This window comes from Mastigoproctus giganteus, chromosome 4 (assembly GCF_048544385.1).
Source record: "Mastigoproctus giganteus isolate SK-2022 chromosome 4, ASM4854438v1, whole genome shotgun sequence".
In the NCBI taxonomy this organism is placed as follows: Eukaryota; Metazoa; Arthropoda; class Arachnida; order Uropygi; family Thelyphonidae; genus Mastigoproctus; species Mastigoproctus giganteus.
Window position 1 is genome coordinate 10,865,380 of NC_143578.1, and position 72,089 is coordinate 10,937,468.

Consider the following 72,089-nt stretch of genomic DNA (forward strand, 5'->3'; position numbering starts at 1 on the left):
TGTTACATTAGAAGAAATCGAGTTACAAAGAAAGAAAGAAAGTGGCAAAATGGAGCAAAGAGAGTTTAAGCTAAAGAATATCAAAAAAGAGAGGATTCGGGATTGGGAAACGTCTGACAAGGAATATCAGGGCTGACATTATGCAACGGCAACCTCTAAAGTGGAAGGAAAAATAACTCGAATAATTAAGGCAAATGTAGCACTTGTTACAAGTAGCACTTCTTAAAAAAAAAAAAAATAGGAAAAAAAGAAAATTTATGGGCTGTTTTTGCACAGGTCAACTGACAGCCAGCCTCAGTCCTTTTTTTTAATTTTAATTTTTATTTTTTATTTCAGAAACTTGGGTTTTTACATCCAGCAAACAACTTGATGACAGAATGCACTCAGTTAAGACCACAATACACGAAGGCCTCACAGTAATAGGGCCTCATTGCGTTAGTGATTTTGGCTCATAATACACACACACAAAATTAAAGTATAACGTGACATATTAGTATGCGTTACAACCCCAGTAATTAATAACTCTACTTAACGTTACTCAACTTTATACTTATGTAGACACCAGAAGGAACGCGATGAGTCAATTTGGTCCACTTGCTATCGATGGTTCGACTGTTGATGATCCTTATCACTTTGTTGACAAAGTGAATGAGTATTTTGCATCTACTTTCACCTATGAGGAACTCTTTAGGAAGGGGGATGCTAGAAGTTTAGCAAACTTTAACAGAGAGCTAAATGGTTCTGTAATAACTGAAAGGAAAGTGGAAAAGAAATTGTTGAAGTTAAGCATAAGAAAGGCACCTGGCGATGGGATCTATCCAATTATATCAAGGGAGGCAGTGAAGGAAGTAAGCAAATACTTAGCCATAATTACGAGAGCATCCTTAGATTCGGGGGAGGTCCCTACAGACTGGAGATGTGCGAATATATCCCCAATTCACAAATGGGAATCAAAGGGTGACACGAGTAATAACAGACCTGTTAGTTTAACTTCTGTTCCAAGTAAAATAATGAAGTCACTGGTAAAAGAAGTAATGCAGGATCATCTAGACAAGGACGCAATTATACTTCAGACAGAGCATAAGTTTGTTAAGGGGAAATCTTCTCTGACCAATTTTGATATCATGTACTTTGATTTTCAGGAAATCTTTTGATACCGTTGCACATAAAAGACTGCTGTAAAAATTGGAGCAGGGTGGCATTAAGGGCAAGTTGCTGCTATGGATAAAGGTATGGTTGAGTTGGAAAAGATAGAGAGTGGTAATCATTGAACGTTGCGCTTCATGGAATCTTATTAGTGGAGTCCCCCAGAGTTCGGTATTTATCAATAATATTGATAAAGGCATATCTTGCTTAATGTCTAACTTTGCTGATGATACAAAGGTTGGTAGGGTGGTTAATGACAGGAATGACAGTATGCTATGCAGCAGGATCTAGAAAAGTTAGACAGTTGGGCTGAGAAATGGCAACTGAAGTTTAATATGGTTAATGCAAAGTACTTCATATGGGTATTAGTAACCCCAGAGTAATGTACCAACTGTGGGGTACTCAGGGTACGGAGAATGAAAAATATCTGGTGGGAAGGGGGTAATTGTGCAGTCAGATATGAAGTTCTTTGCGCAATGTAGACAGGCTGCCAGGATAGCTCATGGGATTTTGTCAATGATATAAAGAAATTTTGATAACAGCGATAAAGAGGTGATTTTTCTATTGTATAAGGCAGTTCTATTGTATAAGTATAAGGTCACGCCACATTTTGAGTATTGAATACAGGAGGCTTCATTTTAGAAGGATGTAAAGCTGCTGGAACGGGTACAGAGAAGGGTAATGAGATTGATGAGGAGAACAAAAGGGTGCTCTTTTCAAAAAAGGCTTCATTTTTGCAAATTGCAGCGTTTGGTGACTAGGAACCTGCAAGATGGTTTGATTGAGGTGTTTACGGCTTTGAATAGATTGAGCAATCTCAGTGCTTATGGAATTCTTCTGGCTTAGACTGCATATATGAAGGGGTACAAATTCAAATTGAGGAAGGACGGTTGCAGAATAGAAAAGCGGAAGATTGCATTTAGCCACTGGGTTGTGGAATTCTGGAAGAAACTTCCATCTGTCGGTGTGGAAGTTGAAAGTTTCAATAAATTCAAAGAAGAACTAGACAAACTATTGGAGGGAACGAAATAAACAGGTGAAAAGGTTAGTGTCGTTTTTTTTTTTTTTTCTTGACTGATGCTATATAAGCTGTTTATGCTAATTCTCTGCCTGAAAGAAAATTTATTACAATCCAGTCTAAACGCATTCCCTTCGAATCATTTATAACAGTGAAATTTACGAGAATAATTTTATCGCCCTCATTCATTTTATTATTCCTTCTCAGAGCCTTACAGAACTCAAGCAAGTTCCCTCTAGGGCATCTTGTTCGTATGGTTTTTGATGATTTTGCCATTAGAGAAGAACTACTGGGTATGGTTTCGTTAAAAGAAAGAACTAGAGGTCTTGATATATTTAACGCATTCAAAATTTTATTGAAAAAATTAAATTACCGCTATTTCAGCTTGTATCAATAACAACAGATGGAGCCAAAGCAATGACAAGACATCTTAACGGATTCATCGCATTGTGCCAAAAGGATGATGAATTCCCAGATTTTTTGAGCTACCACAGTACCATCCATCAACAAGTGTTAGCCAGAAAAAGATTAAAAACTAAAAGTGTTATGGACATAGCTTTCAAAATCGTGAATTCCATCAGAGGACAATCTTTTCAAAGGAGACGTTTCAAAATGCATCTCGATGTCAGCGATAAAGAGGTTATTATTACACATACATGTGAGGTGGCTGAGTCGGAGTAAGTTTCTACAGAGATTTCGAAATTTGTTGAATGAGATTAAAAAAAAATTGTTGATCAAAGGGTAGATGATTATCAGTAGCTACAAGATACGGAGTGGTTGTGTGATCTGGCTTTTTTGGCAGATTTTACCAGTAAATTAAGTGATCTGAATTTGGAATTAAAAGGAAAAAATAAAAATGTGGGTGACACGATTAGTAGTATTTCTGCATTTAAATATCAATTTTTGGCAATGGTTAAGGATCTCAAAGAAAAAAAATTTCGATCATTTTGCAAATATGCAAGATCATTTGCAAAAATATCCTCTTTTTGAATTTAATAGTGAGAAATATATTTGTGAAATTGTGGATGATTTAGAAACCAGATTCAGTGATTTTAAAACAATTGAAGACATATTTCAATATCCATTTAATGTCGACTTAGATACGAAACAAATTGCAGAAAAAATCGCTGAAAAAAAAAATTATCCTATCCGCATGATCGTGTCATTGACCTGTGGTTGTTAACAGGAGAGACTACTTCTACAGGGATGGGATATACTTAAATAGAAAGGGTGCAAGAATGTTTGCTGATGCTATCGAGGCATTGTTAGGTTGGTCGGAAAACTGCTAGCTTGGGGGGATACAAGGATTAATAGATTAACAGTGGCCGCTGGCAGAGGTGAAAGTGATTCTTGCACTGCTTCTATTAGAATGAGCAGAAGCCTGGAAAATAAGATGCAGGATATTTCAGAGACTGCTGGGAATCATTGGGGTACAAGTAAACACATGGGTTGTGTTAGGGTAGCTAAGAAAAAGAACAGGTGCATGTATACTTGCGTGTACACCAATGCTAGGAGTTTAGTAAATAAATTTGATGAATTTGAGGTATTGCTCAAAACATCAAAGGCAGATATTGTTGGGATTTCAGAGACGTGGTGTCGCACAGATATAAGGAATGCAGAATTGGAATTTGGGGAGTACAACGTCTACAGAAAGGATAGACTGGATAGGAAAGGAGGAGGGGTTATGTTATTAGTTAAGAAACACATAAAATCCAAGGAAGTGAAACCAGTCGACAACGCTGGACAGTGCAGTGTCGAGTCACTTTGATGTGACATAAGCATTGGGAGATCAAAATTGAGAGTAGGAGTGTGCTATAGGCCTAATGACTCTGATCAGTATAATGAGAAACTGTACAGGGAAATAGAGTGGGCCAGTAAATCAGAGAGTCTTATAATGGGGGATTTTAATTTCCCAGATATTGACTGGAATTTGTCGGTTGGTCACTCACATACTAGCAAGGCTTTTGTGGATTTATTGGATGATTGTTTTCTACAGCAGCATGTTCGGGAGGCAACTAGAGGGAGTAATACTCTTGATTTGATTATCAGTAGTGATTCTTCATGCATTAAGAATTTGCAGATAAAGGAACCACTAGGTGGCAGTGATAACAGTGGGCTGAAGTGGGATTTACTCAAAGAGGTAACTACCATTAGGGGTAAAAGGAAGGGTTATTGCTTTCGTAAAGGCGACTACGATGGACTCAGACAGTATTTAAATTCTATACAGTGGGACCAACTGATGATGTTACCAACAGCAAATTCAAAATGGGAAGCATTCAAAGAACTTATCTGGGAAGCTACTAGGCTTTACATACCAACTAAGAAATATTGTTCAAGGTTCAGGCCTAAATGGATGTCAGATGAACTAATGAGGCATATGGCAGAGAAGAAAAATGCATGGGATACATATAAATTAATGGGTGACATGGAAGCCTATGATAGAAATAAGCTGATCTGTAACGAAGTCACGAAGGAGGTTAGGCAGGAAAATGCAGATTATGAGAAATCCTTAGCAAAGGATGCAAAGAAAAACAGAAAAGAGTTCTTTACTTGTGTAAACTCTAGAAGGAAAGGGATGAATCAGATTGGTCCACTGGATATTAGTGGTTCAACAGTTGAGGATCCTGCTCAGGTGGCTAACAAACTAAACGAGTGTTTTGTATCTACATTCACACATGAGGAGTTATTCAGGGAGGGGAATGCCAGAGGTGAGTTAAACTTTGGCAGTGAGCTGGATTATTTTGTAATAACTGAGAGCAAAGTGGAGGAGAAATTATCGAGGATATAAACATAAGAAAGGATCCCGGGGTAGATGGGATCTATCCAGTTATATTAAAGGAAGCAGCAAAGGAAGTAAGCAAACCCTTCGCCATAATTATGAGAGCTTCGTTGGACTCAGAGGAGGTACCCATAGACTGGAGATGTGCAAATGTGACCCCAATTCACAAAGGAGGATCAAAAGCTGACACAAGTAATTATAGACCTGTGAGTTTAACTTCTGTTCCAGGAAAATTAATGGAGGCACTTGTGAAAGAAGCACTGCAGGATCATCTAGACAAGACTTCAGTTATAGCTCGGACACAGCATGGGTTTATTAAGGGGAAGTCTTGTCTGACTAATTTGATTGGATACTATGATGCAGTCACAAAAGAACTGGATGCAGGGAATAATTTTGATATTATATACTTGGATCTTAGAAAGGCTTTTGATACTGTTGCACATGGAAGACTGCTGCACAAATTGGAACAGTGTGGCATTGAAGGCAAATTGCTGCTATGGATAAAGGGATGGTTGAGGGGAGAAGACAGAGAGTGGTAATCAATAGACACTACTCATCGCAGACTAATGTTATTAGTGGAGTCCCACAAGGTTCACTGTTGGGTCCATTATTGTTTTCTGTATTTATAAATGATATTGATGATGGTATATCAAGCTTAATGTCCAAGTTTGCAGACGATACAAAAGTTGGCAGGGTTGTTAACGACACTACTGACGCTATGCTGCTGCAACAGGATCTGGAAAGCTTGAGCAGATGGGCTGAGAGGTGGCAAATGAAGTTTAACATTGACAAATGTAAAGCACTACATATGGGAAACAGCAACCCTAGAGCAGCGTACTAACTCTGTGGTACTACACTGACAGTGGTAGAGAATGAAAAGGAACTGTGGATAATTGTGCAGGCAGATATGAAGTTCTCTGAGCAGTGCAGACGGGCTGCAAGAGTAGCTCATGGTGTCTTATCAATGATATACAGGAATTTTTCTAGCAGGGATAAGGAGGAGATTATTCCCTTGTATAAGGCAATGGTCAGGCCACACCTTGAGTACTGTATACAGGTCTCGTGGCCTCATTTCAAGAAGGATGTAGAGCTGCTGGAACGGGTACAGAGAAGGGCAACAAGATTAGTGAATGGAACAAAGGGTTGCTCTTACGAAGAAAGGCTTATGTTTGGAGATTACAGAGTCTGGAGACTAGGCACCGGCGAGGTGATCTGATAGAGGTGTATAAAGCCTTGAATGGTTTGAGCATGCTCAATGCTGATGGGATTCTTCCTCTTGCTCAGAATAATCACCTGAGAGGGCATAAATCCAAATTGAGGAAAGACAGATGTATGATAGATGTGCGGAAATTTGCCTTTAGCCAGAGGGTAGTTGGTTGGTGGAATAAACTTCCATCCTTTGTTGTGGAAGTTGATAGCTTAAATAAATTTAAGGCTCAGCTGGACAGGCATTTCGAACGAACGGAGGGTTGAAATGGGAGTACTACTGTTCGCAGAAGTACATCATTAAATAATCAGCAAACCCGATTAACATTATTATTATTAGCTACATGGTGCAAGGAAGTCTGAGGTCTGAGAGAGAGAGAGAGAGAGAGAGAGAGAGAGAGAGAGATTGTTGCAGAATAGATAAGTACAAGTTTTCTTTCAGCCAGCGGGTAGTAGATTGTTGTAATAACCTTTCATCCATTGTTCTGGAAGTGGGCCGTTTAAATAAATGTAAGGAAGAACTAGGGAAATTGTTAGAGGAAGACTGACAAGTGACAACAACAACAACAGCCACTACTAATATTAATAATGATTTCAGGTCACATATAACGAAAAAGATCAAGAATTGCAAATAGCCTAAAATCTAAGCTAGACAGACTGTGGTGGTTTTAATGAAATATCCTGTATAATGTGTCAACGAAAGTTAGTTTCAAGGATGAAATTTTAATTTAAAAAAAATTCTTAAGATTTTTTCAGAGAAATCTTGAAAAACTCAGTTTTACAATTTTAAAAATATTACAAATTTTAAAATTTGAAAGATGCCAGTTACGAAAGCGTTATCTGTAGAAAAATGATAGGCCATGACCTCATAGAATTGGAATTCCTTTTCCTAAAAAGCATATTTTTAATTTTCAAAACACATCAATGAAACAACCACTAAGCTTCGAATGATTATAAAGGTAGTCTTGTTAAGAAAGGATTATCTTCCACCTGCAAACACGTGGCAAAGGCGGAACTGGTGTGGGAGTATCGTTTGAAACTGAAACGGGAAAAACCAGACATTGAAACGTAGAACTGATGACGACACAATTGCTGAGATAAACTGAATGCAAACCCACCTAGTAAGTGAGAGTACGATGCGAATATTAACCAGGCACAGTATAATGAACCCAAAGAAGAGACATTCATGAAAAATAATATGATAAAATGGGAAAGAAATGGTTTAATCGATGAAAATCAATGACCGAAATGAGTACTTTACTTGAATTTGGCCAATAAATTTTTAAAGACCTCAGAAAAACAGGACGTAGATATCATTTTTGTGTGACTAAGTAGGTTGCCCCCTTTTTTTAAACTTAATATGTGGGATTCAGCCTTGACCATCCATAATAATCTCAGTTGACCCCTGTTAGAAGGTGTGTTGGTTTATTGAATTTTCAGATTGAAAAGCGACGATACACTTTCTATTTGTTTCTCGTATGCGGGCCAGAGGAAGTTCAAAGTTCGCTTCATACGCTATCTTTCGTTTACACCTGTTCTAATCAGAGCATGGATGTCATGCCTGTCCCCATCTACGCTTCCTGCGACACCCAAATATTTCCGTCATCATGGAATATAGGCTAAACAGAGGCGTTTCCAAAAAAAGCAATCAGAAGGGATGTTCTCACGTCATGTTCCATCAGGGAGAGCACGTCAATAGCCTATTTACCGGATATCGACAAAGTCAAGCTAAACAAACAATTTATGGACCTTTTAACTAGTTGTTTATGCAAAACGTATTCAGTACTAACAGCACTGTCTTGAGTAATGGGATGAGCCTGTCCAGAATTCTAATGAACTCCTTTACCCCAGTATGAAAAACAACAGAAATAATCCATAATTTTCTAACACAAAAACGGAATCTGATCTTTCTGCCCTGTTATTGGATCCATGTGTTCCGGAGGGCAGTTTAACTGGAGTTTAACATGCCCAAGTAGCCGCTCCATGACGCGCAGAACCCAATAGGTAACTGGCCTCGTTATAAAGAGGTCATAGATGGTCACTTACCGCCCTGAATAAGGACAGAGGTGGGTGGCGTGGTTGAAATAAAGCTACGCAGTATCAAGGCTATTCTGGTCTTCATGGTTGCCCTTTGTTTATGGACAAAGGGAAATTTGTGTGAATCCTCTACTACTGTGTACTTTTTTTTTTTTTTTTCCCTTCCTTTATTTAGTAGCATGAAATATCCGTGGTTAATGTGTACTCGTTTAGTTTGATTAAATTTCTAACGTTCTTTGTACACAGCGATACTTTCTTAAGATGTTTACTTCCAGTTAGTTATTGAACTTACAGAAAAATCAACTTGTAATTGTCGTGTCCATGCTTTCTTTTTAGAGATGATTCCCAAAACGAGGGGAGGAGGGAGAAAGGGGACGTGGAAAGCTTCAGTTCATTGAGAGCTAGCTTGCGTGCGTTCTATTGACGAAAATTTCTAAAAAAAATTCTATATTCAGCTTGTACACTGACTGACAGAGAAAAAAGTACATGTATTTACACACACACAAAGTTTATACTTAGCCACTCAGTTCCCTGTAAGCGTTACTTACTGACAGATCGCTTTTCAGACTAAGGTAAGCTACTTACAATGTGTTTATCCCTATTAATAACATTTAAGACATTAAGTTACTTTGAATATTCTCATTAAGCTTTTAATTACTCTAGTTTAAACTAATAAATGTTAGTTTAGACACTGCGTACGTAACAAAAATAATTCAACACCCCTCTCTTGTTTTTAGGTTGATATAAATATAACGGTACTCGACTTCCTTTGTTTCGGACCAAAAACAAAGGACGTTAAATTTAAATTTCTTAAATATTACTCAATATTTAATCAATCGTAATTACATCAGTGTATGCATAAAAGGGGATCTGAGTGAAAACTGCTGATCTAATGGCAAAATTTGGGGACACCATTTGGGACACGAATCGATATTGCAAGGTATCGCAGCGCCCATTTTGGAACGCTCTGCTTTACACTGACCAATTAAGTTATCTTAAAATCACCTCATCATCATCATCAGCACACTATTTTTCACGAAGAAAAGACTCCAGGGCAGGAAAGAAGAAAGAACACGAAGATGCAATATTGGGGGAATAAGCAGGATGTGGCAATATTTAAAACCCACATTCGTGGGCATACCTCACTGCGGCATGCGAAGAATGCGCAGGGGCATTATCGTGGAGAGGTGCAAACTTTTTTTGACAGCTTCACCTCTCTTTTATAGCAGCACGTAGCTTTATGTGGAGGTTGGAATAATACTTCGGCATCACTAGAGCCCTTTTTAATGTAATCTGTTAGTATTACCACGCTGATTCCAAAAAAACCAACAGCCATCAACTTGCCAGCACTTGGTTGCACCTTTGCCTTTTTGGAGTGGTGGTGATCCTGCGTGCTTCCATTGTTTTGATATTTGTTTAGTTTCTAGACCATAGTGATGGATCCATGTTTCACCCATGGTGACTATTCCCTGAAACAAACTCTTCTTGCCTTTCCTGCTTCTGGTGATGGGTCAGAAGTCTGGGAACTCTTAATGGATAATGTTCTCTACCGACCCTGTACCAATTTGGAGCTCTGCAGCTAGTTCTTTGACGCTAATACGGCGATCTTCTAGGATTAAACCCTCAATTTTTGCAACATTCTTCTGTTACAGCAATTGCTGGGCATTCTGGAATTTCTTCATCATGCACCGAGGTTCTTCCACATTTGAATTGTTTATACCAACGTGCAACAACACTCTAACTCGGACAGTCTTCTCCATAAACAAGCAACCATTTCTTCGTGAATTGTTTTGGATATTTTCCCTTATTTATGTGTTTAATTATTTTATACTTATAAAATATTGGTATTTCTGTGGCTACTTATATTACGCGTCTCTTCTTTTTCGTTTTTTTTTTTTTTTTTTTTTTATCGTCTGCATCTGAACGCATTGTCGTCTGCTTACATTAGGCTATTTCTCTGTGAATCCCACTTTAAAAATTATAGTACAAATAGGAAGCAAATAGGCTTAGGAAACTTTAAGATAATCGCAGTGTGCAAGTGACAAAAGCTGTTTAATGTGAGAACGCGTCTCTTCCGTTACGTTTGTTTTTTTTTTTTTTCGTCTGCTTATGATCCCATTGTCGTCTGCTTTGCATTATTTGGCTGTGAATCCCACCTTATACCGGAATAAGTTTCCAAGGCCGTGACTAGTTGAGATGCATATCCCACGCAACGACATGGTTTATATACACTAATGAATTTTTTTATTACTGACATGGGTGTAATCACGATTAGTTTCTAGGTTATTGTTCCACCTAAAAACAGAAAAATAAAAAAATAATAAAAAATTCAAATATATACCAAATATGCATTGGCGCCATCTCTTAGTATAAAACAGTACTAAGTAAGGAAGAAATTTTTTTGATAAACATTGTACAAACCGATAAAAAAAAAAGATGGCTGAAGCAATTTTAACCTACGTGAAATGAAAATATTGCAAGTCAATTTATACAATACACAATACTGTCAGGTCTGCTGACCAAGCGGGAAGAGTTTGGAGAGTCAAGGGAGGGACTGGACTGGACCGTTGGTTTGGTTCAAGGGTCATTCAACGATGAAGATCTTGAATGATAGTTCTTTAAGAAATGCAGACAGGCTGCTAGGACAACTCACGGGGTTTTGTCAGTGATATACAGGAACTTTGACAGTATGGATAAGAAGGTGATTATCCCTACAAGGCAATGGTTAGGCCGCCTCTTGAGTACTGCGTACAAGTCTGGAGGCCTCATATTAGGAAGGATGTAGATCTGATGGAAAGGGCAGAGAAGAGCAACGAGATTGGTGAAGGGAACAAAAGGGTGATCTTACCAAGAAAGGCTTCAGTTCTGCAAACTGCTATGCAGATACCTAGTCTAAAGACTAAGTACCCGCTGGGAGATCTGAGTGAGGTGTATAAAGCTTTGAATGGTTTTAGCAAGCTCAATGCTGATGGTATTTTTCCTCTTGCTCAGATTAAACACAACGGATATACCCTAAAAGAAGGAAGGAAGTACCTGTACACCCTTTCTCACCTGATGTATATGGATGGCACCAAATTGGAGTTGATTCTCGTTTGCGGCATAAAATGCCGCAAACTAGAATCAACTCCAACAGCCAGTGGCGTAGGAACGCCTTGGCATTGGGGAAGGTGCCAAGGACGCCGACAGAGAAGGGCGCCACAGACAAGCCACATCAGTACAGTGCCAAGCTATTTCTACACTCGAGGCTAGCTGACGAAATGGCGCCCCTCGATGATGTCGTATCAAGATGACAGCACAGGGAGGGTGAAAACTAATTTTCACACGGCGATTCAAGCCTGCATGCATCCTTACATCTGAGTACATACTGAATAGCACCATAGATCTATTTGCTGTCCAGAATGTAACTTTGAAGGGACCAATCGGGTGATCTCTTCAAAGAGGAAATTAAAAAAAAAACATTCAGCTAGTTTACAAAACTGGCTTACAATAAGCCACTCCAAACCAAACCTGGAAGTGACGAAGAAAATGAACATGATTCGAATGAAGATGAAACAAATGATGATGCCATTGAAATGGAAGTCCAAGAGAAAGCTCAAAAGTTGAAGTTATTTTAAAAGAATTAGAAAGTGTGGAAAATACCAACAACAGTTGGCAGCAATAATATTAACATGGAACGTGTAAGTCTGAATTTTAATGATCCGACCACATGGAACTTTAATGCCCACAAAAACAGATCTTTTATGGTGCAACACGGTCCCGAACATATAGTCTTAAATACGTATCCTGTCACTAATGGCCGATGTTTCAATAATTCGTGGAAATACAAAAATGAAGAGGGTATTGAAAAAAAAAAGAGAGAAAATAGTTATTTTATTGCAAAAACAAAGATGCAATATATTGTTTTCCGTGCCTCTTATTTGTATCTGGCACAAATAATGTTCCATTTTGCAGCTCAGATGGATTTAAAGATTGGAAACATCTAAATCCAAACGTTCTTTTTCACGAGAATTCATTACAACAACACAAACAATTTCAAATTGGAAATTATTAGAAAAGGGTCTTCAAAAAGGTGGATACACCATAGATAACGCTTAAGAGAAAACTACGATAGTAGAGTGGGAGGCATCATTTCCTCTGTATCTCATATTGACTCAATGATAGCCCAATAGCTTTGAAACGGTGCCGTTTCATTTCCACCAAACAACAGATAACCGCTTGTAGGGATAAAGGAATACCACTCTCTTCTAAGTCTCTAACAGGTTGCTTACAATAGAAGGTTGACCAGAGTCTAATGTCTGAATGTTTAATACACCTTGGTCTGCCCACTGACTATGGATACACAGAAACTAGTTGACCAGCTCGACTTCTCGGTACGTTGGACAGGTGGTCGGATAGGTTTTACGGGTTCCAGTGATTGCAGATGGTAATCTCTTTATCTTTTAATTCCGGCGTAACAACAGCACTATTGCTTGCTTGAAGGCCATGAGTGCGAACGATGTGTACCCAGTTAAGTCTCGTAATGCAGTCATTATATGGAAAATTTTCGTTTCCATAAAACGAAGAAATAAAAAAATTCGGTAAATAATAAAATTCTATTTAGCGAATTCTAAAAAAATTCTATAAAAAGAAAACATTTATCTCTAAATAGAAAAATTCGTTATAAAGAAGTTTGTTAAACAGAGGTCCGACTGTACTTATTATTTACAAAACGTAGCTACGCCTCTGCCAACAGCTGCTATGGATCACCGAATAGTTCAGCATTGACATCAGGCTGCAATTTGGCCTAGACAAGTGCAAGACCCATTGATTGCATCAAAGACATCCAGTCAACGAAACTACCAGCTGAAGATAGATGAAGAGATTGAAGCCATGACAGAGGGAGAGACATACAAATATCTGGGGATGATGTAGGCTCACTAGTAAGAATACATGGACATCAAGACCCGCCTAACTGAGAAATACCATCAGAGACTAAGAACCCTTCCAAAATTAGAGCTGAATGGCGAGAACATGGTCACAGCCATAAACACGTAAGCGTTCTCGGTACTAACGTAGTCCTTCGAGATCATAGATTGGACTAACGCCTGGCTGGAGGAGATTATGAGATCGACCAAGATAAAGATGATCAAGAGGTACCAATACCACCGAAGTCGGCCATCGAGTGACTGGCCATACCCCGTAAAGCAGGAGGGAATCGACTGATCTCATTGAACAAGAGAAGAAGACAATTAAGAACCTGCGCGATTATTTCCAGGAAAACACAGCTCCAATATACCAACCCATAAGAAAGATAGAAAAACTTACCACGCAACCTCAACAGGGAGACCATACTCACACAGACAGAAGAAACAAAGCTAGAAAGTTGGGCGAAGAAGACCCTCTATAGCAGATACTACATTACCTCGATCAAGTTTACATAAATAATATGGCGCCCAACGCTCAGCTCACGAACTGAAGGCACTTCCCCGAGACAGAAGTATTCATGTTCGCCATCCAAAACCAGTTAATCATCACCAGGAACTACAGGAAATACATCGCCAAGGATCCCGAAGTAACAGATGACATATGTCGACGATGCCACCTGGCCCCAGAAACAATCACCGCAGGATGCAGGGTGATCGGGGATCACTCGGAATACACTCACAGAAAGTCAAAGATGTGGCATATGGAACAAGTAATGACCATCCCAACCATCGTGTCAACCACCTTCATGGTGCCAAAGAGCCTCCATAAGAATCTAGCAACAATAGGCTTCCCAGATAACACTCACATGGAACTCGAGAAAGCCACGATCCTGAATAGCTGTAGGACAGTAAGAGACCAAAAGTAATAATAAAAATAATGGTAACCGGACACAACCAACCACCCCATGCACTTGGTATCAGTACCCGTCACGGGGTGGAAAAAATCTCATAAAAGGAGAAAAAGGGTTTTTTTTATAATAATAATAGCAATGTCTCTGGCCACTTCCATAAATTTAGCACAACTGCATACATTGGATTGTCCAGAACATCAATGTAGGATACAGCATTACGGTTCATGGACAGCGACTAGAGGAATATAGTCCATACCACGATTCGAATATAGTCCATACCACGATTCCAAACATGACTCATCCTCCTATCAAGTTCACATTTGCCACAATACACTCAGAGTTCCGTAGGGATTTCTCCATAGCCTAAACACGTCCACCATCCAAAGTCAAGATTTGGTGTGCCAAGTATCATGCCATTCGACTTATTTCCTTTGTTTATGTTACAAAAGCTTGTGAGCTGCAACTCTATATGCCATAAATCTAGGGTCTCATTGAGGTAATCAGATGGTACATCGCCCTGTTCCCCTTAATAGACCAAAATATTTGTTCATTTCGTAGTTACACACAATTTCCAGCAATCAAAGTAGTGTCCCATGACTTTGGCAAGGACAGTGTACATTCGCTATCTGAATCAGCCCTGTCTCTTCTGTAGCATCCATTTTATTATTTTAATATTTATAATAAAAGTAAAGGAAATGTTCTGCTTTCCTTTTCTTATTACCAGAACCTCCTTCCAAACTGAAAATTAAGTTGTTAAAAAGTCTCATAATTTTTGAAAATTGTAAATCTTTCTTTCAGATTTGTTTTTTTTTTGTGCAAAGTCAGCATGACCTTGGAAGAAAGGACATCTTATGTTTTAGTTCTTGTCTCGGTAAGTTAATGTCTGTAAAGTTTTCCTGAATTTAGCGTAGATCGTCTTGTACCAAGAGTAATACTCCTACTTCTCCAACAGGTGGTGTTTGTCCAAGGACAAGATTATCAGGGTAAGGAAAATTACTGGGTACATCTGAAAACAAATTGTACGCAACAGGGCAGTAAATAGTTTTCCTTTTATTAATGAATACCACATTTCAGTTTATACAATGAATAAATAACATTTAATACTAAATTTAAAATTTGAACAATATATCTTAAATACTCCAGAATGGTGGATATTTAAATCCAGCTCTTCTATCGATTAAATCTTTAAAATATTTTATATAATTTCAAACAATTTATTAAATTTCATTAGTATATCTGCACGCTTAATCCAATGAATTAATTTATCTTTTAATAAATTTTTAGAAAATACGAGATCTGAATGATAAAATAAAGATGTTCTGTATGTTTACCTGATTAGTATCGGACATCGTTTGCAAAGATAAAGGGCCATTGACAGATCATGAACTCTTCACAGCCAGACTGAGAAAGCCGGGTGGATTCAAAGGACATCCTAGTTTTGCAGACAATCGAAGAATTAAAGCGAATACAGATGAAAGTTGCCAGATTCTTCTAGATGAAAAAGACCCAACAGCAACTTTATACAGCTTAAGGATAACGGACTTTGGCAGATGTCCCGTGGAGCGAAAACATGTAAACCATATTAGTTTAATTTCTAGTTTGTTAAATAATGAACTCAAACTCAAATTGTAGACACTTTGTGATCTGTCTGGAGAAATCTAATCCAGGTACGAAGTTTTGATTAATTTAGGAGAATGACTTGATCTGAATGAAAATTTCTGCAAACGTCATTTTTCCAATTAAATCCTCTTGTAAGTTTTTATCTGTGAAGATGCCATCAACATTTTGTTTACTTAAAGTCTTATACACTTCAGTTAGGTCATTCTGCAGATGCCTAGTTTCTAGAGACTGCAAAAATATCCTCTTGGCAAAAGATATCTTCTTGTGTCCCCAGCTAATCCTGATTCTCTTCTCTGCGCCTTCTCTAAGATCCAGATAGTCTAGCCATTGCCTTAAACAACGGAATAATCCGTTGTTATCAAAGTTCCTGAATATAATTGGCGTAACTTCGGGGGCTGTTCTATCAGCTTGTTTGCACTGCTGAGAGAATTTCATGATGGATTGTACAGTTACTCCTGGATTTTTTTCCCGCCTCAATTCCCTTCAGTTTGGTGCCACCCAAATGGTATGCTATTATGGGATTACTGCTACCCCAAGATAATGCCTTACATTTACTCTTCTGGGAATAAATAGAAATTTATTTATTATTAATCACTTTTAAATCTCAGTTGCCATTTTCCTGCTTATCTGCTTAGTTTATCAAGATCCTCTGGAAGTAACATACCTTGATTACATAATTAACCACTATGCCTACCTTTGTATCATCAACAAAATCAAACTTTTAACTAATACCATCAATAAACATTAAAAGCAGGAAGGAGCCCGACACCAACCCATTCGGAATCCTACTCATCGTATTAGTCCATAAAGAGCAGTGGCCATTTATGACTACCTTCCACTTGACCATCCCTTTATCCATAACAGTCACCTTCCTCTAATGCTACATTGCTCCAATTTATTACAACAGTCCTATATCTGGTACAATAGAAAAGGCTTTACTGCGAACTAATGTGTGACGTCAAAATTATTGCATCCAGTTCCTCTGTGACGGCCCCATACCAACTAATCGTATTGGATAGGCATGATATATCTTTAAGAAATCCATGCTGATATTGCCTTACAGCTCCACTGCTATCAAGACGAACTGGCATTACCTCCTTAAATATTCACTTCTCTGTTTGACCCACCTTCGTGAATAGGAGATACATTAGCATATATACAATATGTAGGGGCTTTTCCTGAATCTTAGGAAGATCTCATTATAATGGCCAACGGCTTAACTACTTTGTTTGTAGCTTCTATTATTATGGATAGCTCTGTACAATTTCTCTCAACTCCGTTCTCAGTGGCCATAAAATCATTTAGCTTTCAGGTATGTCCTTCCTGAACACTTCTTTATGCACGGATGTAGATGCAACATATTTATTCAGTTTATCTTCAATATGAGCAGAATCAGTCAATCTATGGGAGCCAATATGGTTTAGCCCTTTCCTTCCACTGTTAACGTACTCAACGAATTCTCAGCTACTTTTCTTTGCATTCTTAGCCAAGGACTTCTCATAATCTGTCCTGGCTTGCCTAATCCTCTTCATGACTTAATTGCAGACTAGTTTATGCTTACTAAGTTTCTGTATCCCCATTTATTTTTATTCTTCTCCAACAAGCTCATTAGTCCATCTGACATCCATTTTGGTCTGTACCTTGAATAATATGCCTTAGTTGATATAAAAAACTTAGTGGCCTCAAAAGATTAACTCTCTGAATACCCCTGTATACTTCTCTGGGTCCGATCTAGATAGATCAGCAAGTGTCTAATTTAGGACTTCGTCCATGAGATAAATGAAAGAGTCCAATTGATAATTATTGACCAAATTCGTTTATTATAGGGTTATCTCAGTGTTCGTATATGGTTTCCGCAGCTAGATGGCGTTGTAATGCTACACGACCAGGACCTCGTAGTCATGTGCAGACTTCCAGAGAACACAGTGACCGAAACCAAAGTTGTGGGCTTCTTTGCAACAACGTAAGTCAGTATTTTAATTTTGAAAACTTGAACTACATCAAAAGTACTATTAAAAATAGAAAAAAAGAAAAAGAAGTTCTATTATTAAGAACATTTTGTTCTTTACGGAAGGAAAAATATCCATTTATAATGAAAATTCAAAAAAAGGGAAAAAAAATCAATATAAAAATTTCATTAGTAACACCTGGAATCCCTGACTAAATCGAAAAAATTTAGACATTAATTAAATATTGTACAGACTTCAGATAGCTAGAGGGCGCCACATTATATATTTTAAAGGAATACAGAATTATCCTACTTAGTTACAGTTTCGTTAACGAGAGATGGCGCCACATTCGTCGTGTTATGGTTTTGTTATTAATGGAGGAATGAATAGCCGTTGCACAGAAAGGAAAAGTTCTCGGTTTTTAAGCATCGTGTCATAAAAGCTGTTTCTTGAAGATCTCATTTTATTCATCAATTTAATAAATACACTCACTGGCCAAAAAATTAGAAACCTTTATTTAGTGCATATTCCAGAAATTCCCAATTGGATTCATGTGAAGAATTAGGCGGTTGGACATCTTGGAAATGTTAGGAAGAACTTTAATGACTAACTTACCCACTGACATCGCACGTAAGGTTGACGTACGTATGATGATACCAACGTCACATGTGACGTATCTTCCTTCTGTTTCCAGTAGGTTTCCTGGACGACTTCCGCAATGTTCCACTTTGGAGATTTGAAAATACGGTAATCAATTATATGTATTATGAAGCATGTGTGATTCCTTCACTGGAAGAACGGTAGAAAAATAGATGGGAGTTGCCGAATTTCCACTTAGCCACTGCAATTCTGGATATCTGGGTGTGCAAACAGGAATTGGGTCTATGGTTAACTTACCAGTTAAGGAAGTTGTAGTTGTAAGGTTTTAGGCGCATCAGCAACTTAGCCCATATAGCGCCTGGGGGAAGTCACCATTGCTTTACATTTAGCAATGGTGACTTCCTCCAGCAGAAAAAAGCCCATCAGCGGAAAAAAATATTTTCACTTAAGCAAAATTTTCAACCAGAAAGACACATCCTTCATACAGAACGATGAATATCGTTGCCAACGAATCCACTGACTATTGCTAAATCACACTGGAACCGCTTTTTCCAGTTGTCATTTGAAAATGCCCAAAGAAGGAAAACAGAACTGCTGGGATGGTATCTACTATTGACAGTCAAATGGTTGGTCTGGACATTGGGAAGAAAGAAACAACGTATTCTTTCTTCCCAATTTCCAGACCAGCTATTGGTAAGAAAGGAACAATGGATTCCGATTTAGAGGTTTCAATGCTGGGATGGGTAGACTTCGCAATATGTCGAACATCAGGTAACCGCAATTACACTCAGTGATCACTGAATTATGACCACCTACCTAATACTTTGTAGGTCTTCCTTTAGCCCTCAGTACAGCAGCTATCGGACGTGGCATTGATTCAACAAGATGTCAGAAGCGTTCGGGAGGTATGGCCAATTAAGCTGTGTGTAATGCGGTCAGCAATGCAGGTATGGAGGTGATTGGTGTATCCAAACATCTGATATGCCTTTCCATAGTGTCCCACAAGTGCTCTATGGGATTGATATATACGAGTCTTCGGACCCGGCGCTCACCTCTAACATCAACCTTTCGCTAACCTTTGCATTTTTGCCGTCGGGTCTTTGTTTGACCATTTTGACGCCAGTCCTGGTACACTTTAACAACGGTGGCTCTCGAACACCCCACCAGTTCAGCCACTTGGGAAATCGAGGCACCACCTCGTCGAGCACCCACAATCTGTCCTTTATCAAAGTCCGATAAACTCGGGTTTATTCTACCGGATTTGGGGAGGACGGTGATTATACCAACTGTGCTATCCACGACGGCTGTAATAGTGCTACCAACGCCAAGACCTGACCGTGGAACAGTAGGGAGAAGAAGATGCGGTCTGACAAGTCTCACTTATTACACTTTTTTTTGCACCAATGTTGTAGCGTGAATCTCATGAAGTCATGCATCCATTTATTCTCTTGTCCACCACTCATGTGGCTGGACGTGGTATCATGGTATTGGTTATATTTTGTTGTACTGACTGGGTCTGCTTATATAGTTAGAGGGTCGTGTTGCCTCCAATGAATATTCTTCTTTTGTATCGGACCAACTGCAATGTTTCATTTTTACCTGGATTGCCACGGATTTTTCCAAAACAACAATAGAACTATCCACCGTGCAAAAATTGTATCCGAATGGTTCGAGAAATATTCCAAACATTTCAACCATCTGCCCTGGCCGCCCAATTCTACAGATCTGAATCCAGTTGAGAATGTCAGAGATATGTTGGAAAGGACAGTTCGGCTTCGTAGTTTTGTACCGACCACAATACAGCAGCTGCCAAATATCCTGATGGAAGAATGGTCAAATCTTCCTCAGATGCTTAGAGGAATTCATGCAGCTACATAATGGGGTTGTAATTAGGCAAATGGTCGCCCTTATAGACGTTGAATAAAGGCTTCTTAATTTTTGCATGTACGTACATGTTTTAATTTCTCAGCATTCCATCTGGAATGCGATTTGATAGAGGATATGTTTAAATTTAATTTAAATTTTATTTCATAGGTTGAATTCAGAAAAAATGGCAAGGGTCGTAGAAGACAGTCCCGTTACTCTGGAGTACACTTTGTCTCTTTCCAAAGAATCTACAATAAGAAGTGGGAATTTTGACTTTCCTGTTGAGGAACCCCTAACCATCGGTACAATGCTGAGATTAAAAGCCAACATCAATACTCGTTCAGGTATGCAGCGATATTTTACGTCGTGTTTATTGAGGAGTGTGATATCCTTTAAGGTGCCATCACATTTGATGGCACCTTAAAGGATATTTTTCGAATGATGTCTCTTTCGGAACTTCTTCCGAAGGTTCAAAGAAGTTTCCAACCATTCGCATCCCTTCATAGCTAGAACATATCCATCTGCGTTTTGATAACAGGATAACGCGCCATGCCACAAGGCCAGAACTGGTTCCAGGAACATAAGAGTGAATTCAAACTATTGCGATGATCTTCCCAGTCACAGATCTTAATCCATTTGTGCATTTGTGGGATGAGATGGAACGTACTCGTAGCAGTTAACATAACCATTCAATTTGTAGCAACTGTTGGAAGCAGTTGAGTGAACATGGACCAGAATCCTCATGGCACGCTTTCTACCAACACATAGATTGGACCAACACCGACCGTGAAGAGATTATGAGACCGACCAGGATAATGATGACCAAGAGCCGCCAACACCACCCGAAGTCGGCTATCAAGAGACCGATTATATCCCGTAAAGAAGGAGGGAGGGAGGGAATTGATTGACCTCATTGAACAAGAGTAGACGGCAATTAAGAACCTGCTCAATTACTTCCAGGAAAACACAGGACCAATCTACCAAGCTATAAGAAAGATCGATAAACGACACACAACCGAACCTCAACAAAGTGGCCACACTCACACAGATAGGAAAAACAAAGACAGATAGATGGGCCAAGAAGACCTTCCATGGCAGCTACTACAATGGCCTCCATTGTAGTAGCTGCCATGACACGTAGAAAACGTGATGTAATTTGTGCAGCTTGCGATCGTTGTTCTACGATAGGTCACATTACAGAGGTCGATATAAGATGCTCTAAAAATGGTCACATGACCCAGTGGCTAAACAGGCTTGGCAGCGGTGAATCATGCTCGATATAATGGAGTCTATAAGATTCTGTGGCAACAAATCCAATTCTTCTACCAGCGCAGACCTTAGCTCACAAAGTGGCCAGAGAGTTAACTGTTGGCATGGAACGCAAAGCACAAGGGCGTCCTACACATGTTCAATCGGATTTAAGTCTGTTGATCGTGCTGGTCGCGCCAGTCGTCGGATATGTTTAGCTTCAAGATATTCCTCCACCACTTGAGCTCCACATACAGTGGAATTGTCGTGCATGAAAAGAAACTCTGGATGAACTTCTCCCCTAAAAAGTCGCACATAAGGTTCGAGGATCTGTTCTCATACATCTGCGCAGTTACGGTACCCCCTGTCAAAAACACGAAGAGGAGTGCTGCTGTTGATCATTATTCCGACTCACAGGAGAACACTGCCTCCACCATAATCCCTTTCTTGTCTCCAGACGAAATGTCTAGAATCTGTTTGTAGTCTAAAATGGGATTCATCAGAGAAACCGTGGCTTTCTTGCATAGAGTACACATGAATTGAGCCTTCTTAACGCAGTCCGATTGTAGATGTTTTTACCTGTGGCCTCCGCAACCTCAAGAGACAGTTGCAAGACATCATACAGTCCTGCAAGACAGGAACCTTGCAATGGTTCCTGTCTCCTGAAACTGCTTCCATGCAGCTGAGACGACATTGCGTGACACATTAAGCCAATGTGCCACCTCTACCTGCAATTGCCCGATTTAAAGTTTAACGGCCCACCATTCCAAAGGATCATCTAAACGACGATGAGTTGCCATCCTGAGTACTGGAGATGTGGCTGTCCCACTGAGCAAGTCAAAAACGGGAAAGAAATGATGTGGCCCCAACCCGTGCTTATATAGGCGTGAATAATTTGAATAATGTGCGGCTAATGTGGTAGATCGATTTCTATTGGATACTGTCCCATGCACTTGGTACCAGTACCCATCACGTGGTGAAAAAAATCCCATAAAGGAGAATTTTCTTTTTATATAATAATATTTTTCTTATATTTGTGCCAAATCCTAGCAACACAAAATGGCTGTCATTTGAACCTATTTTGTTATTTTTTGTACAGCATGGAAGTACGCTAAATTGCTAGAAGTGACAGTATCTCGAGATGTGGAGAACCCCTATTCATCAGGGTACATTTCTCTTGTGAAGGCGGGGTAAGTTTTATAAGTTACATTTGAACCGATATTTTCTAGGACATATCTCTGCTTCAATTGAGATGAAAAAAATTCATTTCTTCTACAGATGCCGGGTGAAGGACTATGAAAGCATTATACCAAACCAACCGAAGAGAATGGAAGACAGTCCAGGCGAAGTCATTTTTGATTTTCAAGTGTTCCTGCTAGACGACATGGACCCTTCGGACAGGTTATGGATTCACGCGAAACTACAAGCATGCATTCAGGCTGCCAGTTGCAGCCCAGTAAGTATTATTCAATGTCCTGTCCAAATTTCAAATATTGTATTGAGGCAGACAATTATTTTCTGTATTGAGGTAATTATTTTGAAAGATTTCAAGATCCGTGGAATCTGGCAAAAAATAAATCATTCTGGGCGTCTAGGTGCCAGGAACTGCCATAAAAGCAACCGTGTTCTTGCTTAGTGATTTCCAACTGGGTGTGAACTCAGGATGGTTTAATAACAAATCTGGGCCTCACTGGACTAGAAGGAGGGTCTGAGTAGTGCATAACTCATCGTAATTGGTCAGAACATTGGAAAGCTGTGTTATGGAGTGACGAATCAGAGTTCACGGTTTGCCGATCTGATTTTGGGGCTGGCAGATGTCTGGAGTTCATTATCCTTACTGTGAAGTTTGGTGCTGTCACCATTTGGGCTTATGCTGTTGGCATCTTTCCTAGAATGGTGAATACCATTCAGGACATTGATATTCTGGAGTGGATAGTTCCATTCTCAGTTGGGGACTCTGTTTTCTGTTCTAGCATGACAATGCACATGTCATACTGCACAGCGTGTAATTACTTTGAAGACACCGGCGTGAACCGAGTGGGATTAACTGGAACTTCGGCTTCAGGCCAGACCAAAAAGTCTCCAAACCAGTATTGGGGACTTTTTGCTCTGGTGGAATTATAGACCATAATGCCACCAGACAATATACCACAAATACCATACCACCTTCCATTTTTGGAAGGTGGCATTATGGACCATTGTGCCACCTTCCTCTTATCAGAAATTTGGTTCGAAGTCTGCCGACGAGGATATGGAGTGTACCTAAGGACAAAGGTGAGCCCCACGTTATTAGATATTGTCCCAATAAAAGGTACTTTTCATGGTCTTAAGGTTAATCTATTTGGGTTAACCTGAGTTAACCCAAAGAGATTAACCTTTCCTTTATTTCTGTCTGGGAGAACCGATTCAGATTTTTAAATGATCCATGCTCAAAATTAAGCTTTGTAAAAGTGCTGTTTTCTGGTAATCATTAACATCACCATTCTCCCCACATCAGGAGGAAAAGCCTGGTTCGAATCCCTTCAATGACGCGAGCAATTTTTATGGACCGTTTTCACACCGTGTCTGAATTAGTTACTTCAGATGAGGGCAGCATGGTTTTGCCTCCCAGAAAGACGGGTTTTTCGTCCAGCAGACAAGCAAATTAATCATAGATATAATGACGCCTCATAGCCTTAGTTACTCTGGTACTTTTCATGGTCTCGGTAAAGTAACTCAGCCCTTTATCTATAACATACTCTTGTACATGAGGGAACAATACCAACATCGCCTTTCTTTATAAGTCAGTAGTGTCTGTTTAGTTCTTGCAGCAAAGGAACTAAAGCTATGAGGAGTCAGTATATTGTACCTAAATTGTAAGTATTCTATGGTCGGTTTACACGTTTTTTTTGAATAAAAAGTCAATGTTTACGAAGGTGGGAAGAAAACAGTGCTAAAGGCACGCACGCCTGAAGTCAATTAATTCAACCACGGTAAGTACCACACAGAAGCAGCAATGTAACTCCAATTTTTTGTTCATTCCTTAAGATTATTTGTCCAAACAGCGACTGATTTTCTTATACACTGGTGTGCAAAACTTAAGGACCAACACTATTTCTAAAGGTTACAACCACAAAATCTTTACTTAAGGCACTCTTTACTGATGAGAGTAGATTCAGTCTCAGCAGCGATTCTGGACGTCAGCTAATCTGGCCAGAGATACACGGTCCGCAAACATCACTGAAAGGGATCGATATGGCGGTCCAGGTGTTCTTGTCTGGGTAGGCGTTATTTTCGATGGACGTACACAAATCCAGATGCTGGAAGGCGGTACTTTAACCGGTGCACGCTACTGTACTGAGGTAATCCTTCCCCATGTGCTTCTGTTCCAAGTGCCCAGAGTTCAATGTTCATCAGCTGAAGATGGCGCTGACAGAGGAATGGACGATGTTACCGCAAGAACTTATCAACATTGTTCTAAGTATGGACAGGCCGTGCAAAGCTTGCATCGACACTAGGGATGGCCATATCTCCTACTGAGGACCACCTCTTCCCTTTGTTCCATCTTTGGCAGTGATGCATCTGTATCATGGCAACCAGTGTTGAATAAAAATATGTTGCCATTTTTGAATAAAGTCCCTCTGTACCGTTTTGTTTCCTTCATCATTTCTATACCTCACGAGGTTCCTTTGTTATGCTTTTCCCGTATCCAGGCCAGTCCCATGAGAAGCTACAGGTGAAAACCTGACTGGTCCTTAAATTTTGCACACCAGTGTAGATTCAAACGACATGCAGATATTTTGCTGATGTTTTTCACCATTTTCTAGGAACTCTGCCTTGACCTTTTCCAGCCCGCAGGTCATGGACGCAAGAAGCGAATGTTTAATGACACGCGTAACTATTTGACAGAAGATGACAGACAAACAGAATCATCCCCTTCAGAACCGGTGTCTTTTGCTGAAAACATAGGCATGACAGTCCTCAGGCCTCGAGGTAAGGAAGCGGGACCAAAAGAAAAAGCAAAGTTCATTATTCGAGTTTCAGACGATAAATGGTGTTCTTTTATCTTTCTTTAGATATAATCCTTCCTACGATTACAGATAAGAAGTCTTCGTGTACGTCATATATTGCAACGTCGGGGATCGTTTGCTGTCTTCTGGTTTTTAGTATCGGGATTACCATCAGCCTTACCTGTCGTCTGCGTAAAATACTAAGGGAAGCAAGAGCAGCTGCTGTCGAGAGTGTTTTCTCCGTTAAAAAAAATGTACCTCGATTAAGGGAGATATCCGGGAAGTGCCCTTCAATGTCTACTTTCGAAGCAAGATATCACTCACCCACTTGAACCAACAAAGGGTGGTTTGATGAATCGGTTCATTAAATTGATTTTCCTTTAATTCTCTGAGGGTAATTAAAACAATTAAAAAGACAGATTTGCAGTGTCGTTGGTACCCCCCTTTAATTTAATTTCACACTTTTTGAGGATTTATTTTATTTTATTTCGAAATAATTTTGATATTAATATTAAAGAAATGTTTATAAATTTTGAATTCGAATTAAAAAAATTTTGATCAAAAAATATTTGATCCTAAAGAAATATAAGCGAGGTCTATCATGCTGCCACCTAGTGCAAATTCATAACATCACTGTTATTTATTTATTTCCAAAACATATATAAAGTGAATATAATCAGCTGGACACCAGAGGCGCTGCCAAAGGTTTTAAATTCAACGAAAAATATTTACAAGTCCGTTTATTGGAGAAACGGCCATCTTAAAATACGGGACGGATGTTCACAATTTAATCTTAATCTTCATAAAAAAATTATGAAATAAGATAAAATTGCGAACTTCTTGTATGTTCTCATCTAGTTCGTACTCTTCTGGTTGGTTCTCACACCAGATATTTCGCAAGAAGCTCACAGGCATCTTCTTGAACACAAGTTCTGCGTTTTTCACCAAGGCGCATCACCCATTATGATCCTTTTTTCAGACCATTTGTTTCAATTGTATTTCGCTTTGGTTGCACAATTAGACACATGAAGAAATCCAATACAGTCCTTGGCACAATACTCATTATCCACAGGCGAACTTTGTCTGCTGGACCACCACATCGGTACACTAACTTTGGATCTTTGTCACAAACTGCATGCTCCAGACAATCGACCACTTCATATACCTGCCGTCTGGCTTTGTTAAGTAGCGTACACATTCTGTGTTTGAAATCCTGAAAATACTGTTGTCCGTAATCATCCCGGATCTGGACTGGAGTTGACTTCCATGATTCTTCGAGATGATTGGAGAGAACATCGGAGGCCGAGATCTGTGTCCTACGAAAAAAAAAAAAAAAATATATATATAAATAAATATTAACAAAAATTAATAAAGATCTACTAAATACTTTACATATGTACACTCACAGGCGAAATAATTAGAAATCTTCATTAAACATTTAGTAAGGCTCTTTTTGCGAATTGCAGACCTTACACGTCGTGGCTCCAGACTTGACCATCTGGACAGCTGCTGTATTGTCGTTGATAGAGAACTACGAAGCCGAACTGCCTTTCCCAGCCATTCTCAACTGGATTCTGATCTGGAGAATTCGGCAACTAGATGTTGGGAATATTCCTCAAACCATTCAGTTAAATCATGTTGGGAATATTCCTCAAACCATTTAAGTTAAATCAGAGAGGATCTACTATCGTGGATCCTCTGATTTAACTGAAATCGATATACATATCGATTTCAGTTCGTGCACATTGCAATTTTTATTAGTAATCCATGTGGAAACAGCCTTCTATGGTAAGACAGTTGGTATATATCTCCATCCTCTGTACACCAGATGGAAAAGACCGGAGTTCGAATCCTGTCAACGCTTCGAGGAATTTTTATGGGTAATTTTTATAAAATGAAGCTGATTAACTGTATTAGTTAATCAGTTAGTAATTATTAACTACATACTTAGTTAATTTTAACTTCTGTTAATCACAAACTGATAATATTCGTATATTGCGTAATACAGTTCAGTATCACGTGATCACAGAAACAATATAAATTACATGCTGACACCTCATAGCATTTGCTGCCTAGATGCTTATTAAAAATAACTAACTGTAAGAAACTTGTGGATTGAAAAACTCGAAAACTTTCATGATATGATGAAAATTTGAATACGCCACCCTAATACGATCTTGTGTTATGGTAACGCAAGAAATAAAACTTTAATTGGCTATTTTAGAAGCAGAAATTTCTAACAGTCCATTTGAATGTATTACCATAAAGAAGGGCAGATATGGCAATTATCTTTGTCCACCATCTTGTTTATTGGCGTACAGCACACCGTGGTTCTAAATTGGAAGAGGAAGTTAAGTGACGTACACGTACATTAACTTCCTCAAATAGATTGGCACATCGATGCTGGCGTTGACTAATTTGCAGAGGAAGTATAAATCATTATAATCACATGTCGTGACCAGTATGAGGTGCGACTCTGGCGTAATACCTCACATACCTTTGAAAATGACGAATCATTTTATCAAGCTTCTGATCGATGCAAGCTGTAAACGAGTCAATAAATCAAACAACACTCTGACTGATACATTAAAACGTGAGTACAAAGATGAAAGAATTAAAGTCCTTCGTCTCCTCCACAACAAAAGTTCCAAAAAGATCTTCGGCTTCCTTCTCTAATATAGGAATTTCTAATAAATCCAAAGCTTAAACTCCAACTTCGTACATTTATGACGTTGCAAAGAAAAGGACCAAAGGAGACATAATGGATGACTTTTTTTTTTATGAATTAAGAAATTTTTACTCAAACGTCATGGAATTGCCCTGGCCTTTCAAGCGGTCCATGCTTCAGTTCCTAATCTTAAATCAGCCACTGTTATGTTAAACAAGAACCTAGTCATCTCAAGTCTGCGTGATCCCTATTCTACCTCTATTCTTTTAACTCCTCTGTCGTGTTTCTCTTTCTATATCTCTGTACTGTCCATCGGAACTGCCAGTTTAAAATAACGATGGATTCGAATTCCACACCATATTTATAGTATAGTGGCTTATTAGACAACCGAGGAAATTTATTTCAGGAGTTCTTCTTTGTACCAAACAATCGGACTATTCATAATCAGCCACATCTACAATATACGCCCTCGTGGGTAGCGCAGTTGGTATGATGACCATCCTCCCCACACCGGAAGGAGAAGACTTTAGTTCGAATCCCGTCAATATCACAAGGAATTCTGTGGATTTTTTTTTCACAACATGGCTGAGTTAGTCTATCTCAGCCAAGAGTAGCTTTGTTTTTTCTCCCGGAAACTAGGGTTTTTCATCCAGGAAACAGCAAAACGACCACAGAACGCGCAATTTACAAACATTATATACGGCGCAATATAGCCTAAGTTGCAGATGCACCTAGAACCTTACAACAACCAATCTGCCATATAGTTTCTCTAATACTCTGAGAGAATTTTTCTCTCTTTGATCTTTAAAAGGCTTAAATTGGTCTCCTCCACAGGATGTAATCAGTTACTCAATCAAAAACATCAAGTGGAGCAGTTTCTGCTTCACTGTTAGACATGACTTCTCTTCTTCTTCTGCTTTGAATCCTTTACGTGCAAGACGCTCTAATTAACACTGTAACTCGTCTCACTGAGGAAAATGGTTGTTCGTTCAAAGTGTTCCTTGGTGGACCGAAGAGCTTTCTGATTTACGTACGGAAGTGCATAAAGCACGCAAAAACTATCAGAAGAAAATGAACTGGCATTAAATAAAATGAAATCATTTAAATTAAAATAATTTAAACTATGTCAAATGCAGCCTTTATATTAGGCCCATAGAGAATGCATCTAATCTCAAAAGCGACAGGATATTATTTTATTATAATATTTATATATTGTAATTTTCGTATTTTATAAGTTAATAAATTTCATTTATTGCTTTAATATTTCATTTATATAATTAAAAATTAATAATTAATATTTATTAAATTACTTATAAAATAATTTATTTAATAATTATGTAAATATATTTTAATTATTTTATTTTATTTATTTATTTTTCGCCACTGTGTAATCTTACATTACTCATTTAGAAAGAACTGAATTTATATTAATATATTATTTCTGCAAATTTATTAACATATTCGTAAATTTACTGAACAATAAATCTAATTTATAATAACACAATATCAGAATTCAACTCCTTACTTGTACAAAGAAGGTTCGATAGTGGACACCTTAAGACCCCATTTCTTCATCTCCCTTCGCAAACCATCAGCAAATGATAGGAGTGCATGTTTCGTCATCGAATATGTCACAAATCCTGGATATGTAAAGTGACCTAAGAGAAGAAAGTTTTACAATAATTATTCCTTAATAATCATAATTGTGTAATATTAATTTCTAAATCCAAATATTTTATTAACATTTTAAAATGAATCTTTAACAGTATTTCTTAAATACGACTAACAGTACGTGGTGCTGTATCTCGAAAAAAAAAAAAATAAATAATAATAATAACAGTATTTCCGAATCACCACCAGATGGCAGCAACGAAGTGCTTTCTTGAACAAAAGATGTTTATCGATATTTTATATCAAAAATTACGTCATAGATAATAAAAGTTCTGAGGAACCTCGATGAATAAATTCTTTCATAGGAATTTGTACATTCAAAACCTGTAATTATGACTTACTGTACTATTTCCTTGTTTCCTCTTGACGTCAATCATCACACTGGTGTTTGTAATCAATAACGAAGATTTTAAAAACAAAAAAAAAAAAAAAAAAAAAGACAGCCATTTTATTTCTCTTAGCTTTTTTTTGTCTCATTTATTTCAGCTGCTTGCTGCGTCAGATGGGCAGTTTGCCCAATGAATATAAAAAAATACTGAAAGCTGATCTGAACATAAATTACAGCTAGGGATTGCACAGGATCGCGCGGAATCAAATTGACTTTTTTTTTTTTTTTTTAACTTCCATATTTGTTTACTGTCTTTAATGCATCGTGCTATGGCAAAAGTTCAGAATACCTTATTCATCAGTTGGTAAGGAAGAAACCACTTCCTCTTAAACATAGACATAAATAATGTTCACAAACAATAACATCCTGCCAATTCTGGCTAGAGATGATCGGTTAAAATAGACAGCCTATTACGCACACCACCTATCCTAAAATGGAATGCTCCCTCAATAACTACATCATTGATAGTACCATGCAGATATATGGATTCTGAATATGTGCAATTTTTCGCAAGAATGGACAAAGTGAAAAATTAAGTGACTGAACGTGGCATAGTAGACGGAGCCATACGCATCGGTATGAATATCTGGGAAACTGCAACCCTGCTGGGGTTTTCACGTACGGATGTCGATCGGGTGTATCCAAACTGGTCCAATAACCAAATCACATCCAGATAACGCCGATCCTGAGGTCGATCCTGAGGCCTTTAATAGCAACATTCAGATACCACAAGTTTATGACTAAGCATAAACTTTATGGCTGCAGTGTCCACCTGCTAATGACTTTTTCAAGCAGGATAATGCACGCCCGAAAGCCAGAATTGCTTCCAAGAACATGGGAATGAATTCAGCCTACTGCGTTGGCCTCCCCAGTCACTATATCTCAATGCCATTGGGCACCTGTGGAATGAGGTGGCAGGGGCTCTTTAGAGAAGAGATCCGCAACTATCCAGTTTAAAACTGTGGTTCGCAGTTAAGTCAACATGGATAGCATCCCTGTGATACACCTTCGATACCACGTTGAGTCCATGCCACGACGAAGCCAGATTATTCTGAGGACTAAAGGGTGCTTAATCACTATTACATAGACGTAGTTAATAAAATGGCTACTCGGTCTATTTTCCGGGGGAGAAATAAATAATAATAATTATTAAATAAATAAAAGTATGAATTTATTTAATTAATAATTAATTAAATTGGAAAATAAAATAATAAATTATATAGAGTTAAGAAAACTCCTATGCCATGACGTTTTTTTGGGGGGGAAGCTAGCAGAATATAAATCGCTTAGATAATACAATGGGCTTAGTACTTTTTATTATTATTATTAATTATTTATAATGCGTAGGCGCCATCTGCCAAGCAATGGCATTTGCACCTTATATAAAAATCTGGTTATAAGGAATTTCTTATTTAAATACCATAAATTTCATAATTGATAATAAAGTTCTCAGGCGAGGGCAGCATGATTTTTACTCCACCAAACAGCAAATAGATTACAGAACATGCGCAATTTACAGACACATTATACGGCGCAATATGGCCTAGGTTACTGATGCGCTTAAAACCGAAACAAAACAGCAACATGAAAAATCATGCGCCACTCGCCTGAGGCTGAGTAACGCAACCACGTTGTTAAAATAACCTAATTGTTAAAATTCCTTGCGTCACTGACTTGACTCGAACTTGATCCTTTTCCTTTTCCACAGGGTGTGGAAGAAGATGTTGATTATAACCGCTGTGCTACCAGCGAGGGAGTACTACTTTTGAACAAATATCATTGTCAAAAGGTTAATCTGCTGGATCTTCTTTGAACTGGTCTCCTCGATACTGTGTGCACCATTTCCAACTTTCCAGTAACTTCTATAAACTTTCCTGTAACTTCTATAAGCTTTCCTGATGGGTCTCATTCGGAATTGTTATTAGTTCCTGCGTGGCGTTCTGAATAATATTTCCGGTGGCATATTTCCTCAGTCGATGGAAATATGCGACCTTTCAAGGGAGCTTTAAGCATGGAAAACCGACACACATTCACGCATACATGCACAAACAAGGAACTACATCCAGTCAGTATGGCAGATGGGAGACCACAGTAATGGAATGGTTCGCAAGAAATTCTTGAATGGAAAGCGTTGAGCGTGGAGGGGCTTTTGTCATGACGTAATCGTCAATTTCAGGATGACCACTTTTCCGGAAGTTTTCTTCGAACAGCAACGCGTAATCGCCTTAGAACTGTTTAGCAGTATTCCTGGTTCACTTTTTGACCATTCGGGCGAATTCATAATGAATATCCTTTTGAGTCGAAAGATACGATAAGCATAACATTCACATTTAATCGAGATTTTCTTGCTTTTTTGGGCCTTGGAGAAGATGAAGTCTTCTATTGAGAGAAGTGGGCCATTATTTCTGGGTCTTAGCTATACACCTATGATTCGTCACCAGTAATTATGGAAAGAAACAAACAAACAAAGTGTGACATTCGAGAAACTCGCTGGTTCCTGTGATCATTAGTGAAGATGAGAGGCGAGGCACAAACTTGGCAGAAACCTATCAAAATCTCAAAAAAAAAAAAAAAAAAGAAAAACAAAACCACAAAGCCGCAGAAAAGCAGTTATTACTGGTGGATTTCTCAATCCTCCAATAGTTAATATTCTCAGCATCTGGCAGAGGTTTTGAGAATATCATTAGGAATCGAGCACAGTATTCTCCATGACCATTTGCATATGACACGTGTTTGTGCGCGGTGGCTTCCAAGACTACTCACACCTGAGTAACAGAAAATTGGAATGGTGGTCTGCCAGGAGCTGCAACAGATGGTTACTGAAAATGGTGAGGTTCTGCCGAAGGTGATAACGATGGATGAGGCATGGCTTCATCACTTCGACCCAGAGTGTAAGCAACAAAGCAGCTCTGTTTGGAAGTCTACGTCATTGCCAAAACCGAAAAAAGTAAAAGCTATGGCTTCTTGCAGGAAAGGTTTGGTCGTCTCTTTTTTTTGACATTCAAGAAATGTCACTGTTACGGAACCTTACTACAGAACTCTACTGCACATTTTGCGCGATCACATTCTTCGCAAACGACCACAACGACACGCAGGTGGTGGATGCTGCATCACGACAATGCGAGACCTTACATTGCTCATACTGTCATCGAGTATTTAACCAGCATTGCTAGGTGCAAGGTCTGGGCAGTACCCGCAGCCCAGACCTTGCACCCAGCGATTATTTTTTTTTTATTATTTCCAAAGTTAAAGGAGCTGAGAGGAAAATGTTTCCAGTCGTCAGCAGCTGTAAAGGCATCGGAGGCGATTTTCAAACTCTTCAAAATATGGCTTCCACCATGTTTTTGAAGAATGGCAGAAACGTTGGAGTAAGCCCATTTCACCAAATGGCTACTACTTTGAAAAGGACCATCAAAATATGGATAATTAATAAAGGTTCGTTGCGAAAAAATTATAAATTTGAGGTAAACTCAAAACTGAATCAGGCAAATAATTAATCAGATTTCCGGCATTGGTGTTCAAATTATAGCAATGATAAGGTGAAAACTGACAGTTATCCCAAAAGTCCTTTTGGTAAATTTTTCATAATAAAGAACTTTTAAGAAATTAATTTTTTTAGTTGGAAAATGGTCAGAACAATGTGTAGTTAACACGAAAAACTTCCCGGATTACATACATCTGTGAATATTAATAATTATCCAAACGTTATTTGCAGTCTCTTGCCAACTAAGGATTTCAAAACTTCCATGTCTCCTTTGTTATTCATAATCACCTATTGTCTAGAAGTATTATGTGTTTAGTATTCGGCTATAATAGTTTTTGAAATTGAGTAAATTACAGGTTTGGCCAGAAGGTTTTGCCACTGTCTGTTTTCTCTTCTTTTGTCCTCTGCGAAAGTCACAAGGTCAACTCCAAGGGCAAAGAAAAAAATTCAAAGTGCTTCCAGCACTCACACGGTTTGTAGACCCACCGCCCTTCCCACACCCCACACGTGAAGAATTTGTCTGGGTCTTTTTCACAATTTAGCTGAGTTAGTCGATCTCAGGAGAGGGCAGCATGGTTTTTGCTCCCGGGTTTTTCGTCCAGCAAACTGAAAATCAACCTCAGAACATACTCAATTTACAAACAGTATACACGAAGCAATATTATTACTATCTGTTTATTTCTCTTTCGAGACACCCATTAACAGCATATAGTTAAAGGGTGGGCTACATTATTTCTATATTTACATAATCTTATTTACAATATTTGAAACAATAAAACACAAGAGTATGTGATTATTAAATAAATATTCTTATTATATTTGTACCTCCCAGTACACATTATCAAAGATTTCCTTCCTGTACATAATTTTTCTGGATCTATGTCTAAATTATTAAAAAACCCAACAGTATTTGCTGGGAAGAATCTCCCCAGAGAGTCTAACTGAGTCATGTCACACTTGAGTCTTGGTTCTTCGCCATTTATTCTACGTCGCATCATCCTAGGGCGAGTGATCACATTTTCAACTTTAGGCGCATCTGGTCTGGCTATTACTAACTTTGCTAGAGTTATTGTTTCTTTTAATGATGGTTTGCATCCAGGGTGAGCAATGTCAAGATTAACATACAAGACCGCTCCCGAAATGGTAAATACGCTCCTGGCTATCATATTTAGCCATCTCAGGAGCCGATGACCAGATAGTTGATGCGTACAACGGAATTGGTGTAACGTGAGTGTATTGGATTTAGTCGCTCATGCTCTTAAAACTCCATTACAACAACAAGATGGATATCTTGTTGTCACATCAGGTCTAGAAAACTATTTGACTATTTGAGTATCATCTCAAATTTCGGTACAATTGACTACTAAGCATTATAAATAAATTATATTGGCCAAGAGTCTGGACACACACTGGACAAAAATACGAACCTTTGTGTTAAGACAGTCAGAGACAGATGAAATGCGAATGAACGCAAATAGATGGAAAAGAAAACTGTGAAGTAAGGCGTAAGGTTTTTCCTCGTTGAGTATAAAAACTGCACAGGCTATTCGCAACTTGAAGCCAGAATAAGGAAAATGCGTGATCTTTCAGACTTTGAAAAAGGTCTTATCGTGATGCACGTTTAGCAGGCAGGAGCCACGATTCAAGAAACGAAAGACATAACTGGTTTTTTAAAAGTATCCATCTCAAAGGTTTTTAACGACTGGAATGCAAGCGGTTATTATTCCACATATTTTCCACAATACTTCAAGGGCGAAGCCGTTGTACTCTAAGGAGGGCTCTACGGAAAAATAGGACAATCAGCGTGGAGCAAATAATATGATTTCAACCAAGCGCAGAACTACCCTGTTTCAAACCGTACCATGCGCAAGAAATTGGGTATTGGCAATCGCCTATCTATTCGGAAGTCACTTGTTTCTGTCTATTCGGAGGTCAGCTCTCTGCCTAGAACGTCGTGATTGGACAGTGAAATAATGTCACGTGATCAGACGAATCACGACACGCTTTGTTTTGCACTGATGGTAGGCAGAGAGTGTGACAAGAACCTCACAAAGCGATTGGCCCTGCTTGCCTTGTTCTGACAATCCAACCAACAGCACCATGGTAGGGCGAATGTTTTGTTGGCAATGACTGGGTCCGTTGATACCGATGATAGGTCGAATGTCATCCAGGGAATACTTGAATTTTGTATCAGATCTACTGCGCCCTGCAATGTTACACTTTTTATCCAGAAGGTGATGGCCACTTTATGGACTAAAATGCAAATTTACATCGTACCAGAATCGTGCAAGGATCCGTTCGAGAAAATTACACGGATTTCCATCATCTTCATCTTTTCCACCACAATCATCTGATCCCAGTCCTATTCAGAAATGTGTGGGATATGCTGGAGAGAACTATTCGGCAACGAAGTCCTCTTCCTTCAACTATGTCATGCAGCTACATGATATTTTGCTGGAAGAATGGCTACAATTAGACCAAAACGCACTAAAACACCTTAAAGAATACACTTGCCGTTATTCGAAATAAAGATGGCCCAATTCGATATTTAATAAAGATTTGTATTTTTTTTTTTGCCAGCGTGTGCTTTTAATTTATTTTTACTGATAATACTTCCTTTAGCTTTGCGCAATCTTCCTTTCTCAATACATGTATATGTACTTGTAGGTGCATTGATTAAATCAAATGTAAACTTTCGAAAACAGGAGGGGGGCGCCTTGATGGCCTCGGATCTGCTTATATTTTGACGAGATCTATTGAGTACCGTAGATGAAGGAAACAATGTAGACGTAATACAATATAGTCTATAACAGGGTAGCCAAAAAAGGAAGCAGCACCTATCCAGTGCGCATGTTCTTGACCTATATCATACCATTTCGTAAAACAAGGCTATTACTTCGTTGTGTTGAAGTGCAGGAGAGTGAAATTAATACGTTTATTGCAGGGCACTGTTTTTCATCACACGGAGAAAAATGTGCGTTTGTAACCCAAGCAGTTAGATTGGCGAGTGAAAATGGTAAGCTTGGAATACAGCCTCCATCAAAGCGTTTAATACATATACCAGTAATTAAGATCCGCATCCAAAAGAGGAGATGAAGAATTAATTATGAAGCATTAAAAAAAAAGAAAAAACATATTAGGGTCACTCAAGAATTACGGTTACCTGGTCGCTTTTTCTATTTTGTTCGATGAAAAATCCCAGTTTTTGGAAGAAAAAACCTCGCTATTATTGTCTAAGACCGACTAACTTAACCACAAAATATAAAAGTTCTTTGGATCATTGATGAGATTCGAATAAGGGCCTTTTCCACCTGGTGTGGGGAGGACGGTGATTAAAATCACTGTGCTATTCGAGTGGACTTAGCTTGTGTAGGGCTGCCAAATCCTGAAGGATTTGAAGTGCTTGGTTTCCTCTGGCCTACAGAGAAGCCTCTACTGTCAGCCTCAATGGAGATAGTGACATCATCGGCAAAGGCTTGGAATTGCTACAGGACCTAGGTCCAGTCCAAGGAGCTCATCCAGGACACTGTTCCACAGAAAAGGTCCAAGGACTGAACCCTGGGGCAACCTGTGCAGATAGACCTGGTGATCCTTCGGTACGTTGAGGAGATGCTAATTTTCCTATTTGATAAGTAGTTTTGGATGCATTTGTATAAATTTAATGGAATATTTGTTGCCTATGTCTGTGAAGAATACTTGCCCGCCAGAGCCTGTCGAATGTTCCAGCAAAATCTATTGCTATTAGTAGGTAGTATTTGAAGGTAGAATCTGAGACTGTAGAGATGATCCTTTGCAATGCGTCTTCTGTGCAACGCCCCAGTCGAAATCCAAACTGGCAGCTGGACTGGAGCCCAGCTTTGGTGTAATGGCCTTGAAGCCGTACTAGGAGTAGACGTTCAAACAGTTTACTGACCATGGATAAAAGAGCGATGGGTCGATAGGACTCTGGTTGTTGGAGCGGTTTAGACGGACTTTTTATGACCAGCTTTACATTGGCATTTTTCCATTCTTCCGGGAAAGATCCATGGGACAAGCACTTATTCAAGAGATCGAGTAGAAACTGGATGTTGATTTGGGCGTTCTTTTTAAGGACTTCAGGTTCAATGAGGTCTGGTCCGGGGCATTTCTTCTCCTGCATTTTGGTGAGAGCCTGCTGCAGTTCATCGGTAGTAAAATGGTCTTCTATAGCATTGTTGAAGTAGGTGTTGTTTGCCTGGCATATTTCTTGCTGTTTTGCTGCCAGAGGGTTTAGCACAGGTACTGTGCCAAAACGTGTGTCCAGAATATTGGCCATAGATTGCTCCCATGATGTAGTCATAGTGGCCTGGGTTGTGAGTGGATTGGATAACTTCGCCCCTGCGCAGTTTGTTGGTGGTGATGCGGTACACCTCCCCCCAGGATTCAGTATTGCCAGTCGTTTTCACGAGTCGTTCCCAAGACGATCTTTTACGCTGTCCTGTAAGGGAGGTGTAGTCATTTTTGACTCTTCGATATTCTTCACGGAGGGTGTTGACCTCATTTGGGGGCCAAGAAATACGAACTCTCAGAAAGGCTTTTCTTTTGTAGTGTACAATTCGGCGAAGGCGCTCCAGCTCTGGGGACCATCATGGGACCACCAAAGTAAATTCTTCAATTAAAGCAATAGCTTTGTTTCGGTTTTGCAAAAATAATTTTTCAATAAACTGCTCCAAATAGCACAAGTCAAGACATTTACAAGCATATGTTTAATTTCCCCTGAAAAAAAAATAATAAAATAAACCACGCATACAACATATGCACGAGGTGTGACAATAAAGTTCCTGGAGTAGTGCTGTTGCGGTCATGTTCGAAGAGTTTGAAAATAAACGGAAGTGGTATGTTGTAGTTGAAATTTCCTCCAACAAATGGTGGTAAAGAGATTGTACAATAGTCTGACAAGTTTTAAGAAACAACTAGTTTCGTTAGTAGCATAAACGTTCCGCGTCACGATTTTGCAATGCAGCAAACGCACGAATATCAAAATTGCTTTACATTGGGAAAATCCGCAACAGAAAAGTATGAAATGTTAAAAAAATTAATCGTGATGAAACGTTCAGCCGTACCAATGCGTTTGAATTGTATAAGCAGTTCAAAGACGGAAGTGAGGATGTTCGCGATGACCCAAAATGTGAACGTTCGTCAATCTCTCGAAATGAGGGCAGAGTCGCACAATAGTTCGGGAAATTTTGGAAAGAGATCAATAATGGCTGATGAACTGGATAAGAATAAGGAGACGATTCGTCAAATTCTGTATGAAGATTTTGGGAAAAGGAGGGTCTGTGCAAAATTTGTGCCGCCTAGATGGGTAGAAGCAACGAAGAATGTCATCATGCGAAGACTTCATCTAGATTTGTCAATACAATTCTAATTTCCTTGACTATTATCACTGGAGATGAGTGTTGGGTGCTTCTATGATCCAGAGCAAAAGCGTCAGAACATTCAGTGGATTTAAAAAATCATCACCAAGGCCTAAAACGTTTTGTTTACAGAAGTCTAAGATCAAAACGATGCTGATGTAGTATCATGTTTTAAAAGAGCCAAATATAAAATTTTATGAAAATCCGTACACTGTGAGTGGAGTTGTTACACGAGGACGGACAGACAGACGACGGACATAGTAGAGAGAATGTGTATTATGCATATATGCTAAAGTACATAATTAGTCGACTTATTCGATTTCTATTTGTCCAATTTTAATGAAATTTGTAACGGCTACACAATATTCTCGCATAATTAAGAATAAAATTTCATGGAAATTATTCACTGGGAGTTGAGTTATTTAAAAAAGTGCATAGAAAAAAATAAAAATATATAATAAAAACCACACATTCTTCGTAAATTACATAATACAATAGATTCAAAAAAAAGTAATAATTCTGGCGCGTTAATTCCTTATCTGTTGCCAACACTATGGGCATGCGCTGCTCTGTCTCTGATATTTAACTGAAGAATGTTTGTTTTGTAAGAAGTTTTCTGGGTAACGGTAAATTAGTCTACAAATGGATAAAAAAAAATCAATATTATTTTGAGTGTCTACTGCACTTCGTCCTTATTTCAAAGGGAAAACTGGTACAAGTAATTAACACAGTTTTACAGGATAAGCGTATTACATAACGCCAGTCAAATAAATGCCAATTTAATGACATTTTTCTCAAAGTGACAATCTATTGCACTTCTTGCCTGCAGACATTGCTGGCGGACAGCACTTTCACAATAGTAAACACTATCTTCACGTAACCTTATTTTAAAATATCGTATACACTAACGTATTATTAAAGAATTTAATCATTAAAAAAAATGAGATCACAGGCCTTACACAATTTCCGGACAAGTGATAGCTTGTATCCTGAGATAGTTTTTTAATTGCTGGGATTTTTTATTTATTTATTCTTCTTTTTCTCTCTTCTCTTTTCTTTTATTTATTTATTTATTTTTTGTTTTTGATAGTTCTGCACACCAATCTATTTTCTACTGTAGATTGTAATGGTTGCTACTTCTTTACCCGATGACGTCACATATTCATATTCCACATAAATCTATTTCATCAATTCAAGCAATATTCTGTAATAATGTTAATTATAAAAAAAATTAAGAAGAAATAAATGTCATAATTAGTTCGTGTTACAATTTTTTTTTTGTTTTTTTATTTTATTAATTTTTTATAGTCAGACATTTATGCATGTACGTCACATAGAAGAGATGATTTAGGGTAAATCAAGGGTGAAGCTACCCACTCAAAAGAATTGTATATAATTCAATAAATGTATTTTACTCTTCTATTTACTTTTAATTATCCTTGTTTTATTATTATTATTATTTTTTTATTTACTCCTCTAAGCATACACTGTGTACTAGGGTCAAGTTACACAATTCAAATTGTGTAAAAATAAATAACAAAAGCTTGTACAATAACAGTCAATTAATGTATATCTATTACTCATTCCAGTTAATATTTTCATAGAAATAAAAAAATAATAATAATAGCATGTAACTGTAAATGCTTTTAACGATGTAAATAATGGCTGGAGTCATTAAATTTATAAACTAACATTGTACGTGTAACTTAATAATAAAATAATGCAAGTACATGTAGCATACTTGAATTAATAACTAGGCATACATGATAAACATTTTATTTACATGTTTATTTTTATAAGTATAATGTCTACTTACCTGCCACACTGGAAACGACAATAACTCGCCCCCTGTAAGCGCGTAGAAGGGGAAGAAACGCTTTAGTCACCCTGACAGTGCCGAAAACATTGACATCAAAAATATATTCGATCGTTGACATATCACACCATTCCACTTCAGAAAATATGGCGACTCCAGCATTACTTACAACAGCCCACAGTTCTGGAAGAAAGCAGAAGTAAATAATAAACACTAGCGCCCTCACTAAAATGAATTATTTTGATTGTATTTAGAAAAATATAAAATAAAATGTTATAATATTTTGTTAATAAATAAATATAAAATAAAACAAAAGAAATAATAATAATAATAAATAAATATAAAATAAAACAAAAGAAATAATAATAATAATAAATAAATATAAAATAAAACAAAAGAAATAATAATAATAATAAATAAATAAAATATTTAGTGTCATTTTCAGGGTCGGATTCGCATTAACTTCTATGAGCTGTGAGTTCTGTTCTAAATTTTTAATTTTGTTTTCGTGATTTTGTTACTAATGCCGAATTATAAATATGTAACAAAAGGTGGAAATAATAACTTATCATATATATGCGTTGAAATCAAAAATAAGTAATTTATTATAAGTTTCAAAAAGAAACTGTGGAAGCACTTTAATGTTGTGCCTATGGGCAAAAATATTGAATCCAACTCTGGTCATTCTGTGCAGAATAGATGATTATTTTGAGCACTAACCTCTTGTGTCCAGAGTTGCTTTGACCTCCTTAACTGCTGCTTGTACTTCTTCATCTTTAGTGACATCAATTGGAAGTATACGAAGTCTTTCTGAGCAGGCGTTTTTCAATTCCTTGGCTCCATCTCCTTCTGGACACAGACAACCTGCGTAAACCCAAAATCCGCGATCGTCAAGACGACGTGCCAATTCGTGACCAAATCCAGAATCACAGCCTAGGAAATTAAAATGATTAAATTCATTTATAAAAATGTTTGCTATATTTTATGCGAAGTTAAAAGCTATTCATAACTACTTGTACACTATTTCCAAAATTCAAAGAGACACTTAAATGTGTCTTTAAATCCATTAAAAAGAACAAGAAAAATATTTTAATGGTAACAGAGCTGTTTGAAAAGAAGAGTAACCCATTTATTTAAAGAATTTTCCTTTTTTTTTCTAAACAGACTCAAATATAAGAAACATACAGACAAATACAATTACAAATACGAATACAGTTCAAGTTCTTAGTAACATTGAAACATTTTTTAATGTTTATGTTATATGTTATAACAGAATTGATACAGAACCTTCTTCTTACGATGAGGACACTACATCCAGAAAAGTAGCGAATTAGAATTCGGGAACTACATCCACTGCGTTGGCGCCTCCGTAGCCAGGTGGGAAGGAGCAGCAGTGCGTAGCACACGCTTCTTGATTAGACCGGGGTTCGAACCCGTCACCACCAAATACGGAGGATGCAGAAAGGTCAGGGAATGACCACCGCATATCCCGGAGCAATATGGCCTTAGTTGCTAATGCTCCTAAAAACCAAATAACAAACAAACAACAAACATCCACTGCATCCTTTGTATGAAAAAGATTTAGCTCTTCTTCGTAAGGAGCTGCCTCATAAGAGACAAACACTGATCGGAGAAGACAAAATAATTTCATGTAGCAGCAAGGGGATGTGATCTTAATGGAGTCAAACGCTGACTGTACATCAATAAATACTGCTTGCGATAGATGGTTGGAGTTTTCATCAATGCAGGATTTTCTGCATCAGGGAGTGAAGGCATGTAACTGTTGATCTATTCTTCATAGCGAATTGGATGTGTTTCGGTCTATGTGCAATTAACTGTTGGGAAATTATTTGGATATCCAATTTTCCCGAAATTTAAGAAACGGAAACGCTATGGAAATGGACCTGAAATCTGCAGGAAATTTTCATTTGAGTTTTTTGGCTACTGGTTACTAGTACCTGTAGCTGAGCCAGTTGGTAGGTACTCTTGAGTCGTGGAAATCCGGATGAAAAGTTTAAAGAGTTCCCTCCTTATGAAATGCAATATAACGTAACGAATTTTCAAACCAAACAGAAGTATACAAAAAAAAAAAAAGGGAAAAAATGTCATATTAGGGCCACCTGAGAATGACTTCATCTACCCTTTTTGTATTATGCCTGCAAATTGGGTGAATTTTCTGGGCAGTTTGCTTGACAAAAAATTTGAGTTTTCTGGAAGAATACCTTATTGTCCTCGCCTAATCTGAATAACTGAGCCATGGAGTGAAAAAGACACATGAAAAAAAAAAAAAACTATTATATTTGGGTCAACTGGAAAATTACTTGAACGATTTGCCAGCTTTGCTGGACGAAAAATCCCATTTTTTTTTCGGGAAAAAAACCTTGCTATCTACGCCTGAAACCGACTAACTCAGCCATGAGTGAAAAAAGCCCATATACTTTCCTCGCTTCGACGTTCGACGGGATTTGAACCTGAGCCTTTTCCACCCGGTGTGAGGAGGATGGTGATACTACTGGCGCAGACAAGCCAGTATAGTAGTAGTAAATTGTTATTTATGTTATTGTATCATGTATTATTGTTTAGCTTCTTTGCAACCAGGAAGTAGCGATCACCTGGAAGGTTGCTTCTCAATGCCCGTCCCTTTCACGAGGAGCGCCTCTACTATCAATAGCTGTCCAGAGAAAGGCATTGTCCCGCATCCACTGGACGTGTGGTTGTACCAATATTCCGGTGAGTGCCAGCAAATTGCGTGTACAAAAAGAGCACCGGCATTAAATCCGGACGGAATAAGATATATATCCGGACAGAATAAGATATTCTATCCAGACATGTACAGTGTACATGGTGAGACCAGGTGTTACGGTTCCATGATTGGAAACGTATGTGCCTGGCCCACCGTGTATGCAAAAAATTAAGATGTGACAACAACGTCAGACAATCACTAAATCAGACAAATTCAGGGGACAATACCGTAGAAAATAATGATCTGTTGAGGAGAAACAGGGTAAACTGTCATTCTCTTGTCATTAAAGTCCAAAAGTTGTCGGCAGAGCTTTGACAGGTATACTAAAGTCCGTAAGAATACGTAAGGTGAGGAAAACGGTGGAGAAACCTATTGGTTTGGAGTGAGAAAATGAAGACGACATTAATCGTATAGAACAGAATGAGAGAATTAAGCGGCTTGGGGTTCTCTTTTCAAAACTAAGGAGACCAGACTCAAAATTAATAGCCTATGCTGGATGAATGACCTCTACCAATGCAATTTATGTTACATGAAGATGACAAATTGAAAATGGAAGGCTAAAATTAGATATAATATACCAATGCTCGATAATCGTAGTTGCTATGGTGCCTAACACAAACATAACCTAACTAAAGAATCCAAAATTACTTATCCGAAGATTGCCATTTTATCAGGTCATCATTTTGCTAGATTTCTTTCTATTTTAAGCTACAGTTTGTCAAGATCGTTATCCGAGATTCGTTGTAGCTAACGCGAGTTCACCTTTAATGTTGTTTTTCAATTCGTTTACGATTTTTTCCTTTTATTTTCTCTGTAATCGACCGGTCACTGACTCCCGATTTACACTGAAAAACCTCAACTTCTTTATGTTTGATATCAGGTTTGGAAGTAGACGGTTCACTGGAAAATGACCTATTAATTTGTATACGCAATGCCTAAACCTTGCTCTGGTCTCAGATGACTGGCTAGCCTTGATATGAGTCCTGACTGTGAGTGTTTTAACTCAAATGAAGTTTCTTAGAACACTCCGTTCTTCAGGAACATGTCTCCGCAAAGGACTATAAATATCTAAAAGCAGTATTCGAATAAATTTTTTATTAAAATGGATACTTGATATAGAATACGCTGGAGTACTTACAAATATAAAATTTGCACACAATTATGCTTATACGGATATTTAACCAGCGGTTTCACTCATAATAAAAAAATTGAACTTAAAAATGTAAGCCTTCGAATCCTGTACTCGAAATGGAAGCTCTCTTAATTTCCATTAACAAACTCATCTATTTTTCTTAAAATATGAAATCCAGAGTTCTTTTTTAAAACATCAAATTTACTTCTTATTTTCTCGCTATATCTCCAAGGATGGTTGAAATTTTTAAGTGACTTTCTCTACCTCATCAATTGCACTGCTCAAAGGAAGTCCCGACGCTTTATGTTCAGTTATAGGAATAGATAACCGAGCAAGAGTCTTGATGAACAAAAAAAAAACAAAGAATCGAGAAGAATAGGATCTGTGGAGTGATTCACGTTATCGGGAACCTTACAAGCAAGAAAATGTGGAAGAGAAGGCTCCCCGCCTAATTTTCCACTTATCAAATGTCCAATGTTCAATGCCACAAGCATCTGCCGTTTCTTGGGAGGACATCCAAATGCACTTATTTCCAATATCTTGGCGAATTTCGCCAATAATCCACCAGTAGTGAACTCTTTTCTGTGATTGGCGATCCATCATTCCATAAGTTTAGCAACGTCATTGATGGGACGAGAATTAAAGTAAAACACTGTTACTATGTTTTCCCAGCTAACTGAAATCTTTAGCCACACCAAAGTTTGAAATCACATTTCCGAATTTAATGCATGAAAACTGATAAAATTTATTATGCTTTATTGATTAAAACAGCTATAATACACATTTGCATATGCACATACACTCATCTGCCACAGTATGAGTGTATGTGCATATACACTCATCTGCCATAGTATTATAAAGGCGTGGATTCCACGAAACCGCTGAGGCATATTGAGGTATACTGAAGGAGAGAAGGACGTCACAAAGTTCGACAACGGAGCGAGGCACCAGCGAATGCTGCATTCCACCATATTCCAAAAATGTTCGATCGGATTGATGTGGAGGAAATCTGGTGGATAGGGGAGCACACGAAATGCTTGGACATGATCCTCGAACCATTCCTGCATAATGCGGTCCTTGTGACAAGGGCCGTTGTCTTGTTGAAAGGGTCAAGTGCCATCTAGATACACAGCAAAACTTGGTCCAAATAATGCCGAAGTAGGAGCTGGCACTGAGGGTATTTCCAATGGGGATGAGGGGGACCTAGTAATTTTCATGAAAACATCCCCCAAGCCATGATACAACTGATGACGGCCTGTTGTTGTCCAACCATGCAGCTGTTCACCAGCTCGCCGTCGGATATGCACCCGCATGATGGAACTAGGAGCAGACGCATGTGTCGATGGCGGTTGGTCATCATAGGCACATGAACAGGCACTCTGCAGTCCTATCCAGAAGAAGTCTGCTGGATGGTGCGCACCGTTTCTCTGTGCATCCTGAATGTAGTCTGAACAGTACGTGCCAACCTACTGTCACTGGAAACCACTACACCTCGTAGTGGCGGGACGGGAGTAGTGGTCAACCTTCCTGCACATTGGTTCATTGTAAATCGTCTTCGGACTATTCGCGCCACACCATCACTACAGAAATCCACAAATAACCACCAATACTTTCATTTTCAGGCCTCTGCCTTCCTAGCACCGAAAACCATTCGCCGTTCAAACTCTACCAGGTCTTCCATTGTGCAGGCTTCGTACTGAGAGGCACCACCGTGCCGTCATTATATATGCTGCGACGTCACTCCTAGGTGTCACGGGAAGTGTCCGCTCGAAGAGACAGCAGTGGTCCTAATGTTTTTGCTCATGAGTGGATGTAAATGAAAATAATGCGATGTCTACTTATCATAATGTTCTAAACTTAATTAAAATAAATTTTGCAATCGTAGTTCGAAAAAAAAAACAAAACAAAAGTTATTACTATGCTCTAAACGAACTGTTTCAAAATAGTTTACATAAAGTAAACTCTTTGTACTAACAGATCTGCAACATGAGAAAGATATGAAGCCACTTAAGAGTTCTAATTGAAAATAAAAAGAAAGTAAATATGAGAAGTTGACACTGTTTGTTTCAGCTGTTCTTTTATGACATTTTCTTTCTGGACAGCTTCTTCTCTTACGATCCAAGCATTCCCGCGAATAGCCCATGGCGCCATTAAGCGCTTAGCCAGCCAGCGAGAACACTTGTCAACAGATTAATTTTCAACCATGAGAGCATAATAATAACCTAATTATTCTTTAAAGAGCCATACACTCCCAAAAAAAAAAAAAGTACGGGGAAGTGTGATTACAAAATATGTTTTTTTGTTTGTGAGCACATTTGTTCAACTCGCTGTGGGAAAGGAAACAGAGAAGTGCACTCGGGGTAACCCAGATGGCAATAGACACTACTATGGATGACGACGCATTGAATGAATTAAAAAATTTTAAATCGAATTATGCGTACCTACATGTTAGAAAAAATTAATAGAACACGTAGAAATTGGATGGTCAGAAAATGGCAGCGATGCTTTAATCCAGCAAAGTGTAAGGTAACCCCAAAAAGTGTAAAGTAACCCCAAACTGACTTCTTTCTTTGGGTTCAATTAAAGCTAGTAGTGGAGGAAAGGGACTTGGGTGTTACGATACGGTCAGACATGAAGTTCTCCGAGCATTGTAAACAGGTTGCAAGGAAGGCCCATGGTGTCCTATCGATGATCTATCGAACTTTTGCAAGTAGAGATAGGGACGTGATAATCCCATTATATAAGGCTTTTGTTAGACCACACTTGGAATACTGTGTTCAAGTATGGAGACCGCACCTAAAGAAAGACATCGAGCTTCTTGAAAGGGTGCAAAGACGGGTAACTCGCCTTGTGAGATCCTTATGAAGAAAGACTTCGAATATGTGGGTTGCACAGCTTGGAAGCTAGGCACCTTAGACTTGATTGAGGTGTTTAAGGCTCTGAGAGGCATAAGTAAAGTGAATGAGGACGAAATTTTCACGGTTATCAATAATTCTAGAGCTAGCGACCATTAATTCAAGTTACGGGGGAAGGTGTTTAGACTGGATTAGGAAGTTTTATTTGAGCCAGCGAGTTATAAATTACTGGAATAAGTTACCTACATGGGTGGTAGAGGCTGACAGTTTGGGGAAATTCAAAGGTCAGCTGGGCAGTTACCTACGGGAGGAGGGAAACGCATAGGTTGTCTTTTGTTAATTTATTAAAATTAAAATTTATTTTTTATTATTATTATTATTTTATTCCTTTTTGTTTCTGGCTGGTGTAGCATAAGCCATAGGTTTCCTTGCCCCATGTGGCCATTGCTAATACTAATACTAAAATCGTGGTGTAACTCGTGCAGCTTGTGATGAAGCTGGAGAAAATTTAGTATGAGTGTTTACCATAGATTAACGATGAAATAGAGAGCGAGAAACTTCGGACAGGTATAAGGGACGTTTATAGGGGTTGTATAAGAATTATCAAAACGATCACATTACACAAGTCGATACAAGTTGCTCGAAAATATGGTCGCATGACATCAGTACGGCGTATGATCTGCTCCAACGGCTAAACAGGCGTGACAACGGTGAACTGTGCTCGATATAATGGTGTCCACGAGATTCTATGACAATAAATCCCATTCTTCTACCAGCGCAGATAGCCAAGGGCGTTCCACACATGTTCAATCACATTTAAGTGTGATAAACATGCTGGCTACGGCAGTCATTAGATATCTTCAGTTTCAAGGTGTTCCTCCACGACTTGAGCTCTATGTGCAGTGGCGTTGTCGTGCAGGAAGAGAAAATTCTGGGATCTGTTCTTGGTAAGGATCTAGGATCTGATCTTGGTAAGTCTGCGCAGTTACGGTACGCCTATCAAAAAGATAAAGAGGGTTGTGTCCGATGATCATTATTCCGCTCCATACGAGAACACAGCCTCCACCTTCTGTCGTGTTGGAGGGATGGTACCGCATTCCTGGTTGTTTCCAGATGAAATAACGTATAGAATCTGTTTGTAGGCTAAAAGGAGACTCATCAGAAAACACACTGTACACCATTTGTCATGGCTCCAAGTCGCATGTTCACGCACCAGTTTCGACGACAAGCCCTGCGATGGTTTTGGGTTAATACGATACAAATCACTGGCTGTCTCGCGTAGAGGCTACTTGAATTGAGCATTTTCAGCACAGTTCGGTTGTAAATGTTTTCACCTGTGGCTGCAGCAACCTCAAGAGACAGTTGATGGCAGGACACCGTATGGTTCCGTCTTGCAGAAAGAGCCAGATAGCGGTCTGTTCTAGTTGACGTAGCCTCGGGCGACCTTGACCAGCTCTTCTTTTAATAGTTCCTATCTCCTGAAACTGCTTCCATAAAACGTTTTCATTAGGGTCACCCGGAAAGTTATTTTGTATCTTGTCTGTAAATTGCGTGTATTCTCTGGTCGAGTTGCCTGTTTTACTGTACTAAAAACCCGAGTTTCCATGGTGTGTGTGGGGGGGGGGGGACCTTGCTATCTATTCTGAGACCGTCTAACTCAGCCACGGAGTGAACAGACCCAATAAGAATTCCCCCGTCATCTACGAGATTCGAAACCAGGCCTTTTTTTGCCCGGTGTTGGGGAGGACGGTGATAATGAGATGGCGACTGCCCGCCATCTCAAAGAATTATCTAAAGCACGATGACTTGCCATCCTGAGTACTGGAAATGTGGTTATCTTACCGAGAATACCAAAAAGCGAGAATGAAGTGATGTGGTCGCAAACCCGTGTTTTTATAGGCATGAATAATGTGTTGCTCTATAGATCGATTTCTATTGGACACTAGGAATTTGCATGCCACGATGCCTGTTATATCAAATACTCGCCTTCGACGACACTTAACAATAAAATATTCATGAAAAACATTTTGTTCAGTTAGTTTTGTTGAGCAATGTATTTCACGTATTACACATATTACGTGTTACACGTATTATTAGTGAATTTAGAATTTTATTTATATTTTAGATTATTACGTATAAATTTTTTTCGTAAAAATTTCTCTGGTGGCGTACAAGTGCATCATTTGTCTTTTGGTGTTATGGGAATGTTAACACAGTAAAAATGAAACCTTAAAAAGCAGAAATAAAAAAAAAACATTGATTTATTATTTAATCATATATATTTATCTTTTTTTAACGTCACGCTATTTAGACAACTTGTCAGATCAATTATATGGATAATATATTTACAAGGTTATCGTTTTATATTAGCATATCTGTGATGATAAAGTGTGGTGTGTTTAACACCACAATTCTAACGAGTTGTTGGGCAATGCACAGCAGGTGATATGATTGGCATTCTGCCAACTTGATTTCCTTCAGTAATGAACGGAAGGAGTCCGATAAGGTGCATTATATGCGATAGCGCGTTGATGAAATAAATTTTGGGTGGGGGGAATAAATAATTCTACACATACATGACGGCCCACTATCTCTCTTTAAGACATTGGACTTCTCAACTTTTCTTCTTTTCTGAAGAAGAAAAGTTGGTGACTGGTTGAGGCATGTGTTCGTACTGCTTTGGAAGAGGGAGCGGGGGAATTATAAAAGCCAATTCAGAATAACAGTGCCCATGGAAGTATCTATAAAAAATGCGCGCAGCAAAAACAGAACGTCTACGAGACAGAGGGTGAAGAGACTGTAGAAGTAGTAGAGGCATGTGATGCAAGAAAGCAAGCGTATGAGCTTATGTAGCATCAGCCAAAAAAAAAAAAAAAAAACAATTTCAAACATCCATTCCCTCTAAACGTTTGTCCAGTTCCTCCTTGAATTTATTTAACCTATCAACTTCCACAACGACGGATAGAAGTTTTTTCCAGCAATCAACTACCCGCTGGCTAAAGGCAATTATCTGCACATCTATTCTACAACTGTCTTTCCTCAATTTGAATTTATGTAGCTCAGGTTTGTAATATGAGCAAGCGGAAGAATCCCATCAGAATTGAGCCTGTTCAACCCATTCAAGACCTTTTTTATACACTTCAATCAGAACACCTCGCAGGTGCCTAGTCTCCAGACAATGCAATTTGAAGAACTTAAGCCTCTCTTTTTAAGAGGGCCCTTCATTCCTGTCACCAATCTTATTGCCCTTCTCTGTGCTCGCTCAAGCAATTCTATATCCTTCCTAAAATGAGGCCTCCAGACCTGTACGCAGTACCCAAGGCGCAGCCCGAATGTTGCCTTATACAAAGGGATAATCACCTCCTTTTCAATAGTAGCAAAATTCCTGTATATCATTGACAATACCACATGACCTGCTCTGGCAGCCTGTCTGCACTACTGAGAAAACTTCATATCTGACTGCACAATTACTCCCAGGTCTTTTTCATTTTATACCACCTTAAGTGTAGTACCAGACAGTTGGTACTTTTCTCTGGGGTTACTTCTACTCACATGCAGTACTTTGCATTTGTAAAAGTTAAACTTCAGTTGCCACTTGTTGGGCAGCTCATCTGTCTAACCTTTCTAGATCCTGTTGCAGTATCACACTGCCATTACTGTCATTAACAGCCCTGCCAACCTTTGTATCATCTGCAAACTTCGACACTAAGCCTGATATACCTTCATCAATATCATTGATAAATATACAAAACAACAGTGGGCCCAACACCGAACCCTGGGGAACTCCACTAATAACATTAGTCCACGAAGAATCCACTATTAGTCCATTGATTACCACTCTCTGTCTTCTCGCACTCAGCCACCCTTTTATCCACTGTAGAAACTTGCCCTTAATACCATACTGCTCCAAATTGAACAGTAATTGTCCAGAGATGTGTCATTAATCAACCTAACTGCACTGTTTTGAATGGAGTCTAGAAGACTGAGAGAAGTTTTGGGAGCATCGTCCCAGATTTGGGAACAATATACCACGGTCGGGCTGATTTGAGATTTCTGGAGAGTGAGTAGTTGTTTCATTTTATAAACTTGGCAGAGAAAACTAAACAGAACTGCTTTAGTTTAGTTTCTAAACAGGGTTTCTCTTTCGCCAAGAACGAAATGTGATACTGTCTAAAAACCTGCATATCATCAAAGATCAACATTGGAGTAAAAGACTCCTCTTTGCGAGACATAAGACAGATCTGAGATAAATTGTGGCGATTGAAATTAAATAAATTATCTTTGCGCCACTGGAGAATTACCTGGAGGTAAGCATTTAAGAAACTGTTCTGAATATTAGAGAAGTTGATGCCGTTTCGGGCAAGGTATGGTTTGTCAACCTGAAAGGTGGAATGCAATCAGCTAAACTATGAATAGGATTTCTAGTCAATAGAAGAAGGCCATTGGTCATTAGTATACAAGAGGAAAAGAGTGGGAGAAAGAACTGAACCTTGGGCACCCCTATATTAGTGGAGAAATTAGATGGCTGACTGGAGTCTTCTATTCATGAGTGATAAATAATAAATCTTAGCGCAGAATAATGATATTTGTAAAGACACATATTATTTATCAGTTTGAACTGGACAATGTTCCATATTCCAAATAATTGGAATCAATTCTGTTTGAATTAAATTCTATTATAATATAAATATCTAAAAATTAACTAGATGGAACGATTCCAAAACCCTACCCATCATTACTAGAAACGGCTTCCCGGATTTCCTAAAAAAAAAAAATGTCGAAGACTCAGATGGTGACGTCACTACATCAATATTTAATGTCTGTGGTACATCAGGATGACAATTCTTCTGAAGTTCCGTTGCATTACAATATTAGAAACGAAGCACGTGACTTATAATTTATGAACAACACAGGCACCTGTTTTAATTAAAATTTAATTTATAATAAAATTAATAACCGCTTTTATTTATAAAATACCAAGCATTCTTTAAAATAAAGAAATCCTTCAATCCATGGAAGTGCAAATATAGAAACAGAAATTACAAATAAAATAAAAACGTATCGTGTGAGGGCGCTGTGTTTCTTTTAATAATGAAATGCACCAAAAGATTCGTTTATTTTTGGAAAATAAAAAATTTACTCAGCAAGGAAACTTTTACTTTGAGGAGTTTTTTTTTTATTAATATTCGAAAAACTCTAATCTTTGTTACCAACTTTAGCGAGAAAATCCTTGAATGTACTTCTTATGGATAAAAGGAGAAGACAGAGGATGGTTATAATTTGTTACTGCTCTTCATATTATGAATGAAGTCCATCAGGATTAGGTGTTCGAACAGCAAATTGCAAAAACTTGCATTCAAGATGACACGTTCAACAGAATTGATCACCTCAACAAATGCTAGACGCCGATTAACGTGGTGCAAGGTGCGCGAATCCTGGACTGTAGAGCAGTGGAAAACAGTTCTATGGAGTGACGAGTCGAGGTTGCACTCTACCAGTCTGATGGCCGTTCCTGAATGTGGTGATTGCCAGGGGAACAGTTCCTTCCTGATTGTATCCTACCAACAATGAAGTTTGGTGGAGGCAGTGTCATGGTATGGGGTTCCTTTCATGGCCTGGCTTGGGCCCATTAGTCGTTATTGACAAAACCACGAATGCTGTGCTACCAGGACAACCTAGATAATTAAGCACCCCCAACAGTATGGCAATACTTCTGGGAAGGCCCATACCTGTATCAGCAAGACAACGCGCCATGAACTGTTCGGGTCGTAACAAAGTGGTTTGAGGTCATGGGTGTGGAAAAGTTGCACTGGCCAGCCCAGAGTATATCGACATCCCAATATGCCAAAATTCTGTCCCTCGAGAAATCTCAAGGACTACTGTTGTTGTAATAAGATTTTAGGAGCATCACCAACTTAAATCCATATTGCTACGTGTATATTGCCTGCAAATTCCGTGTGTTCTGAGGTCGATTTTCTATTTGATGGACGAAAAACTCGAGTTTCAAGGGGAAAAACCCGAGACTGACTAACTCAGCCACGTTGTGAAAAAGATCCATAAAAATTCCACTTTTCATTGACGGGTCTGGAATTTAGGTCTTTTCCATCTGGTGTGTGGAGGACGGCGATCCTACCAACTGTGGTAACCACGAGGACGACTATCAAGAACCTATCCGGAAAACCACATGCAAACGTGGTTACTCTGTATCTGTTTTTCAAAGTTTTACCAGAAAAACTTCTGACTAGCCATTAATTTTCATTATATTTACTTGACATGGAGTATATCTATACCACTGGCATTGACCTGTCCTATGCTCAATGCCCCCAAAAACAACAACAACAACAAAAACTCTAATAATAATTGATTGCGAAGCTACTTGGTCAATTGGTCCGACAAGAAATACCAAAGAACGCATTGCTATGAATACTAAAATATGGAAAATCGAATTCTGCCCTTCAGATCTCACTTTCGTTTGACGTCACAAAACCGGAAATCTGAGTCAGTCATTTATATATAAACCCTTCTTGATGTTATAAGTTCAATGCATTCATTTTAAATGAGAACTCATGAGAAAACGAATAACTTCCAGATTGATTAAAGATGTGGTGGAGGGAAAAGTCGAAGGAAACAGACCTAGAGGAAGATTGTGAATGAGAGGAAGAATGAGAGGAGATGGTGAATATTCAAAGATTCATATTTTTGGATATGGAGAAGAAATATTGAGATATGAAGATAAATGGTTGTTGAAGTGTATGTGTACTTCATACATCTGACCTTGGCAAAACACTGATAATGAAAATGGACCACAAAAAAGTAAAATTAATAATAAGGTACGTTTGTTTACCTTTTTGAACAATAAAATTTATCTGGACTTGATAATGAGAGATTGTTTCTGTCCTGTAGTGATGAGCATATCTACAGATTTACAGAATGCCATAGATTACGAGCTTTCTTCAAACTGATAACAACAAGTGAACTTTGTTTTATATGGGTCACCATAATGGAAATCTCGAATTCTTCAGTTGCTCTAATTAAGTGTTTGGAGAGTATTTCCTACTAATTTATGAGTGGGGTTTCCTAGAAAACCTTATTTCATAAATTGGTAGGAAAACTGGTAATTGCTGGTCTTTATTTAAAAATGGAAATTAAAAATTATTTAAAATTAAATATCAAAGACCTAGACGAGAATTTAAGTCTAGTTTTTAATTGGAAAGGTGCTGAATTCGAAATCGTTTCGCTTATAAGTACATCTTCTGTTGGGAATCTTTTCCGGAAATTAAATGTCCTACCACGGAAAGCCAAGAGGAAATAAACGAAAACGTGGTTTCCCTTTTCGTTTTACAGAATATCCTGTGGTTTCGGGACACAGCAGCAACGTAATTATACACAGAAAGGAAGTTTATTTTGGTTATTAACAGAACTGTTTGGTGGTCTCAGAGACAAAAAGAGACTTTGCAGACTGCTTAATCAGTGCAAATGATGTGATTCTCAAAAACAGACTCTCGTCTCAGATCCAGTTCTGAGGGAAGTCCATCTCATGTGCTCGAAGTGTGTTCCTGGACACCTCGTAAGGCATGAGTAATCTTTAAAGAAACTATGGGAGTGTTTGGGAAAAATTGGACAGTTACAAATAATTTCCGGGGTTTTCTTACCGAAAAATACAAAAGCTGTTTCCGTGGGAACGGGAAACTTTTACACAATAAGGAAAACCGCAACTGCCATCCGAGACCGACTAGCTCGGCCACAATGTAAAACAGCCAATAAGAATTCTTCTTTCACGGGATTCGAACCCGAGTCTTTTTTCTCAAGGTGTGTGAAGGACAAAGATCCTTATGCTGCCCTCGAGTACTCCAGAACTCAGGCAAAACGTAAGAGATGATCTGTTATATAATAAGTGTTAGATCTTGTTAAAGGAAACATATTGGTGTTTTTCATCTCATAAACTACCAAACTGATCATAGAATACATACAACTTACTGAGTACATATACTGAGGTCTCGTGGATTTACTGCTTCGCCAATCTAAACAACCACATCCAACAAATCTTTTTAAATTGAAAAAGAAATTAATCAAGATCAGATTATACAGTTCATGCACAGAAAAAAAACTCGATAATTAATATATTTATTTTACATTAGGAGTCTCTAATAGTGCCATTCTCGTACCCAACTTAAGATTAGATAAATTTTATCAATTGTTTTCTTAAGAAACTCTTTAAAACTAATTTTCGAAATATTTCTCTACCTGTTATGAGAACTGCCTTGTTCTCAGGATTGATAGGACGCCTGGGGAGGCAGTTTCGCACCCATCGAGCAAGTACATAAGAGATGTAGACAGTGATGATCAGCCATCCGCTGATGGAAGATGCCACTTGTAGTAGGGGCACGATCCGGTGGAGGTACAACATCGCCCATAGAAAAACAGCAAACAGAAGAGTAGTGAGGAACATTTTGATTTTCCAACTTCTTTCGAATGATAGAGAACTATATTCTCAAGAGGGAAGGTGCAGCAGCCAATCAAAGCGTGTGAAGACCACGTGTCACACGCGAACTAATCAAAGCAGTGATATCATCGAGTGGACAAGAGCAATGTGATCATGCTTCATTAGAGATTTTGCACACAGGTGAGACAAGTAACGGGCAAGGAAGTCTTCCTGCGCGGGTGGCTGACGTGCGATCAACAACCAATGACGTAACTGCCCATTCAGCTACTTCCGTCACGATATTGCTGCTAAGGGGATGCTGTTATGTCCTTGACGTTTGTAAAGCACGAACTTCTGACATTCCTCCAGACAAGAGGGGCACCTGCTAGTGGTGCCGGCGCGGTTTGCTGTCTGAATGAATAAAAGAATGCAAGTTACTTAAGAAATTTCTGCCCACGCACGCTACCTATCAGTACTTTTAGTTTCTTAGACCATGTGTGTCGAAACTCCTCAACATACGCGTGTGCCAAAACTTCCAATACACTTTTATTCCACTTGAAGTGGCGCCATCTGTTACTATGTGAGCGAAGTATATATTTCTTTAGACGCGGTACACTCTCTAAGAGAAATTGTTGGAAATAAAAACATCTGAGGGTGGAGAGATCTAATTATATTAAGGGAGGCAGCAAAGGAGGCAAGCAAATCTTTAACCATGATTATGAGAGCATCCTTGGATTCAATGGACGTCCCTATGACTGGGAGATGTCTCAATATGGTAGTATGGTTTCCGTTTCTGGGAACTCGGGTTTTTCATCCAGTAAACAGAAAATCGATAACAGAACACACACAATTTACAGACAAAATACAAGGACAAGACAACATGGCTGCAGATGCTCCTAAAAACTCTACTACAACTATTTTGTGATGAATCCAGAACAGATATTTTGAATGTCACTATTTCGAAATTAATTTGAAAAGTCAAAGGTTAGAAGTCTGATTTACTTCCACAAAGACCTTCCTATAGCTTCTATCAACACAATTTTTTCTCCCCACTCTGTCTGGGACCTATTTCCGATGTCTATTGTGTTTGCCGGAAACGCCCATTGCACTTATGGTTGTAAATGTTAAATCGTTGGTGACCTTGAGGTTTCCCCTTTGTGATTTTGTCGGGTGCGTGCTAGGGAAACAATGTTTGGTTCTGGTTGTTGGTAATTTTCCCAGCGTAATAATATTAGTTTCCTCCAATTTCGAAATAACACGGTTTAGAATGAAAGTTGGGATAAAGGTTGCTACTTGGGACAGTTAGCGGCTTACTTAGGATTCTGTTGAGTCATCCAATTATCACGCTTGACATTTAGATAGATTTTCTGGTACGTGTTCGGGGGCAGATGGCCGGATGGATGAGGAATAAAGCATGACTTGGAAGACTCATCTAAAAATATACTATTCTACGAAAAGTTAAAGAACACTTGCAGTCATGAAAACTTCTATAGATTTCTGATAAAAGGTTATGGCACGAGGCTCCAGCGCTTTTTTAGAGAGTTCATGAGGTCTACCAAAAGAGAAATGCCTAGGACTTATCCTAATTTTGCTTTCCAGTTCATCCTAAAGACATTATTGTTTTATTGGGTTGAGGTTGTATTTTGTGCTGGACACTACAGTGTTCCGATATTATTCTTCTCATAATTCGAATTCGCAAGATATTTCTTTGTGACATGGAAGGTAAGGGCCTCTTTCATAAAATGAAATGTTGCCTTTCCAGAAATCTTCCAATAGCTAATATCTAGCTTCGTATGCTCGAATAATGAACGTATTCATTTCGATGCTCCACTTCATGCGTTAGCTTCTTTTTGTTCTCTCCTAGGCGGTCACTAATGCAGTTGTGCAGGAATAACTTTCAGTTGATTGGGTTGGATGCCCTTCGTTTGTGGTAGCCATACGGGAACAGCACCACTCGCCCCACTATCGTACACTAGAGCCTGTCTCCGACTCTTTAAGAAGACGGAAACAGGTCAACATACAGGGAGGGTTTGTGGTGTGGCTATTTAGAGAAATAAAATAAAAGACCCTTCTGCCTGAAGCCTGAACGCGAGTGAATTTATCCTGCGCCACACTCGACGCAGTATGTTCAATATTTCCACATCGAATCTTCATCCAGCTACAGAGGTGTACCTGTTTAACTTTGAATTCCAGTGGTAGATGAAATAGTGGATTCCAGTGGTATCCTTTTGAAATAGTGTTGGTCCTTAGGTTTTGCACACCAGTGTAGTTCCAACAGAAAGGATCATTATAGACGTGTTCGTTTGCGGTACATATTTCCTGTTGGCAATCGCTTGCCATCAAGGGGGAATACCATTCAGAATTCATTTTTAAGCAATGGAATGCTATTTTAATGTCAGGACCGGTTATTGGGATTACGAAAGGGGTTGTAATATTCGTCAAACCTTCGTAGTTATTATTAATAAGGAAACAGGTCTACATACAGGGAGGGTTTGTGGTGTGGCTATTTAGAGAAATAAAATAAAACACCACTGAGAGAAAGAAGGTGTCTGTTCTTCCGGTGCATAACGAGCAATATTTGTGGTATGTATAAAATGAGACATCGAAGTTATCCGTAATAAAGAAGAAGTACTGGTCTAAAAATCTAAATGTTGTTCGAGATGAGTCTGGGAGGAATAGAATTTTATTAGGAGAAATAAGACAATTATGACTAAAAAATACTGCTCAATGCTAAGACATAAATGAATGTCAGATGAACTAATGAGACCCATGACAGAGGAGAAAAATAGATGGGATGCATATACTGTAAAGTGTCAGATAATACAGAAGCCCATGGTAGATATAAATTACTACCATGGGCTTCTGTATAATGGAGTCACTGGTTAATGAAATAATGCAGGACCATCTAGATAGCAATTATACTGCAATCAGTTAAGGAATGGAATTTTCGTGATGTTGACTTGGTCTTCTGGTTGAAGGGCATGGCACTCCAAATGCGCCCTATGTCTTATGCTTAGATAGTATGCTCACTAGTCAAAGAATTAGAAACCTATAATTAATACCTAGTAGGGCCATCTTTGCTCGAATTACAATCGGTACGTATCACGGCATGGATTCCAACAGGTGCTGAGTGAATTCAGCTACAGATTTGATCATTTTTCCGTCAGGATATTTGTTAGCTGCTGTATTGTGGTCAGGCGTGAATTGCTAATCTCAACTGCCCCTATCAGTCATGCCCCAGACGTTCTCTATATTCAGATCTGGAGAATTACGTAGCCAGAGCGGATGCTAGAAACCTTAGGCATGTTTCTCGAACCATTCAAGCCCTCTGTGCTACCCACGAGAGGTGTGTAGCACAGTTGGTGCACTCGTTGTCCTCCCCACACCGAGATATTACCATCAAAATTCAGCTTACTCAATCCACTGAAGCTCTTCAATCAGCTTACTTAGTATGTGCTTAATCACAAGACGTTGCAATTTGCAGAACTGATGCCTTTCTTGGTAAGAGCACCCTTTTGTACTCCTCTTACCAATAGCGGTGCCCTTTTCTGCACCTGTTCCAGCAGATCTGTATCCTTCCTAAAATGAGATCTCCAGACCTGTGAACTTCTACACTCAAGATGCAGCCTCACTATGGCCTTCTACAAAGGGATAATCATCTCTTTATCCCTGCTAGCAAAGTTCCTGCATATCATTAATAAAACCCAATGAGCAGCCCTGGCAGCTTGTCTGCACTGCTCAAAGAACTTCATATCTGACTGCATAATTATCCCCACATCTTTTTCATTTTCCACTATCCTGATGGTAATAACACATGTTGATCTAAGAACGTTAAACTTCAATTACGATTTCCAAACTCCTCGACCTAATTTTTCTAGATCTTGCTGCAGTAGCTTACCATGATTACTCTTCTTATCCACCATGCCGACATTTGTATTATTTGCAAACTTATATACCATCATCATATTTTTCTTCCAGTCACATAGCTCTCTGAGGAGATGTTGTGGCCACCAACAAATTCCTTCAACTGCAGCGATCGTGTGCTATACGAGCAGAATTGCAAAGTGTCGTGCCCAGAAGTTCACTGATCCCATCCTTCCACCCAGTTGCAGGTCTTCCTCTGCACCTCTTCCCCTCGGTTTTTCCTTCCATTATATTCTTAAACAGAAATTTTCCCTTCTTACTATATGACCAAAAAACTTGAGATTTCTTTTGTTGATGCTATGAAGAAGAATTTTAGGCCTGACAATTTTATTCAATACCCACTCATTTGTTCTTCGATCCAAGTAAAATTATACGCAGTGTTCTCCTCTAACACCACATTTCAAATGCCTCAATTTTATTCCTGTCAACGCTCTTCAGATTCCATCCTTCACATCCATAAGTGGCAACTGGAAAAATTAACCAATCAATGATTCTCAGTTTCGTCTTTATGGGCAGATCATGATCTCTCCATATTTTTTTCAGATCAGCGACCAACGTTTTAGCAATTGCCTTTCGTCTTACATCGTTTGAGCAGTCATTATTTTTATTTATTCTTGACCCTAATCAAATTCATCAACTTCTTCGATATATTGTCCATTTACCTTTACTTAACTGGAACCGAGATTATCACCATAATTTTAGTTTTACACACATTCGGAAACAATTCTTTTTTCTTACTTGTTTCACATACTCTCCTCAGAGTTTCTTTAAGATGATCCTTAGAATTACAAATTAGCACAGTAGCATCTGCATAACGAAGGTTGTTTATCTTCAGTCCTCCAATTTTGATGCCAGTCTCTAAATCTTCCAAAGCTTCACGCATGATATCTTCGACATAAAGATTAAAAAGGTGAGGTGACAAAATACATTCCTGCCTGACACCGTTACCTATTGTGAAAAAGTCCGTGTTTCCCATGTTCGTTCTCTCAGTTCCTTCCTGTTCTTGGTACAGTAGCTTGATCAGCTGAATTATGTGGATTGGGAAACCTATATTAGTCATCGTTTCCCATAGTTTCTCACGTTGAACACAATCAAATGCTTTTGCATAATCTATAAAACGCAAAACGACTGGAACATTGAATTCTTTGCATTTTTCTATAATCAGTCGTAGTCTCAAGTTATCTTGAGATTCTGTTCAATATGATTTTAAGAAGAATCTTGCTAGCGTGAGAAATTAGGCTAATAGTCCTGTAATTTGAGCTAATTTTCAGATCTACTTTTTTGGTAATGGAATGAAAATTGATTTCTTCCAATCCGATGGCCACTGTCCCGTTTCCCAAAATTTTACAATCATTTTATGAAAAACTCGGCGCCCTTCACAACTGAAGCTTTAATTAATTCCTCTGGGATTTCATCAATTCCGGGTGTCTTGCCACACGTCAGGTCTCTGATGGCTTTTTCGACTACTTCCTTCAGTGGAACTAGTTCAAGATCACTCTCTTGAAAAGGGAGTGGCAGATCATTAGTGTCAGCAGGTGCTCGGAAGAGCTGCTCACAATGCTCTTATATACCATCGTCAATATCATTAAATATAGAAAACAACAATGGGCTCAGCGCTGAACCATGGAGAACTCTACTGATAACATTAATCCACGATGAGCAGTGTACATTAATAACCACACCCTGTCTTCTTCCACTCAACCATCCTTTTATCCACAGCAGTAACTTGCCCTTATGTCGCACTGGTTCAATTTGTACAGAATTGTTTTATGTGCAACAATATCAAAAGCTTTCCTGAAATCCAAGTATATGATATCAAAATTATATTTTGCATCCAGTAACTTTGTGATTTCATCATAGTAACCAATCAGATTGATCAAACAAGATTTCCTCTTAGCAAACCCATGCTATGCTTAAAGTATAACTGAAGTCTTGTCTAGATGATCCTACATTGCTTCTTTTACTAGCGATTCCGTTATTTTTCTTGAACAAAAGTTAAACTAACATGTCTGTAATTACTCGTGTACCCTTTGATCCCCCTTTGTGAATTGGGGATACATTTGCACATCTCCAGTCCGTGGAGACTTCCCCTGAGTTCAAGGAAACTCTCATAATTATGGCTAACTGTTTGCTTACTTCCTTTGCTGCCTCCTTTAATATAACTGGATAGATCCCATCCATCCAAGGTGACTTTCTTATGCTTAACTTCAATAATTTCTCCTCCACTTTGTTCTCCATTATTACAAAATTATCTTGCTCACTGCCAGAGTTGAATATACCTCTGGCATTCCCCTCCCTGAATAACTCCTCATGTGTGAATGCAGATGCAAAATATTCATTTAGTTTGTTAGCTACCTGAGCAGGATCATCAACAGTCGAACCATCGATATCAAGTGGACCAATCTGATTCATCCCCTTCCTTCTAGAGTTTACATAAATAAAGAAGTCTTTGTTGTTTTTGTTTGCATCCTTTGCCCAAAATTTCTCGTAATGTTTTTTCGCTTGCCTAATCTTTTTTGTGACTTGGTTACAGACCATAGGTTGTATCTACCATAGGCTTCTGTGTCTCCTGATTATTTATATGCATTCCACGCATTATCTGTTGATGGCAATTGCAATTTTTTGGCCAGTGCGTGTATATATCACCATAGCCGGTATCTGTGTATAAATTATTTCACATCATCCAATGATCTCGATAAGAGGATTAAATTTTTCTTGAATGGAACTAACATTTGTTGAAAAATTAAACTTCAGCAGCCTTCAGCCTTGTTGCTAACTCAACCCTATAAATGAAAGATTAGTTTTCAGTTGAGGCATTGAAAACAGCGAAGTAAGATTGCTGCACCGAATTCAGGAGCGGCGCAGACAGGTGAGGTAGTCACGATCAGGATATAACGCGCTGTTTTCTCGCCCACATTTCAGCGATAATTAACATTCATTGGCGTACATTGGAATGTGTATTTTATTATTTTTTAAAAGAAACATTGAGTAACAGCTCATTCATAAAGAAAATGTCAAGAAGGTTTTTGAAAAATAGAGTAAAAAATTAAAAAATAAATAAATATGACGTATTATTAACTGATTTTCCAAAGTCACAAAAGAGCTATGTTCTTTACCAAGAGATAATCTTGTAGTGCGTGATTTTTAGGATTAACAAAAAGAAGGAAAACAAGAGAATTATATTCCGGTTACGTGCATGCTCTTGCTGTGTTTTCAATTTCTGCTCAAGAGATTCCTATTCGTTCTGTGTGGGATTTGGCCAATTTAAGTATCTTACCATTTCCTCGTGTTCCTTGAGCCAGTTTAAAACAGAAGACTCCCTGTGAATTGGACAAGTATCTTCATGGAATACAAGAGTATTGAAATTGTGACGGTTTCTCAAATGGCACAATTCTCACCTGGTTGGTATTTCAAGTAGGAAACTCAATTCTTAATAGTTAAAGCACAACTGACCCTCTACCAGCTTGCATAACACCTTGCACACATTATAGATGAAATAACTCACTGCTCCTCTTATGAAATCGGTGTCTGGAATCATTAGATGCATAATAAATGCTTGTCTTACCATTAACACCACAAAGGAGTTGTGCATGAGATCAAGGGACCAGTATAGGTTCTCGAACGCGATACTCTTCCTTAAGGTAATTATCCCGAAGTAGAAGTGCTTTAAATTATAGTTCTCTTAACCTGAAGAGGATTTATACTTTTATATCTCTGTTTGTTTGTTTCCTTGTACACCCATAGGTCAAAAAATTCGAAATCTTTTTAATTGGTCAGCAGATAATTAAACGCACACTATAAAAGTGTAAATTTGCATGTGGTATAATCAAAAGTTCCTTTGGATCAGATAAATATTGTACGCTCTCCTGGAACTCCTTAGTCGATCCACTCATAGGAAGTCAGGTGCTCTTTCTGGTATTTAGAAAGATGTTTTTGATGGAACACGTTTATAAGAAGCGACAATTGAGAAACGAAAGGGAATCACTGGTGTGTCAAAAGCAACTTCGTCAAAAGTGTCCTCGAATTACATACTAGAAAGATCATTCTCCTTTGCACAAAAGGTGATATAGTTGTACACGTTGGCACTAATGATATTAAGAGTAGGAGACCGGCGGAATTACTTAACAAGTACAGGTCACTGTTGAAAAAAACCCGTGAATTAGGGTTGAACTTGAAAGTGTCTGCAATTCTGCCCAGACACGATAGGAGTGAGTATATGATGAGAGCCTTGTCGATCAATTCGGCCCTGGAGGGATTGTGCAAGGCTCAAGGGGTAGAATTTTTTTCAGCCTGGACTGTACTTGTTAACAGGAGAGATTGCTTCTACAGGGATGGGATACACTTAAATAGAAAGGGTGCAAGAATTTTTGCTGATGCTGTCGAGGCAGTGTTAGGTGGGTCGGAAAACTGATAGCTTGGGGGGGGGATACAAGGACTAATAGATTAACAGTAGCCACTGGCAGAGGTGGAAGTGATTCTTGCACTGCTTCTATTCAAATGAGCAGAAGTCTGAAAAACAAGATGCAGGATATTTCAGAGACTGCTGGTAGTCATTGCGGTACAAGTAAACACATGGGTTGTGTTAGGGTAGCTAAGAATAGAAACAGGTGCATGTATACCTGCGTGTACACCAATGCTAGGAGTTTGGTAAATAAATTTGATGAATTTGAGGTATTGCTCAAAACATCAAAGGCAGATATTGTTGGGATATCAGAGACGTGGTGTCACACAGATATAAGGACAGGAGGGGAGGAGGGGTTATGCTATTAATTAAGAAACACATAAAGTCAAAGGAAGTGAAGCCAGTTGACATCGATGGACAGGGCAGTGTCGAGTCAGTTTGGTGTGACATAAGCATAGGGAAATCAAAATTGAGAGTAGGAGTGTGCTATAGGCCTAATGACTCTGATGAGTATAATAATATATTGTACAGGGAAATAGAGTGGGCCAGTAAATCAGAGAGTCTTATAATGGGGGATTTTAATTTCCCAGATATTGACTGGAATTTGTGGGTTGGTCACTCGCACACTAGCAAGGCTTTTGTGGATTTATTGGATGATTGTTTTCTACATCAGCATGTTCGGGAGGCAACGAGAGGGAGCAATACTCTTGATCTGATTATCAGTAGTGATTCTTCATGCATTAAGAACCTGCAGATAAATGAACCACTAGGTGGCAGTGATCACAGTGTGTTGAAGTGGGATTTACTCAAGGAGGTAACTACCATCAGAGGTAAAGGGAAGGGTTTTTGTTTTCGTAAAGGCGACTATGATGGTCTGAGACAGTATTTAAATTCTATACAGTGGGACCAACTGATGATGTTACCAACAGCAAACTCAAAATGGGAAGCATTCAAGGAACTAATCTTGGAGGCTACCAGGCTTTACATACCAACTAAGAAATATTGTTCAAGGTTTAGGCCTAAATGGATGTCAGATGGACTAATGAGACATGTGGCAGAGAAGAAAAATGCATGGGATACATACAAATTAATGGGTGACATGGAAGCCTATGATAGATATAAGTTGGTCTGTAACCAAGTCACAAAGGAGATTAGGCAGGCAAAGGCAGACTACGAAAAATCCTTGGCTAAGGATGCAAAGAAAAACAGAAAGGAGTTCTTTACATACTTGAACTCGAGAAGGAAAGGGATGAATCAGATTGGTCCACTGGATATTGATGGTTCAACAGTTGAGGATCCTGCTCAGGTGGCTAACTATCTAAACGAGTATTTTGCATCTACATTCACGCATGAGGAGTTATTCAGGAAGGAGAATGATGTAGGTAAAGTAAACATTGGCAGTGAGCTGGATGATTTTGTAATAACTGAGAGGAAAGTGGAGGAGAGATTGTTGAGGATAAACATAAAAAAGGCACCTGGGGTGGATGGGATCTATCCAGTTATATTAAAGGAGGCAACAAAGGAAGTATGCAAACCCCTAGCCATAATTATGAGAGCTTCTTTGGACTCAGGGGAGGTACCCATAGACTGGAGATGTGCAAATGTAGCCCCAATTCACAAAGGATGATCAAAGGCTGACACAAGTAATTATAGACCTGTTAGTTTAACTTCTGTTCCAGGTAAATTAATGGAGGCATTGGTTAAAGAAGCACTGCAGGATCATCTAGACAAGAATTCAGTTATAGCTCAGACGCAGCATGGTTTTGTTAAGGGCAGGTCTTCCCTGACCAATTTGATTGGATACTATGATGTAGTCACAAAAGAACTGGATGCAGGGAATAACTTTGATATTATATATTTGGATCTTAGAAAGGCTTTTGATACTGTTGCACATGGAAGACTGCTGCACAAATTGGAGCAGTGTGGCATTGGAGGCAAATTGCTGCTATGGATAAGGGGATGGTTGAGTGGCAGAAGACAGAGAGTGGTAATCAGTGGACACTGCTCAACGTGGACTAATGTTATTAGTGGAGTTCCTCAAGGTTCAGTGTTGGGTCCATTGTTGTTTTCGGTGTTTATGAATGATATTGATGATGGGATATCAAGTTTAATGTCTAAGTTTGCAGATGATACAAAGGTTGGCAGGGTCGTTAAGGACACTACTGACGCTATGCTGCTGCAACAGGATCTGGAAAGGTTGAACAGATGGGCTGAGAGGTGGCAAATGAAGTTTAACATTGACAAATGTAAAGTACTACATATGGGTAACAGTAACCCCAGAGCAATGTATCAACTCTGCGGTACTACACTGACAGTGGTGGAGAATGAAAAGGACCTGGGAGTAATTGTGCAGGCAGATATGAAGTTCTCTGAGCAGTGCAGACGAGCTGCAAGAGTAGCTCATGGTGTCTTGTCAATGATATACAGGAATTTTTCTAGCAGGGATAAGGAGGTGATTATTCCCTTGTATAAGGCAATGGTTAGGCCACATGTTGAGTACTGTATACAGGTCTGGAGGCCTCATTTCAAGAAGGATGTAGAGCTGCTGGAACGGGTACAGAGAAGGGCAACAAGATTAGTAAATGGAACAAAGGGGTGCTCTTACGAAGAAAGGCTTAAGTTTTGCAAATTACAGTGTCTGGAGACTAGGCACCGGCGAGGTGATCTGATAGAGGTGTATAAGGCTTTGAATGGTTTGAGCATACTCAATGCCAATGGGATTCTTCATCTTTCTCAGAATAATCACCTCAGAGGGCATAAATTCAAATTGAGGAAGGACGGATGTCGGATAGATGTGCGGAAATTTGCCTTTGGCCAGCGGGTGGTTGGTTGGTGGAACCGATTTCCATCACTTGTTGTTGAAGTTGATAGCCTAAATAAATTTAAAGCTCAACTGGACAGGTATTTCGAACAAACGGACTGGTGAAATGGGAGAGGACAGAGATTTGGCTGATGCTGAATAAGCTTGCTTTCTTGCATCATATGCCTCTACTAATGCTAATGCTAATGCTAATGCTTTGGAAACTATGAAAACGCACTTTCTTAATAATTAAAAAAATCAATTTTATTAACAACAAGAAATTTGTATTCCGAATTGCAAGTACAGAGGATCAATGGTACATAAATAATCAAAAATACAATCGATAGCAATTGTACGCCATTGGACTCCTTTCAGCTTCAACAGATCCTTGAGTTGTCCATCCTCGACTTAAGCAAGCATCCTGGACGAGATGGTCCTCAGTCGAAAACGAAAAGTCCGTTTGAAAATCCGTCAATCAGCTGATGTCTAAAGGGAGAAAACAATCCATCATTAGTGAACCGGATCCGTAGACGGGATTGCCCTTACGGAAGGACACCAGCACAAACAGATGAGTGCACCGTATACCTCCCCCTCCTAACGGACAAACGTCTGCCGGTCTAGTGCCCCCACCCCATCGTCAGGATCCAGTTCATCCGCCTTTAACAAGCCCACCCTCCATCCCTTTCTTACGACCTAACAGTTTCCCTTTTTCTCCCCTTAACTACCCTCCCGATGAGCTCCTTTGATGGACACGTTGTGTTCCACTACGCAGCACCCAGTGTGGGAATAATGAACATTCCCTCCATCCTCCTAACGAGCATCATCCGTACAGCAGGGTGCTGCTCAGTTGGAATCCAACACATCCATCGCCCACCTCATTTACACTCCTTAAATAAATAAAAAAAAAAAAAACGAAATACTTATCCAACTAATATTACAATATCAGAAGAATGATTCTAACTATCTTAATAGAGAAATATAATTTTACGTATTAATTTTTTTTAAATTTTAATTACTAATTTTTAAGTATTTTTAACAGATAACTATCTGACTAACTAACTAACACTAATGAATATAAATAATTTATTTAAATTATTTTAAAATCAGTTTTAATAAATGAGGAGACAATAGACTCATCTCCCAGTTGAGTAAATATCCTCCGATGGATGGATGGCTGCAATATTACGTTGCAGTCTTGCTGTTTCCACACAAAAATGATATCAAAGCAGTGGTAACGTCCAACCCACGATGTTTGCTTGGTTTATCCTCTTTCCATGGTGCAGTTCCTCTTGGGTAAGAAGCGACTCCTCACTGGAGATATCCCGTAGATGAGGTGATGCTTTAAAGTTGAAGATCCGACGTTTTTTGGTGTACTGGAATGTCTAATCCAACCAACTAAAAAGAAACACCGTTTATCTGATGCGAGAAGTAGTTTAATGGACTTGTCCAATCAACAATCTGATATTATTATGATGTCATCAGAAAGAGTGACAATTAGTGGATTGTTAAAAGTTTCCAATTCGTTATAAGAATGGACAGAAAGTTGTGAACAATGAAGACAAATTTAGGGTCGCAATAATTGGGATTATGACGAATCTGCAATGGAAATTTCAAAATTGAAACAAAATTCTATGGATGAATGCATGATGAATTAAAAAATTAGGTTAATAAAAATCGTGGCGAATTATGTTAGGGAGGAAGTTGTATAAATTTATTTAATTTAATATGCAAATTTTAATATAAATTTCTCCTGTTTTTTTAAATCGTTTCTATTCGCAAGTTGTAGATCATTCAGTCCATGATGTTATAAGAAAGAGGGAATGGATTTGCTGCTAAAAGTATTTCAACTGGAAGCGATACATCAGCAGTGAGGGAGCAATAACACACTGCCATGTCCCCAACGCTGGGGTGGAATGGAAGAATCCATGTGCCCCAAGTCCGGATGTTTTTGTTTGGTGTGCTTATTATAGGAAACACAGGACCTAATTTGGAATATCCCGTATGGATGAGGAAACATAATTTGCTTCTGTATTGTAGACAGTTCAAAGTTGAATCAGTTTGAGAAATATCAGAACCTACAGTACTTAGTATTGTGCATTGGCTGAACGTTGAGAAGATGAAAGAAGGTACTTGTTGACATTAGACTTGAATTTCTGCAGATTGCAATTTTCCACAAAATACATATGAAGGAGAAGTAGAAACCTTACTCGGATTACTTTTACTTGAGTTGTCTATAAAATACTCCTTCTTGTGTATTCTGACTAACACCAATTTCCCCAAATATACTGATGGAATAAAAAAAAGAAGCACAGGGATTCTGAATTAGTGTAAAAACTTGCATATGTGGCCTGTGTTCCTCATGTGGAAGTCTTTTAGCTTGGATGGCTCATTTAAATGATATGTCAGGCGAACTGCATCGGATTCACACCCAAGTCCTTCACTAAATCATCAAATTCTTTCTAATTTGGAGAGTATAACGTGCTTTTTGAATATTTTTTTACACCATTTGCCTGTTTAGCAGATTCTCATCCAATTTTGAAGGGTACACTAGAAGATAATTGGGAAGTGGCATATGTTCGTTGTGTGGCACCGGACGAATAGAAGATGGAACATCAGGATAAAAAATTAAATCATAAATTTTCTGTTTATACTCCGGGACGACTAAACAGACAGAACCAGAAAGAAGTTCTTTTCCACCCCATGTTGGGAGGACAGCAATTCTATGAACTGTGCTACCAACACGAAGGCCCACGAATCGTCAGTATATTCTATTTACAATAAACCTACCGAAGGATACGGTAGGTTTATTTATTTGAGGGACGAAAAATCTGTGTCCGAGAGATAAAACTACGCAACCCTCCCCCCAGAAGGGACTAACTGCACAAGAGGGACGACCCCTAAACGCTCGATCATGGAGATTGCATTTTATGCCAAAAAAGAAGTCCTGGTTCTCCTCCAGCTCCTCCAGCAATAGCTAATTACAGCTGAGCTTTTGCCCAACATCATTGGCTATGATGAGCAAAAGATCTGCAGTTAATTCTCATTGAATGGGCCGTTTGCATGATTTCCTCATTGGAGTTTGTCCCTTCATAAAATAATGCACCAAAGCACAAGAACACATATAATTGTAATCAGAACAATTTAAAATTTTTTTCATTCAGGGCAGGTAGTCTTTGTTCAAGGTTTATGCCTAAATGGTTGTCAAATGAACTAATGAGACTCGTAACAGAGAAGAAAAATGCATGGGATGTATATAAATTATCAAGCGACTCAGAAGCCTATGGCAGATATAAGCTAGTCGGTAATCAGGTCACAAAGGAGGTTAGGCAGGCGAAGGCAGATTACGAGATATCCTTGGCAAAAGATGCTAAGAAAAACAGCAAGGATTTCTTTACTTATATAAACTCTAAAAGGAAGGGGATGAATCTGATTGGTCCACTTGACATCGATGGTTCGACTATTGATGATCCTGCTCAGATAGCAAACAAACTCAATGAGTATTTTGCATCTATATTCACACGTGAGGAATTATTAAGGTTTGAAAATGGAAGAAGGTTATCAAATTGTAGCAGGGTGTGCTTAATGATTTTGTAATAACTGAGAGCAAAGTGGAGGAGAAATTGTTGAAGTTAAAATAAGAAAAGCACCTGGGGTGGATGGGATCTATCCAGTTATATTAAAGGAGGCGGCAAAGTAACTAAGCAAACCCTTAGCCATAATTATGAGACCGTCCTTGGACTCAGGGGAGGTTCCCACGGACTGGAGATGTGCAAATGTATCCAAAATTCACAAAGGGGGATCGAAGGGTGACACGAGTAAATACAGACCAGTTAGTTTAACTTCTGTTTCGGGTAAAATAATGGAGTCACTGGTTAAAAATGCATTGCAGGATCATCTAGACAAGACTGCAGCAATAATTCAGACACAGCATGGGTTTGTTAAGGGAAAGTCTTGTCTGACAAATTTGAAAGGATATTATGATGTGGTTACAAAGGAACTGGATGCAAAAAATAATTTTGATATCATATATTTGGATTTCAGGAAAGCTTTTGACACTGTTGCGCATGGAAGACTACTCTACAAATTGGAGCAGAATGGTATCAAGGGTAAGTTGCTACAATGGATAAAAGGATGGTTAAGTAGGAGAAGACAGAGGGTGGTAATCAATGGGTGCTGCTCTTCTTGGACTAATGTTATTAGTGGAGTCCCACAGGGTTCGGTGTTAGGTCCACTGTTGTTTTGTAAATTTATCAATGATATTGATGAAGGTATATCAGGCTTAATGTCGAAGTTTCAGATGATACAAAGTTTGGCAGGGTTGTTAATGACAGTGTGCTACTGCAACAGGATCTAGATAATTTGGGCAGATGGGCTAAGAAGTGGCAACTGAAGTTCAACCTTGACAAATGTAAAGTACTGCATATGGGTAGAAGTAACCCCAGAGAAACGTACCAACTCTGTCGGACTACACTTAAGGTGGTAGAAAATGAAAAAGACCTGGGAGTAATTGTGCAGTCAGATATGAAGTTTTCTGAGCAATGCAGACAGGCTGCCAGGGCAGGTCATGGGGTTTTGTCAATGATATATAGGAATTTTGCGTACAGGTCTGGAGGCCTCATTTTAGGAAGGATGTAGATTTACTTGAGAGAAGGGCAACAAGATTGGTGAGTGGAATGAAGGGATACTCTTACCATTAGAGGCTTAAGTTCTGAAAATTGCAGTGGCTGGAGACTAGGCACCTGCGCGGTGATCTGATTGAGGTGTATAAGGCCTTGAATGGGTTGAGCACGCTGAATTCTGATGGGATCCTTCCACTTGTTCAGATTACGAACCTAAGGGGGCATAAATTCAAATTAAGAAAAGACAGATGTAGAATAGATTGTGCGGCAATTTGCCTTTAGCCAGCGGGTGGTTAATTGCTGGAACAAACTTCCATCTGTCGTTGTGGAAGTTGATAGGTTGAATAAATTTAAGGAGGAACTGGACAACCGTTTGGAGGAATGGTGTGATTTTTTTTTTTTTTTTTTTTGGCTGCATAAGCTCATACACTTGCTTTCTTGCATCAAATGCCACTGCTACTACTACTACTAGTAGTACTACACTTACACATCAGTATTGATGATATGCTGGATGCAT

General features: G+C 38.7%; 1 protein-coding gene across 1 annotated transcript; it reads right to left on the reverse strand.

Annotated features, from left to right (window-relative positions):
- Positions 1-25,975: 25,975 nt before the first annotated feature.
- On the reverse strand, positions 25,976-56,253 carry LOC150086400 (17-beta-hydroxysteroid dehydrogenase type 6-like). The gene is made up of 5 exons (XM_090372562.1): positions 55,650-56,253; positions 41,396-41,608; positions 40,676-40,858; positions 29,467-29,599; positions 25,976-26,589 (listed from the first exon to the last, which is right to left on the reverse strand). Exons 1-5 carry the CDS (start codon positions 55,852-55,854, stop codon positions 26,235-26,237), a joined length of 1,089 nt encoding a protein of 362 aa, XP_090228688.1. The 5' UTR covers positions 55,855-56,253; the 3' UTR covers positions 25,976-26,234.
- Positions 56,254-72,089: the final 15,836 nt, after the last annotated feature.

Bases quoted from the DNA above. Each gene is read 5' to 3' on its own strand.
- LOC150086400 (XM_090372562.1), bottom strand. From the start codon at position 55,854: ATGTTCCTCACTACTCTTCTGTTTGCTGTTTTTCTATGGGCGATGTTG. The intron at 41,609-55,649 runs GTAGAGAAATAT...TTAATTTCCTAG, and splicing joins CAAGGCAGTTCTCATAACAG to GCTGTGATTCTGGATTTGGT. The intron at 40,859-41,395 runs GTTAGTGCTCAA...GCTTTCTTCCAG, and splicing joins AGCAACTCTGGACACAAGAG to AACTGTGGGCTGTTGTAAGT.